Genomic DNA, 67,981 nt, shown 5'->3' with positions numbered 1-67,981 from the left:
CCCACCCCATGGGGTGATCTGGAACAGTGGCTCTCAACCCTTCCAGACTACTGTATTCCTTTCAGATTTGTCTAACATACCCCCAAGTTTCACCTCCCTTAAAAACTACTTGCTTACAAAATCAGACATACAAATACAAAAGTGTCCTAGCACACTATTACTGAAAAATTGCTGACTTGCTCATTTTACCATATAATTATAAAATAAATCAATTGGAATATAAATATTGTACTTACATTTCAGCGTATCGTATGTATAGCAGTATAAACGAGTCATTGTCTGTATGAAATTTTAGGTTGTACTGACTTCACTAGTGCTTTTCATGTAGCCTGTTGTAAATCTAGGCAAATATCTAGCTGAGTTGATGTGCCCCTGGAAAACATCTGCGTACCCCCAGAAATACATGTACCCCTGGTTGAGAACCACTACTCCAGAGGCATGGTCTGCAACACCCCCAGAATATTTTGATGCTGGTTCCTCCTGAGATTCCAGAAATTATCTTCAGGAAATTAACCAACTCTTTGAAGATTCTGTGTGTGAAGGGAGCTATCCAGTACAGCTTTAGTGACAGGTCAGACACCTGGCTAGCCAAGGGGCTCTTGGAATGCAGAGCCTCTCAGATTGCCCTTAGCCTCTGATAGTCTCCAGTGTTATCCAGGCCTCCCACAAATGAGAGAATCAACTGGCTGCTTGACTGATTCCTTTCTTTTCTCTTCTAGGGGATGTTAGTCTTTCTGCTTTGTCCTCCCAAACGCTCACAGGTCAGTCTGATTTTTACAGAGCTTTGAGTTTCCATAGTCTGAATCCATTCTGTTGGCACATCCAGTCCTCCTGCTTGACACACAGACACTGGAGATGGAAAAAGACCTACTAGGTCACCTTCTCCATCGCTGTGACGACTCTCTGACCAAAATCCCTGTAAGCTAGAGTTAAGGTTGCAAAGACATATCAATTCCCAGTGCTCTGCTGAAATCTTATCAGAATGTCAAGAGTTGTAAAAAAACCAAAAAACCTGAAAGCCAAAAAATTCTAAGTTAAAGTTTTAAGATTATTAAAAAAAACAAAGTGTTCAAAGTTCTTGATAATTACCCAATCCTAACCTTAACTCTGCCATGTGTGCTACCATACCCTTTATTCTGACCTGTTGAATTGCTTTTGTTGTATCAGTCAGGACTGGGAGAGCTAGAAAATACATGACTTAGAAATTGGTTTCTGCAATTAAAACAACCTTTCCGCCCCTGCCCACCCAACCCCTAACAGGGCTGGCTGTGACAAGCTTGCTCAGAGGCGGCAAGTTATATGGGCCTGTGGTCCCCATGCACCAATATTCAGGAACATGGGCCTGGCTCCACCAACGTTTGGGCTTATATTTTCAGAGCCGTCCCATCCATAGGACAGATCGAGGCAACCACCCTGAGCCCCACGCTTTGGAGAGCCCTGCGCTTCAGGGGAACCCGGGCTCCAGGACGGCCTGGGGAGGTAGCGGGGGGTCTGGCACTGGCAGCAGTGAGCGATGCAGCCCCAGCCCGCCCTGTCTCTTCCCGCTCCGCCCCTCACCCTGCTCCCGCTCCACCCCTTCCTCCAAACCCCTGCCCCGTCTCTTCCCACCCATGCTCCACCCCCACCCCACCTCTTCCCACCCCTGCTCTGCCCCCATTCCACTGAATCCCCGCCCCGACAAAGAGATTGCATTACACTACTTTGTGACGGGTTCGGTCACAGAGACCCCCCTTGGGACTGTCACCTGATGTGCTGAAATTACCTCTGAGCCCATTTTCCCTGCCAGCTTGGGATTCCAGAACCCTGCCTTATTGAGCCAGGCACACTAACCTGCTGCAACACAGACCTAGGGTCTGGTCCACGTCCCCAAAGCTGGAGACTTAACTAAAAACCACTCGGCACCTGTCTCCAGCACCCAGACACCCAGCTCCCAGTGGGATCCAAACCCCAAATAAATCCGTTTTACTCTGTATAAAGCTTATACAGGGTAAATTCATAAATTGTCCACCTTCTATAATACTTTGATAGAGAGATATGCACAGCTGTTAGCTCCCCCAGGTATTGATCACTTACTCTGGGTTTATTAATAAACAAAAGTGATTTTATTAAGTATAAAAAGTAGGATTTAAATGGTTTCAAGTCATAACAGACAGAACAAAAAGAAAAGGAGTACTTGTAGCACCTTAGAGACTAACAAATTTATATGAGCAATAAATTTGTTAGTCTCTAAGGTGCCACAAGTACTCTTTTTCTTTTTACGAATACAGACTAACATGGCTGCTACTCTGAAACCAGACAGAACAAAGTAAGTCACTAAGCAAAATAAATCAAAAACATGCAAGTCTAAGCTTAATACATTAAGAAACTGATTACAGATAATATCTCACCCTCAGAGATGTTCCAATAAGCTTCTTTCACAGACTAGACTCCTTCCTAATCTGGGCCCAATCCTTTCACCTGGTACAGCCTTTGTAAGATCCAGCAGACATCTCTGGTGGTAAGCAGGGGTTTTCTCATGACTGGCAGCCTTTGTCCTGCTCCACCCCTTTTTATATCTTTGGCATAAGGTGGGAATCTTTTGTCTCTCTGGGTCCCCACCCCTCCTTCTAAATGGAAAAGTACCAGATTTAAGATGCATTTCATTATCAGGTGACATGGTCACATGTCACTGTAAGACCCCTAGTCTCTATTCCCTATGGGCTGGCCCACACGTACACAGGAAGGCTTTCAAGTAACTAAGGCCATTTACAACTGATTGTTTCTGGAGCACCCTTAATGGCCTCCACTTAATATGTTTACATCATTGATACAAGTCTATATCATATTCTCCTAACTCCAGATATAGAAATAATACTTGCAACCGAGTAGGATGAACACACTTAGTAGATTACAAGCTTTCTAATGACACCATACATGGGGTATTTAGCGTAAAACATATTCCAGTTATGTCATATTCATAAGTATATTTCCATAAAGCATATGGAGTGCAACATCACACAGGGCCCAGTCCAAATCCCATGAAAACCAATGGTAAGACTTCCCCTGATTTCTGTCACATTAGGTTATCAGTCACGCTGGCATGAATCTGGAATAACTCAGTTCTCCTCAGTGGGGTGACCCTGGGCTTACAGTGGTGAATGGGAGAGCAGATATTGGCCAGTTAGCAAATGGGAACCGGATTTATAGACACTCTGGAACTCTCTGGCCTTGGGTTTATTTTCAAACCCTGACATTTTTTGGTTTGCTTCTTGCATTTACCATTCTGCAGCGCTGTGTGCAGTGCGGTGACATGTCACCAGTCCCCTAGCTAGCTAGCTTCATTACTCATATGACCTTAGAACCGGAGCCCCTCACAATCTTTACTGTATTTATCCTCCAACACTCCTGTGAAGCAGGGCAGAGCTAGGATCGCCGTTGTACAGATGGCACGGAGGTGTAGAGAGGCTGAGTGACTTGCCCAAGGCCATGCCAGGAATCTCTGGCAGAGCAAGGACTTGAACCCAGGTCTCAGGCTAGTGCCTGAACCACTGTACAATCTTTCCTCCGCTAGGGAGACTAGTCTGCAATTTAACGATGCCCCTGCTAAGAACTGGTTTCATGGTTTGGGGGGAGGAATAGCTCAGTGGTTTGAGCATTGGCCTGCTAAACCCAGCGTTGTGAGCTCAATCCTTGAAGGGACCATTTAGGGATCTGGGGAGAAAATTGGAGATTGGCCCTGCTTTGAGCAGGGGGTTGGACTAGATGACCTCCTGAGGTCCCTTCCAACCCTGATATTCTATGATTCATGGTGTACATCATAAACATTCCCCTGCTCATTAATGATCACATCGCTAGCTGCACCCCACCATGGGAGAGGCTGCTGGGAGGGCCTGGAATGTGTAGCAGTGTTGGCTGTTGCACCAGAACCTCAGGGTTGTTCAGCAACCCTTTGTCAGTGTCTGAAGTCAAAATGGAGGAGTCCCTTACCTACCATATGCAACTGTAAGTGACTTTATAACCTTTCTGCAAAGGCTGTGTGCTTTGGGCTAGAAGAGTCTCATGTACGGGGTGGGAGCAAGTCCCTGCAACCCAGAATGGCACAGGGGAGGAAGACTAACGCAGGGTTTTATCTCCCATGTGCAGCAGAGTAATACAGGGCTGGTGTCTCCATTAGGTGCAGCCTTTGTGGGGAAGCACAGTGATCGAATGGGACAGATCCAGCCTGTGCTGGTGCGCTTACGGGTGGCCCAGCTACTTAGCAGTGAAGGAGAGGAAGAGGTGAGAAGTGAACAGACAAGTCGAATGATGAACGATGCCTTACTGCAACTGGTTGAGAGGAAAGGAGCTCGGGCCCAAGAAGAACTCTACCAGACTCTCAGAGAGACGGACCCTTACCTTGTACAGGACTTGGAGCAATCCAGCTAGGGCCTGGAGATTCTGCTAACTGCCACTGTTCTCCTGGCCGTGCCATTGTCAGGCATCACGGAGCAATATGATTTACATCACGTGAGCTTTTCAAGCCTTCTGACACAGCCGCTGGGCCTACGTCTCACCACTCTGTGCCACACTAGCAGTGCAAAGGAGCTGGAAAGCTGGCTGACCATTCAAGCTGGGGATTCCCCATAATAGCTGACTCTCTGACCCCACTCACAACGGCCCCGGGGGCCTGCCGCAACCAGGCCCAACTAAGAGCAGCCCTGACTCCTAGTCCAGAGCCTTCACCGATAAACCATCTGTGATAAATTAAGGGGGGATAGCTCCCTTTTATGGACATCCAGCCAGCCAGTTAGCTACTTGCTTTACCTGTAAAGAGTTAAAAAGTCTCCCTGCATAGGTAAAAGGAAGGGAGTGGGCACCTGACCAAAAGAGTCAATGGGAAGGCTAGAACTTTTTAAAATTGGGAAAAAAACGTCCCCTTTGTCTGTCTGTTGTTCTCAGGGAGAAGCAGAGCCAGGGCTGGAACTATGCTGTACGAAGCTTGGGCCAGGTATGAAAATCATCTGAATCATACCTAGAAACTACTAATTTGAAACCCCAGATATGTAAGTAGATCAGGAATGTCTAGGAAGACGTGATTAGGTTTATCTCTATTTATTTCTTTATGCCTTGTGGACTCCTCTGTGCTAACCCCAAATTCTTTTGTTTTGCTTGTAACCTTTAAGCTGGACCTCAAGAAGGTTATTCTTGATGCTTAATTCTTGTAAGTGGGTTTTTAAAAACTAGCAATAGCCCGAGTTTTCAAATGTATTTTCTTTCTTTTTGTTTGTAAGAAAATTGATCTTTTTTAAGAACAGGATTGGATTTTGTGTCCTAAGAGGTTTGTGCACGTTGTTTAATTAGCTGGTGGCAACAGCTGATTTCCTTTGTTTTCTTTCTCAGCTCTTCCCCGGAGGGGAAGTGAAAGGGCTTGAGGGTGCCGCACAGGAAGGAATCCCCAAATGCACCTTCCTGGGTTCTCAAAGGGGTTTTTGCACTTGGGTGGTGGCAGCATCTACCCATCCAAGGTCAGAGAGAAGCTGTAACCTTGGGAGTTTAATACCAGCCTGGAGTGGCCAGTATTAATTTTTAGAATCCTTGCAGGCCCCCACCTTCGACACTCCAAGTGCCAGAGAGGGGAATCAGCCCTGACACCATCCTTGCCCCCTAACAAGAACTCTTCAGCTGGTTCCCAGCAGCTCAAAGCCTCAACACAGGAAGTGCCTCCTTTGCTGATCTCCCACCCCAGACTGGTCCTTAGGGGCCAGGCTGAACTCAAACCTGTGCAACTAAGGAAGTGTGGCCCCCAGCACAGGGGAATTCTATATTAGACCTCATCTTGACAGATAAAGAGGGACTGATCACAGAACTAAAAATTAATGGTAACTTACATACAAGTGATCATGACTTGATCACACTTACAATGTACAAACAGAATAAAGTCCAGACCAATGATGGTGCTTCAAAAGGGCCAGTTTCACAAAGCTGAAAACAATTATGAGCCAAATCAGCTGGGAGAAAAAAAGTCAATCAGAAAAATGTGAATGACAATTGGGAATTGTTTAAGGGCACTGTAGAAGAAAGAAAGAGCCTGAAGCATGGGCCTGGTGCAAGGCCTGAGGCCTGAACCAAAGTCAGCAGAAGTTACGCTCTGAGCAAGTCAGGCCCTGTCGAAAGCAGATGCTCCCCTGCAGGCCAGTGTCCGGTACACGAACTCGGCACCAGTGTTGCTGGCATAGCTAAAACACACCGGATACGTAAACACATCCCAGCAGGCCAGCACAAGAACACCCCAAGCTAGCAGACGATAAAATGGTGTGACAAAAGTGATGAATGGTGATATTTTGTCTGAAACATCAGGAGTGAAAGTACAAAGCCAGGTGGCGAATAGAAATGTTTTGTCTGGAACATCAGGAGGAAAATACAAGGGGAGGTAAACATGTCAAGAAACGCGTACAGAAATACGTAAATTGTTTATCCCAGTCTATAAATATTGGGATCCCTCACCTTAACCCTTCATCCAGCCTAGGGGCAGTGGAAAGTCTGACTGAGCTGCATCCATTGTCATGGGCATACATGTCTTAGGGCATGTCTACACTAATGGCCGGATCGACGGGCAGCAATCGATCCAGTGGGGGTCGATTTATCGTGTCTAGTATAAACGCGATAAATCGACCACTGATTGCTCTAGCGTCAACTCCAGTACTCCACCTCAACGAGAAGCGCAAGGGGAATCAACGGAAGAGCATCTCCCGTTGACACACCACAGTGAAGACACCACGGTAAGTAGATCTAAGTACACTGACTTCAGCTACGTTATTCACGTAGCTGAAGTTACGTAACTTAGATCCATCTCCCCCCATAGTGTAGATCAGCCTTTAGTATCCTTGTAGAGCCTGCCAGGTGCTATTGCTTTGTCAACAATTTTTTACTAATTTCATCTAGACCACGTTTCCCTAGTTTGCTTATGAGAATGTCATGTGGGACCACTTGCAAATTGACTGTTAAATAATTTGTCCCCGTATCTTTGCAGCTATTGAAGTTAGGCTGACAGGTCTATAACTCCCCAGGTCCTCTGTTCCCTTTTAAAGATAGGTACTGCGTTGGCCCTTCTCCAGTCCTCTGGCATCTTACCCATCCTCCAGGAGTTCTCGAAGATAATTGCTAATAGTTCTGAGATTTTTGCAGTTAGTTCCTTAAATACCCTAGGATGAATTTCATCAGGCTCTGCCAACTTGAACACATCCAACTTACTTAAATATGCTTTAACCTGGTCTTTCCGTATTTTGGCTTGCATTCCTTCCTCCTTGTTGCTAATATTAATGTATTGAGTAGCTGGTCACCATTAACCTTTTCAGTCAAGACTGAAGCAAAATAAGCATTAAGCACATCAGCCTTTTTGATGGAGTCAGTTATTAGCTCTCCTTCCCGCTACGTAGGGGACCTGTATTTTCCTTTGTCTCTCTATTGCATATGAGATTTATCTTATTCCTTCCTGCAACTAAGAAGACTGTCCACTTCTGCATGGATCTGTCACAGATCTCCAACATAACCAGCAAATCACCAGAGTAAAGATAAAACTTTGCAAGAAAGGAGTGAAACAGCAATTTTATTATACTCAAAAATGAAGAGTAAAAGACCCAGAACACTTTGTGCTGGTTTCTTATCCTACCAGTTGATTTTATGGTTATTGTTAAGCACCATTAGAAAGCAGTTAATTCAAGGTCTTAGTCAGAAAAGAATCAAAGTATTATTTGTATTAGGAGAGTGCCCAGGGCTCCTGGTCAGGGATAGGCGCCTTACTCATTGTTGCAGGCACTGTCGGCACTAGGGCAGCATGCACAGTGTTGAATCCCAGAGGATTTGCAGTGGTGTCAGTTCTTGCAGATGCTCCCAGATCGAAGCGGGGGCTGCGGACTTTCAGAGCACCAACGGCAATCGCCTCAACAGGCGATGCAGGCCAGCCCAAAATTACAGCTGTGATGCTATCGCTTCTTGATGGAGGCCAGGTAGGCAAACCAGAAGAGAGAAACGAGGTTTCCAAACAACACCCGAAACTGTGGAGAGAAGTGTCAAGATACAGACCGGCCTGGGGCTGACAGTCCCCTAACTGCAGTTCCTGGGACAGAACTGGGTCACTTACTGCACTGGGACGCGACACCCCCTTTGGATACAGATGTGAGTGCCTGTGTCTTACTGACAAAAGTGTCAGCGTCTGTCTGGATTTGTGCAGTCCTTCACACCTGAACAACTGATTGCGGGCAATGGGGCCCTCAGCTCTGCAACTAGCTGAGGAGCAGTAACAGATTCAGGCACAAGAGCAACTGTGGGGGTTGCTAGCATGGAGGACAGAAATATTAAAGGAAGGGGATCTTAGGGCGATCAATAAGGGGACCCTGGACATTATACTAGTGGGGAAAAAAGCCCACGCTATAAACCTGGATGTAGGGCTGCAAGAGTGGTCAGAATTCCCAGGCAAGGACATCATGTGAGCAGGCAGAGACTTACCTGCATAGGGACGTAATTGACATTAATGAACTGGACTGGGGTCCACACTTTCCAGTTCATTTTGAGTGCTACCCAGTAACCACTCTTTATCTTCTCAGCAAACGCAGACAGATCCTTCCCCTGGAACACAAGGAACACCGGTGATGGCCAGGGAGGCCAGGCCTAAACTCCAGAGGAAGAGGCCCCGACTCTCGCCCTTACAGAGCCCTAAGCCATGTGGGCAAAGGGGTTACAAAGACACAGATCCTAACAGAGCGCAGCCAGAGAGAAGCACTCACCACCTGTGAGACCCAGGTGCACACGATGTGCCAGAGGTGTATCACACTAGCCAAAGCTGGCCATTCCAGCAGAGGGGAACAGAGCAACCGGCCATGCAGCACGCTCAGGAGATCACAAACCCCAGGCTGATGTTAAACACGAGCATCCCCACTGTATAGCAGGGCAAGCCAAGGCTCAAAGCAGCTGAGTGAGCTATTTCAGAGCTCACAGGAAGACAGCAGCAAAGTAAGAAGGTCCCCTGCTCTGACCAACAGGGCCTGTCCTAGATCATCGGTGACCAGGAGCTAGATTCCGTCCAGGCACATAAACACACAGTTACGTCTAACTTAGCTATCTGTAGCAGTATCCAGAACCACACACCAAACCCTACAGCCTGACTTCAGCACACACTGGAGATAGGCACCTACCTCCAGCAGGTTCATGACGAAGAAGAAGAGCAGCAGGAAGGGTGGAGCAACAACCAGACGGTCCAGCAGAAGCCTCTTGACCATGGCAAAAGGGACATTCGATGGGATCAGCTGCTCCAGGTACAGGTAGAAATAGTGACTGAGTGGCCCTGTGAACAGGAACCTGGCAAACCAGAGGGCATGACTGTGCTTCATCACTGTCCTCCAGCCTTCCCCAGGCTTCCATCCAGCTCCAGCTTAGGTTCTTAGCTGGCCCCATTACCAAAGTATCTGAGCACCTCACAATCTTAAATGTGTTTATCCTCACACCACCCCTGTGTGCAGGGCTCTTATCCCATTTGTACAGATGGGAACTGAGGTCCCGAGAGACAAGTGACTTGCCCAAGGTCACAAAGGAAGTCTGTGGCAGGAAGTACTGTGCTACTGCTCTAACCAGACCATCCTTTCTCTTGCTCCAGAGAGAGATGCTAATGGTGCCATAACAGTGAGGGGGGAAGCACTTTGCAAAGCAGCGTATCCTGCTTCTCACACCCCTCCAGGAGGAGAGCCCCACCAACTCAACATCCTCTCTGGTCAAGTTCACGCCCATCACCATGGTACTGGAGCACGTTCCAGAGGTGCACTAAGTGATGTAACTAGCACCTGTGACTTACCCATAGACGGCGAATCTCAAGGGCCCGCTCAAGTCCAGGCTTTTGGATGACCCTGGCTTTTTTCGGCTCCTCTCAATGAACTGGGACAGGAGGCTCCCAAGCGCTGACAAAACAGCACTGCAGGCAGAGGGAAGGGGATGAGATCAGAAGCCAGCCAAATAACCCAGAGTCCAAGAGGGAACCTGAGCTCCGAGCATAGCCACTGGAGAAGAGTGCAGTAGCTCCAGGACCAGTCAGATCAGGGTGGGAGCGCTCACTAATAGGCACAGCAAGCTCTGAGGCTTCACACTTCCTGCATGCTCGCAATGAAATACAGCCAACATGGGGGGCGGCACGGATTCTACATCTTTCATCTAGATTTAGTAGCACTGGCTCGCAGCCTGTGACCAGGGAAATGCTCCCAGCAGCCCACTATGGGGCCCACCACTTTCAACAGAAGAGAATGGTTTTTGTTGTTGTTTTTTAAATTAAAGCTTCTGAACCTTACGGCTGTGTGGCAAACATAGAATCATAGAATATCAGGGTTGGAAGGGACCTCAGGAGGTCATCTAGTCCAACCCCCTGCTCAAAGCAGGACCAATCCCCAATTAAATCATCCCAGCCAGGGCTTTGTCAAGCCTGACCTTAAAAACTTCCAAGGAAGGAGATTCTACCACCTCCCTAGGTAACGCATTCCAGTGTTTCATCACACTCCTAGTGAAAAAGTTTTTCCTAATATCCAACCTAAACCTCCCCCACTGCAACTTGAGACCATTACTCCTTGTCCTGTCCTCTTCTACCACTGAGAATGGTCTAGAACCATTGTCTCTGGAACCACCTCTCAGGTAGTTGAAAGCAGCTATCAAATCCCCCCTCATTCTTCTCTTCTGCAGACTAAACAATCCCAGTTCCCTCAGCCTCTCCTCATAAGTCATGTGTTCCAGACCCCTAATCATTTTTGTTGCCCTTTGCTGGACTCTCTCCAATTTATCCACATCCTTCTTGTAGTGTGGGGCCCAAAACTGGACACAGTACTCCAGATGAGGCCTCACCAATGTCGAATAGAGGGGGACGATCACGTCCCTCAATCTGCTCGTTATGCGCCTACTTATACATCCCAAAATGCCATTGGCCTTCTTGGCAACAAGGGCACACTGCTGACTCATATCCAGCTTCTCGTCCACTGTCACCCTTAGGTCCTTTTCCGCAGAACTGCTGCCTAGCCATTCGGTCCCTAGTCTGTAGCTGTGCATTGGGTTCTTCCGTCCTAAGTGCAGGACCCTGCAATTATCCTTATTGAACCTCATCAGATTTCTTTTGGCCCAATCCTCCAATTTGTCTAGGTCCCTCTGTATCCTATCCCTACCCTCCAGCATATATACCACTCCTCCCAGTTTAGTATCATCCGCAAATTTGCTGAGAGTGCAATCCACACCATCCTCCAGATCATTTATGAAGATATTGAACAAAACCGGCCCCAGGACCGACCCCTGGGGCACTCCACTTGATACCGACTGCCAACTAGACATGGAGCCATTGATCACTACCCGTTGAGCCCGACAATCTAGCCAACTTTCTACCCACCTTATAGTGCATTCATCCAGCCCATGCTTCTTTAACTTGCTGACAAGAATACTGTGGGAGACCGTGTCAAAAGCTTTGCTAAAGTCAAGAAACAATACATCCACTGCTTTCCCTTCATCCACAGAACCAGTAATCTCATCATAGAAGGCGATTAGATTAGTCAGGCATGACCTTCCCTTGGTGAATCCATGCTGACTGTTCCTGATCACTTTCCTCTCCTCTAAGTCCTTCAGAATTGATTCTTTGAGGACCTGCTCCATGATTTTTCCGGGGACTGAGGTGAGGCTGACTGGCCTGTAGTTCCCAGGATCCTCCTTCTTCCCTTTTTTAAAGATTGGCACTACATTAGCCATTTTCCTGTCATCTGGGACTTTCCCCGTTCGCCACGAGTTTTCAAAGATAATGGCCAATGGCTCTGCAATCACAGCCGCCAATTCCTTTAGCACTCTCGGATGCCCAAACGTGACCCCTTCCCCCTTACCCCCCACATGGTGCAGCCTTCCAGACTCAGCAAAGTGCCTGTGCGACCTGCTCCTATTTATCTCAGTGATGTGTTGACTGAAGATTAATGATAAAAACAAATGGCAGTGTTGGTAACTATTTTACTACAGACCAATAGCAACAGTATCTGGCTAGTTCACATATGCAGTGCAATGGAAATCAGAGATTCGGTCAGGTTCCTCATTTCCTACAGCTCTCCTCTGCTTCAGCCAGCCTCATTTAAAATATCCCCAGTGATGGGGCCTTCACCCTCTACCTTGGTGAGAAAATTCCAGAGCCAGATACAGCTCACCATTAGGCAGCTCTTCTCTTCCTGATCTTTAAGCCATGTTTTCCTTCTCAGTTTCATCCTCTCACTCCTAGATGTGCCTTGGCGCTCTATGTGAGCTACCAGGGAAAGAGAATAGTAGGGCAGCAACCACTCCGCAAAGGAGAAGAATTATAGGAGGAAGGAGGTGGCAAATGAGGTACCAGCAGAGTTCCACCACCTCGCCCAGGCCCTCCCTCTTTTGAGTCCTGCTTCTGTGGCAGACCAGATCTGTGGACTGCAACCCCATCCATTCAGCAGGGTCTTAAACACCCCTGTAAACTGGCCGCTTTTCTGCCAGCTGCCAAGCTGACAGCCATGCTGTCTGCAGGGTCCATTCACTTGAAAGTGTCCTTTAAATTGCAGCTCTGCTTTGAAAATAGCCCCATGAGATCTGATCCCGGTGTGTGCCAGTCAAAGCTGCAGGCTTGGGGGGACAGGAAATTTGCGCTGCTCTGAAAAGCCAACACGGCAGAGAGAGAGAGAGAGAGAGAGAGAGAGAGCTAAAGGCTCCTGCTTGTGCGTGGGCAAGAGAATAGTTTGCTGTGGGCCAAATCCTGCTTTCACTGACACCTGTGGCAGCCTTCCGCATTGATCGCAACGAGCATTTGATCAGCCCTAAATTCCATTTGCATACACCTACGCAACCTCACCGGGGCAATGGAATCACAAGTCCCAGCCCTTTTTTACTGGGGAGGGTGCGTGGGAAGGAAAGAGCCCAGCTCTCTCAGCCTTGGGGAGCGTGCTGGGCCAGCGGAGAGCAACACAACACATCTATACCTATCAATGGTCCCAGGTGACTGACAGTCTCCAAGTTGCAGTGGGGGAGGTTTAGATTGGATATTAGGAAAAACTTTTTCACTAAGAGGGTGGTGAAACACTGGAATGCGTTACCTAGGGAGGTGGTAGAATCTCCTTCCTTAGAGGTTTTTAAGGTCAGGCTTGACAAAGCCCTGGCTGGGATGATTTAACTGGGAATTGGTCCTGCTTTGAGCAGGGGGTTGGACTAGATGACCTTCTGGGGTCCCTTCCAACCCTGATATTCTATGATTCTATGACACCGATTATACTCTGCACTTGGGTAGCGTGGCTCATCAGTGGATCCCAAAGAGCATTACAAGAACAGGTACTATTATCCCTGTTGTACCAACATTTTGGTCTGCCAGAAATGGACGTAGAAATTCTTCTCCCTGCTCCCAAATGCATAGCCCTAACTTCCCCTCCCTCTGGCTGGTTAGTGCCTCAGGGAGGGGAAGAAAGTCCAAGGCCCATGGAAAGAATAGGCAGTAGCTGGTGAGAGGGAGCAGCTTGTCTGTCTCTCCATGGTACGCTCATGGCACACATCACTGTAGCATCTGAGCACCTCACAATCTTTAATGATTATCCTCACAAGCCCTGGTGACATGAGAAGGTGCCATTTATCCCCATTGTACAGATGGGAACTGAGGCACACAGACTAAAGTGACTTGCCCAAAGTTACACAGGGCAGTCTCTGGCGGAGATAGACTTGAACCCAGGTCCCCCAAGTTCTAGGCCAGCACCCTAACCACTAGGCTACACCTCTTCTTCTTTGGCCCACCCAATCAGAGGCCATGTGGTGGGAAATTGCACCGATGGCAATGGAGATGGTGAAAGGGAGAAGGTGATGGGGAAAACAGGAGGGGAGGGTTTAAAGAGGGGAACAGCAAGAGAAGAAAAAGCAAGAGAGTGCTCTGAGGTTAGCCCAGTTATTCACATTGGGCTGGGTTCCATTTACTCTTCAGCGTATCAGATGGCCACGGGGCAAACACTGAGTACTTCACTCTTCACCACACCTTCAGTCAGGAATCTCCATGTGCTTTACAAACACTAAGGGCAAGTCTACATTACAGTGCTACATCGGCACCGCTGCAGAGTGTCTGGTGAAGACGCGCTATGGGAAAGCGCTCTCCCATCGGCATTATTCCATCTCGGCGAGAAGCGGAAGCTATGTCAATGGGAGAGTGGCTCTCACCATGTGGACAGTGCAAAACTTGTGTCGCTCGGGGGGGAGGGGGGGCGAGCTTTTTCACACCCCTGAGGGATGTAAGTTAGATCGACTTAAGCAGTAGTGTAGACCTGCCCTAAGGCTCCCAACCTTCCTGCGAGGCAAGGCAATAGTGTTCCCATTTTAGAGCTGGGAGAAACAGAGATGAAGCAACTTGTCACAAGAGTCAGCAATGGAACCCAGGAGTCCTGACTCTCAGTTCCTCGGCTCCCATCAGCTGCAAATCACAAGCTGGGGCATGTCCTCACCTGAACGTGTGGGTGCTCGGTTTGCCAGCTCCACCCAGCCCTGTACTATCACTTGCTCAACACAGATCTGCTTCTCGCCAGCACTATCTCCGTTTCCAGCTCAGAAACCTGGGCAGGGAGTTACCCCACCTCCACCATTCAAACCCAGATACATCTGTAGCACAGCTTCAGAGTGCATCCTTAGAGCCTGCAAGTCCTCTTTGTACTGCATGGGAGCAAGACCCCTTCACTTCAATTCCCCCTTCAGCATGTGCTGGGAGGAGGCTCTGTGGACAGCGGCACCTCCGGGCCTCAGAGCCATGGCCCTGCTGACAAGCTCCTGAAGGCTTGGTTAAATCAATAGCAGAGGTTGGTTAAATCAATAGCAGAGAAAATGCCTTAAGATCTCTGACCAGGGCATTAGGTTGGATCCAGTCTGAACTTTGGCCAGGCAATCAGATTCCTCTTGTTCTGGGGGAAGCATAAAGGAGGCTGTGTTGGTGAGTATCTGAGTGTCTGTTGTGGGGACAGTTTGACCGTGTGCTTGACTGGTTGTCTGAAAAGTGTGAATTGGGAGTGCTTTGTTCCAGGTGAGCCTTGAGTGGGCCAGACTGTTATAAAAAGCCAGTCAGCTGCGAATCAGCTGAGCAGCAAACAGCAGAGAGCCTAACAGAGGGAGTTCGCCTGGGGAGAGCCCACTGAGGCTTACATCTTGCCAGCTTCTCTGAGTAGTTACTACAACTCCTAAGGAAGCTCGTAGAAGGAAGGTAATATGGATGGGTAGTGTTCAGCTGTTGTGACCTGCACTGGATGTGCCATGTTTGTCTTTCTTCCACAGGACAGAAGCAACTTTGTCTTTACAAAGTGCAAGCTGGTCTCCATATTGGAAGAGAAGGTTCAAGGTCTGGAGCAACAAGTATCGACCCTGCGTTGCATAAGAGAAACTGAAGATTTCCTGGACAGACATCAGGATATGCTTCTACGGGCACAATGTTCTGAAGATTCAGAGCAGGCTGCACTGCGGGGACAGGAGGATGGTGAAGAAATTTGGCAGCATGTGACCTACAGAAGAAGAAAGGGGAGTGTCCATGTACCAGCAATGCAGATACAGGTAAGCAACCGTTTTCATGTTCTCTTTCATGTTCAGGTACTAATGCGGAGAGTGGACCAGATGATACATCTGAGGGAAGGGAGCAGAACGAGACTCCGCCGATTGGAAGGCATGAGATGCACTGCCCTAGGGATGGGGTTCCACAACCACCGCTCCCAAGAGAAAGAGGCAGGTGGTGGTGGTCGGGGACTCTCTTCTCAGGGGGACTGAGTCATCTATCTGCCGCCCTGACCGGGAAAACCGAGAAGTCTGCTGCTTGCCAGGAGCTAGGATTCACAATGTGACGGAGAGACTGCCGAGACTCATCAAGCCCTCGGATCGCTACCCCTTCCTGCTTCTCCACATGGGCACCAATGATACTGCCAAGAATGACCTTGAGCGGATCACTGCAGACTACGTGGCTCTGGGAAGAAGGATAAAGGAGTTTGAGGCGCAAGTGGTGTTCTCGTCCATCCTCCCCGTGGAAGGAAAAGGCCTGGGTAGAGACCGTTGAATCGTGGAAGTCAACGAATGGCTATGCAGGTGGTGTCGGAGAGAAGGCTTTGGATTCTTTGACAATGGGATGATGTTCCAATAAGGAGGAGTGCTAGGCAGAGACGGGCTCCACCTAACGAAGAGAGGGAAGAGCATCTTCGCAAGCAGGCTGGCTAACCTAGTGAGGAGGGCTTTAAACTAGGTTCACCGGGGGAAGGAGACCAAAGCCCTGAGGTAAGTGGGGACGTGGGATACCGGGAGGAAGCACGAGCAGGAGCGCGCGAGAGGGGAGGGCTCCTGCCTCATACTGAGAAAGAGGGATGATCAGCGAGTTCTCCAGTGCCTATACACAAATGCAAGAAGCCTGGGAAACAAGCAGGGAGAGCTGGAAGTCCTGGCACAGTCAAGGAATTATGATGTGATTGGAATAACAGAGACTTGGTGGGATAACTCACATGACTGGAATACTGTCATGGATGGATAGAAACTGTTCAGGAAGGACAGGCAGGGCAGAAAAGGTGGGGGAGTAGCACTGTATGTAAGGGAGCAGTGTGACTGCACAGAGCTCCAGTACGAAACTGCAGAAAAACCTGAGAGCCTCTGGATTAAGTTTAGAAGTGTGAGCAACAAGGGTGATGTCGTGGTGGGAGTCTGCTATAGACCACCGGACCAGGGGGATGAGGTGGACGAGGCTTTCTTCCGGCAACTCGCAGAAGTTACTAGATCGCAGGCCCTGGTTCTCATGGGAGACTTCAATCACCCTGATATCTGCTGGGAGATCAATACAGCGGTGCACAGACAATCTAGGAAGTTTTTGGAATGTGTAGGGGACAATTTCCTGGTGCAAGTGCTGGAGGAGCCAACTAGGGGGGGAGCTTTTCTTGACCTGCTGCTCACAAACCAGGAAGAATTAGTAGGGGAAGCAAAAGTGGATGGGAACCTGAGAGGCAGTGACCATGAAATGGTCGAGTTCAGGATCCTGACACAGGGAAGAAAGGAGAGCGCAGAATATGGACCCTGGACTTCAGATAAGCAGACTTTGACTCCCTCAGGGAACTGATGGGCAGGATCCCTTGGGAGAACAACATGAGGGGGAAAGGAGTCCAGGAGAGCTGGCTGCATTTTAAAGAATCCTTATTGAGGTTCCAGGGACAAACCATCGCGATGTGTAGAAAGAATAGTAAATATGGCAGGCGACCAGCTTGGCTTAACAGTGAAATCCTTGCTGCTCTTAAACACAAAAAAGAAGCTTACAAGAAGTGGAAGATTGGACAAATGACCAGGGAACAGTATAAAAATATTGCTCGGGGATGCAGGAGTGAAATCAGGAAGGCCAAATAACACCTGGAGTTGCAGCTAGCAAGAGATGTTAAGAGTAACAAGAAGGGTTTCTTCAGGTATGTTGGCAACAAGAAGAAAGCCAAGGAAAGTGTGGGCCCCTTACTGAATGAGGGAGGCAACCTAGTGACAGAGGATGTGGAAAAAGCTAATGTACTCAATGCTTTTTTTGCCTCTGTCTTCACGAACAAGGTCAGCTCCCAGACTACTGCACTGGACAGCACAGCATGGGGAGGAGGTGACCAGCCCTCTGTGGAGAAAGAAGTTGTTCGGGACTATTTAGAAAAGCTGGACGAGCACAAGTCCATGGAGCCGGATGCGCTGCATCCAAGAGTGCTAAAGGAGTTGGCGGATGTGATTGCAGAGCCATTGGCCATTATCTTTGAAAACTCGTGGAGATCAGGGGAAGTCCCGGACGACTGGAAAAAGGCTAATGTAGTGCCCATCTTTAAAAAAGGGAAGGAGGAGGATCATGGGAACTACAGGCCAGTCAGCCTCACCTCAGTCCCTGGAAAAATCATGGAGCAGGTCCTCAAGGAATCAATTCTGAAGCACTTAGAGGAGAGGAAAGTGATCAGGAGCAGTCAGCATGGATTAACCAAGGGAAGGTCATGCCTGACTAATCTAATTGCCTTCTATGATGAGATAACTGGCTCTGTGGATGAGGGGAAAGCAGTGGATGTGGTGTTCCTTGACTTTAGCAAAGCTTCTGACACCGTCTCCCACAGTATTCTTGCCAGCAAGTTAAAGAAGTATGGGCTGGATGAACCGACTATATGGTGGATAGAAAGTTGGCTAGATTGTCGGGCTCAACAGGTAGTGATCAATGGCTCCATGTCTAGTTGGCAGCCGGTATCAAGTGGAGTGCCTCAAGGGTCGGTCCTCGGGCCAGTTTTGTTCAATACCTTCATAAATGATCTGGAGGATGGTGTGGATTGCACCCTCAGCAAGTTTGCAGATGACACTAAACTGGGAGGAGAGGTAGATACGCTGGAGGGTAGGGATAGAATACAGAAGGACCTAGACAAATTGGAGGATTGGGCCAAAAGAAATCTGATGAGGTTCAATAAGGACAAGTGCAGAGTCCTGCACTTAGGACGGAAGAATCCCATGCACAGCTACAGACTAGGGACCGAATGGCTAGGCAGCAGTTCTGCAGAAAAGGACCTAGGGGTGACAGTGGACGAGAAGCTGGATATGAGTCAACAGTGCCCTTGTTGCCAAGAAGGCCAATGGAATTTTGGGATGTATAAGTAGGGGCATTGCCAGCAGATCGAGGGACGTTCTCCTCTATTTGACATTGGTGAGGCCTCATCTGGAGTACTGTGTCCAGTTTTGGGCCCCACACTACAAGAAGGATGTGGAAAAATTGGAAAACGTGCAGCGGAGGGCAACAAAAATTATTAGGGGACTGGAACACATGACTTATGAGGAGAGGCTGAGGGAACTGGGATTGTTTAGTCTGCGGAAGAGAAGAATGAGGGGGGAATTTGATAGCTGCTTTCAACTACCTGAAAGGGGGTTCCAAAGAGTATGGATCTAGACTGTTCTAGTGGTAGAAGATGACAGAACAAGGAGTAATGGTCTCAAGTTGCAGTGGGGGAGGTCTAGGTTGGATATTAGGGAAAACTTTTTCTCTAGGAGGGTGATGAAACACTGGAATGCGTTACCTAGGGAGGTGGTGGAATCTCCTTCCTTAGAAGTTTTTAAGGTCAGGCTTGACAAAGCCCTGGCTGGGATGATTTAGTTGGCGATTGGTCCTGCTTTGAGCAGGGGGTTGGACTAGAACCTCCTGAGGTCCCTTCCAACCCTGATATTCTATGATTCTATGAAGCTGAAGGGTTAAGTTGGTGCATGGAGTGCTGGCAAGAGCTGCCAACCTGACTGCTCTGGACACTGGTGTTATTCTCTAGACCAGGGGTCGGTAACCTATGGCACGCATGCCAAAGACGGCACGCAAGCCGATTTTTAATGGCATGCTGCTGCCTGCCAGGTCCCAGCCGCCGGCCCCACTCAGCCCGCTGCCGAACCCAGGCCAGCAGCTGGCTGAGTGAAGCTGTCGGCCGGGACCCAGGCAGGCAGCAGCCTGCCATTAAAATTCCTGCCCACCCCCCCCCAGTGGGGGCAGGGTGAAGAAGCTTGGTCCTGCCAGCTGTTGCTGCAGGGCAGACAAGCTCCTTCCTCCCCCGCCTCTTCCCCCAGCTTGCTGGGTTCCTGCCCCTCCTCCTCTCCCTCCCTGCCACCAATCAGCTGATGGCCCTTGCGAGGGAGCGGGAGAAGCAGAGCTGCAGCGCGCTCGCGGCTCAGGGAAAAGAGGAGGGGACTGGGGTAGAATCAAGGCATATCCCCTCCAGCCCCCTGCCGTGAGCCACTCTGGGCAGGGGGCTGGGAGCAGCCCCACAACCCTAGCCCACACCCACCGCCCTCTACCCTGACCCATACACACCCCAGCCCTGATCCCTGCACCCCCCCACACACACTCCCAGCCCTCTGCCCTGACCCCGGTACCCTCCCACGACCCCAGCCCTGATTCCAACACCCCCCACACCGCATGCCCTGACTTTCACCCCCCCACATTCCTACCCCCACCCTGAGCACCAAACAGGAGCTCCTGCCCCCCCCACATTCCCACCTGCACCCCTCGCACCAAATGGGAGCTACCCAGGTAAGCATGCCACACCCCAACCCTGAGCTCCCCCTCATTCTAGCTCCTAGCCAGACCCTACACCCCAACCCCCAACCTGCTCCTTCACCCCCAGCCCTGTGCACTCCCACCCTCAGCTCAATGCAGAGAAAGGAAGAGAATGGGCTAGAACCAGGGAGAAGGTAGGTGCCCACTCTACGTGGGCAGGGCCGGGATCCCAGACCAGCAGCGGGCTGAGTGGGGCCAGCAGCCGGGACCTTGTCTGGCAGGAGCCAGCGGATGGAACCCCAGACCAGCAGCGGGCTGAGAGGAAGCGGGCTGAGCCACTCATCCCACTGCTGGCCTGGGGGCCCGGCCACCGGCCCCGCTCAGCCCGCTGCTGGCTCGGGGTTCTCACTGCTGGCTCGGGGTTCTCACGGCCGGCCAGGGGTTCTCACGGCCGGCCCCTTGCCATCAGGGGTCCCAGCCGCAGGCCCCGCTCAGCCTGCTGCCGGCCTAGATGAACCGAACCGCTGGCTGGCAGCAGGCTGAGCGGGCCGGCAGCGTAAGATCAGCATTTTAATTTAATCTTAAATGAAGCTTCTTAAACATTTTGAAAACCTTGTTTACTTTACATACAACAATAGTTTATTTATGTAATATATAGCCTTATAGAGAGGGACCTTCTAAAAGAAGTCAAAATGTATTAGTGGCACTCGAAACCTTAAATTAGAGTGAATAAATGAAGACTCGGCACACCACTTCTGAAAGGTTGCCGACCCCTGATCTAGACTGTGGTAGCACCTAGGGACCCCAATCATAGGAGCAGGGCCCCACTGCGCTAGGTGCTGTACAAACAGTCCTCTGCCCTCCATTATTGACAGAGCAGGTACAGCCCGGGCAGGGTAAGTTTCTCCCATTCCAGCAACACATCTCGTCCCTGCCCTGCAGGGACCTGTCTGGTTTAGAGGGGAGCTCAGTGTCTGTGACCCAGTGCGTCCGTGGTGCCTCTGCTGAGAAGAGCAATCACTGCAGGCTGTGCCGATGTCTTCAGTGAGTGAGCAGGAGAGACCCCCCCCAAAATCACTGCTCACAGGCCGCTGAACTCAGCCTACTGTGACATCTTGTAGGTCTGCTGAATGCAGCTGGCTCAGAAAGCGGCCCAGAGGTAACATCCCCGCAGCCCATACACACATATAGCCCCGCTTTCCCCTCGCTGCCCGTTATAGCCACATGGGTGAGAGGACTGCACCTCGCTAGCAAGCACAAGGACAGGCTGACAAGTGGCGTGCCAGCCCCATGGAGAGCACTCAGAGCAAGGGGGCAGGGCCACGCATCCTGCAATCCCACTGCAGCTGGGCCTCTGCCCTGGGAACAGTCCTGCCAGACACCTGGCGCTCTGTCTACGTGGGGCAGGCGAGGAGCACAGCGTTAGCTGGCACCATGTTAACCAGGACTTTGCCCTTGGGTACGCCAGGCCAGCCACGTCCAGGGAGATGCAAGCTGGGCCCAGCTAAGGGCAACTGCGCAAATCCCAGCAAAGCAGGGGGGGTTGGTCCCAGTCTCTCCCGGGGGGGGGGCTGGTTCCCCGACTAGGGGGGCGGGGGTCGGTCCCAGTCTCTCCCAGGGGGTGGTGTAGTAGTTCCCTGGTTTTTTGGGGGGAGGCGGGGTCGGTCCCGGTTCCCCGGCTGTGGGGGGGGGGGGTCGGTCCTGGTCACTCCCGGGGTGGGTGGAGTAGTTCTTTGGTTTGCGGGAGGGGTCTGTCCCAGTCTCTCCTGGGGGGGGGGCTGGTTCCCCGACTACGGGGGCGGGGGTCGGTCCCAGTCTCTCCCAGGGGGTGGTGTAGTAGTTCTCTGGTTTTTTTGGGGGGGGGAGGCGGGGTCGATCCCGGTTCCCCGGCTGTGGGGGGGGTGGAATAGTTCCCTGGTTTGGGGCGGGGGGGGTCTGTCCCGGGGGGGGGGGGGGCTGGTTTCCCGGAGGGCGGGTCTCTCCCGGGGGGAGGGCAGTTCTCCGAGTGGGGGGTAGTCCCGGTCTCTCTGCCCGGTGCTCACCTGGACGCCGCCTTGGTGAGCAGCGGGTAGAGCCGCAGCAGCAGCAGGTACCGGGCGAGCACCCTGCGGGGCAGCGGCCCCGGCGGCAGCGCCTTGGAGAGCGCCGGGCACATCGCGCGGCCGAACTACCCTGGGCCGGCTACTGCGCATGCGCCCTTCGCCTCCGGGCCGGCGGGAGGGGCCAGCTGGGCGGGTCCAACGAGCTAAGGGGCGTGGCTCCGAGTGCTCGAGTCAGGGCAGGTAGCTCGGGGGCGGGACCAGACCCGCGCGGGGCGGGGTTATCCGTGTTGGCCCAGGGTCAGCATCGCTTGGAGGTGGGGTTGTGGCTACAGGGCGGGGCCTACCTGGGGCGGGGCGGGCCGATGGAGAGGGTGTCCTCTCACCCATTGGCTCTCGGAGGGGCGTGCGCCAGGAGCGCCCTGTGATTGGCCTAGCGTCCGGAGGCGGAGACTGGCCCCGGAGCCCGCGCAGGGGGCGGAGTCAGGCACATCTCGCGGGAGCTGGGCGCAGCGCGGGAAATTCCGCTGCCGGCCGGGGACCGGGAGCTGCCGGCCCGGGATGGTGCTGAGGAACAGCGGGCGGCGCCGCGCCGAGCCCGCGGGCGGGGACCCCGACATCCCGCGGTGAGGGGGGCCGGGGCGGCCGCGCGATGGGTGGGCGGGGGTGGGGGGCTTCCCCGGCCAGCCCCGGCCTGACGCGCTGCTCTCCGCAGGGACGATGGCTCCGGGCTCTCCGCCCTCAAGCGCCTGGAGCGCAGCCAGCGGACCGACCGGATGGACGCGCAGTTCGGGTTCGAGCGGGCCAAGGAGCCGGGGGAGAAGACGGGCTGGCTGATCAACATGCACCCGGTAGGCGGGGCCGGGCCCGGCGAGCGAGGGGGACGGGGTGTGGGGCGGCGCGTGGCGATGCCGTTGGCGGGGGGCTCACGAGGCCGCACGGAAGTGGGGGGCTGAGCGGGGGCCGCCTGTGGTGGCGGTGCACAGCGGGACAGGCTGGGCGTGGGGGCGTCTGGGGCGCGAGGCGGGGCGGGGTTCTCGGGCTCTGTGCCCTAGGGCGGGGGCTGTGATGTGCTGTCTTCCCCTCTCCCAGACAGAGCTCTTGGACGATGATAAACGCTTGGTGAGCTGTGTGGATTATTACTTCATCCAGGAGGATGGGAGCAGGTTTAAGGTGAATCCCTTTAACCTTGGGTGCAGAGGATGGAGGAGCGGGAGCAGCTGCTGTTGGAGGGCACAGAGGAGTCTGGCTGCATGGTTTGGGGGAAGACTTTGCAGAGCTGTACACTGAAAACCACTTCCTGACTGACACCGGAGGATTAGCACCAAAGGGCTGCTCCTCCTTAGGGCACAAGTCACATTGACAAAGAGGGCGCAGAAGGGAGTTGGGTGGTTGCATTAAGGGGTACAGACCCCGCAGGTTGCCTTGCAGTTCAGTTGACTCTTTCCTGGTTCTCCTTTAATCCCTAAAAGGACATTGTGAGTAACACTAAGGAAACAGAGAGACAAACTGGGCAAGGTAATATCTCTTATTGGACCAACTGTCCAAAAGATTACCTCACCTATCTTGTCTTTCTAACCTCCTGGGGCCAACATGGCTACAACACCACCGCATACAGCTAAGGAAACTGTCTGATCACCATTCTAGCCTCACGTCTGTGCTGCCAGGTGTAAATAGGGGTGGTTGGCTGGAGGTGGGATTGGGCCCCATGCATAACATATGCCTGCATTGCTGTGTATCCGATGCCTCAGTCAGAGGCAGGTGAGGATATACGCACAAGGTTTGCTCATAATGGCCAGTGATGGCTGTGGTAGCAGGAGGTCAGTGCTGGTCTCATTGTGTGGTGCCTCGCTGCTGCGTGGGTGGGTGTTACTATAGTCTCTTCTATGTTCTTGCTCAGGAGTTCCGCTTTTCCTAGGCGTCCAGATGCTTTAATTCCTTCTTGATTAGATTTTAAGGTGGGCAATTTACTCAGCCATGGAAATCTGTCTGCACAGGCTGGAGTGTGAAGGGCCCCTGTTGGACTCTGCTTGAGAGCCAGAGGTGGGGGGGGGGTGTGTCCCTGGACCAAATGGTACATGGGAAGGTGTGTGTTAGACTATTGTCTGTGCAAGAGAAAGAGAGACCAGAGGTCTGTTTGTGTCTCTCACACTAACACATAGCGAGTAATGTGCTGAACCACGTGCCTCTCTCCACCTACCCAGTGCCATGCTGACTGTGTCTGCTCTTTTCCAGGTGGCCCTGCCCTATAAACCATACTTCTATATTGCAACCCGGAAGGTGGGTATGGACTCCATGGCTGTGGGGCTGGCAAACAGGGCTTCGGGTAGAGTGTGGAGGCAGACGTGGTTATGAATCAGGGATGTGAGTTAGGCAGGTGTGGGGCTGGGACAGCAGCACATTAACTGCCTGAGAGAGCTTGGGGTGAGGTCCTAGCCAGGGAGACAGAAATCCATGGTTATAGTTGGGCTTGGAGGGATCAGATTTTTATCGGTAAATGCTGATTTTTGCTGAACACCCACAAACCAACGAAAAATGTTTCCATGGCTAACAATCGAAATTTACAAATAGGCCAAATAAGAAAACTGCTGCTTGAAAAATCATTAGAGTTTGATTTAAGGATGTTTACTTTGTATATTTTGACATGAGATGCTGACAATTTCTGTTTTAACTGTTATGAAGCTTAAACTTGAATTTCAACATCCCCTGTCATGAAATAATTGGCTGGTCACCTTTGCCTACTTGCCTGCAACTGTGAAAATATAAATTGAAAAAAATGTTTTAAAATGAATATTAATATTCATTAAAATGACAAAATATTGAATTCAGCGCTTGTTGCTGTGCTAGTTGAGCTGTCGAGCTGAAAGGAGATGGGAAGCAGCTATACCAAATGTACATGATCTTTCCGATGTGTTTCAGGGGAGAGTTGCTTGTGTTTCTGAATGAGCTGCCCCTCAAAGTACCAGCCACCTGGTACTCTTGCTCAGCGAGCCCTTCAGCACCTAATCAGCAGCCCTCTTTGGCTTCTGCACACAATCCTGTGACTAAATGCACCTTTTGTTCCTGTTCATGGCCCAGTAAGTGGCTGAGGGTTCACTGTCCTGTCACTCTGCCCCTGTGGAGAACTCACCTGGTTAGCTGCAAAATTGTGGGCTTGGCTGACAGTTCTGGGGTTTTACATTTTAAAAAACAAACAAAACCAAACTCTTCTGCCAGGGTGGAAGAGATTGGTTTCCAGTCAGGCCACTATTAAAGCCCCTGAACATCTAGAGGTCCAGGACACAGCCCCAGGTGAGACAGTATCTGCAAATCTGTTCTGCTTTGATGAGCAGGGTTTTGGCTGCCCTCTTGAAGCTCTAGTCTCTGTGCAGGGCTGCGAGCGGGAAGTGTCCTCCTTCCTCTCCAAGAAGTACCAGGGTAAGATCGCAAAGCTGGAAACGGTTCCCAAAGAGGATCTGGACTTGGTGAGTAACTACTCTGCCCCCTGCCCTGTTGCTGGCAGGTTGCACAGCTCTAATGGGGGAGCGGTGTACAAGTCTGGGGAGAGTGGGATGCGGGCAGGTCTGTATGCTCTATTCCAGTCCTGTATTCTGCACATACCAGGCATAGGGCCTGGACATTGATCATGGGAAATAATGTTGACTCTTGACAGGCACTTTATCTGTCCCTTACCTTTCTCCCCATCCACACACACCTCAGCCCCTTGTTCTGTGGTCTCTTCTCACTCCATCTCCCCAACTCCTGCTGTCTGTCTTGGTCCATCTCCTTTCTTAACTGCCTCTCGCTTGTACAGTCTCTCCCCACTATTCTCACTATCTTTTCCTCATTGGCTGGTCTGCCCCTTTGTAGCCAAATCACCTGGTGGGCCTGAAGCAGAACTACATCAAGCTATCTTTCAACACTGTGGATGACCTGGTGAAGGTGCGGCGGGAAATCTCTCCTGCTGTGAAGAAGAACAGGGAGCGAGACCAGGCGAGCGACACCTACACGTCCATGCTGTCCAGGTAGATGTTCTCCTCTTTGGCAATACATCTTGAGGGGTTGGTCCCAGGGCCCAGCAGGATTCCCTTATGTTCTTGTACTGTGCTTAGCAAGGTGTTCCCCATGTGACCCAGACCTACCTCTTCTCTAATCAGGACTGAAAGGGTTTAACTCTAGCTCTGTTTCCTTTGCTCGGTATTAAGTTTACAGGTCCTTATGTCAGTTGCTCTGGATGGGGAGGGAACTCCCTAAGCTGATGCTTGCCATGGTGACCACAGCAAATGTCCCAGTTCTCCTTTGTCCATGCAGATCCCACTCAAGGTGAGCGTGAGCCTCATACATGCAAATCTCTTGCACATGAGACGCATGTGCACCTTGAGTGGGATCCGCACAGACAGAATACCACAAAGAACCACCGTAACCCTAAGGGAAATAACTGTTCTTTTCCTTTTGTGAAGCTGGCTGCTGGATTAATAGGGAAGAGTTCCTTCTGGTGACTGCCCTAACATCTGCTGGTGCTGCACCTCCTAGTGTCCTGTTCAGGTCCCACTGACTAGAGCTGCTGCAGTTTGTTTCTTATCTTCATTCCCCCTGAGTCTGAGACCTGTGCATAGACTGATTATTTAAACCATCCCTCTCCCCTGCGCCTTGCAGTGCTCTAATTGGTGGCAGCCTGACCATGGATGATGAGGGGTCCTCGAAGAGGTCTGTCAACCAGATGGACAACATAGTGGACATGCGGGAGTACGACGTGCCCTACCACATCCGTCTATCCATCGACCTGAAGATTCATGTGGTGAGTGAAGAGGCCGGTGTGCCAGGAGGGGCTTGTAACTGGGTAGAACATTTGTTCTAGTGCTGTGCCCTTGAGGGTGATGGAAATTCAAGGGTCTCCATGGCAATGAGTCAGTCTCTGTGATGTCGGCAATTACTGTTAGCCCTGTTTTTCAGCTGTGGAAACCGAGGCACAGCAGCTAAATGGCTTGCCCAAGGCCACATTTCGATCCAGTGACAGAAATTGGGATCCTTAACGCCCAGGCCCCTGCTCTGGCCGCTTAGCCTGTGCTGCCCTTCTTTCATATGGCATGTATGAGGTGTCAGTTCAACACCCAGCACATGGTACTGGGAGACGCCATGTTAACGCAGCTCCTCTGATTCTCTCCTGCTGCGACAGGCTCATTGGTACAATGTCCGCTATCGGGGCAGCATGTACCCTCCGGAAATCACCCGCCGAGATGACCTGGTGGAGCGTCCGGTGAGTGCTCCTATTAGGGTGGGGCAGTCTGTGCCTCTCCTGCGTGGCTGGTTATTCTCTGCTTGAAGTTGGCTTCCATCAGTGAAATGGTGAGGTTTTCCCAAACGTGGCTGGTCTTGTACCACAGCCTTCAAAGGGATCATAATGCAAGCTTAGAGGATGGGCTCAAGGTAGCTGCTTGGGTTGATTAGGAGGTGATGTGATCAAGCAGTGTTTCTGCCTCACTTCACTCAAACATTATCTCTGCTCGCGCTAGCCTGGAATCACATTGTCCGTATCCAGGCTCCCATGCTGACCTTGATGTGTTGGTCTTTTTCAGGATCCTGTTGTGCTAGCCTTTGACATTGAAACCACCAAGCTCCCCCTGAAGTTCCCTGATGCAGAGACAGACCAGATCATGATGATCTCCTACATGATTGATGGCCAGGTAACAGTCCAGCCAGGGCTGCTGCTTCCACACACTGCAGCAGCAGTCAGGCTGCGAGCCCACCCGTGACTTCAGCCAACTTATTTCCTTTTTGTCTTATTGCATATTGCTTAGTGTCTATGGAATGGCTCAGGGAGTGAAACTAATATCTACACCAGAGACTGCAGGGCTCCCAAGGGCTTTCCTTTCAGTCTTCTCTTACAAAACCTTGCACTCCTCCTATCTGGGGCTGGGGGCCCCCTCTTTGGATAAGCAGCAATACCTTGGAGGGTGTGGGGAAAAATCCAGGACTCTACAGCATTGTCTCTTCCCAGTCCCCAGCACTGAGCCAGAGTTGAGGCCTCCCAACCTGTCAAGCCTGGTGACAGACACAGGTCCTTGTCTGGCCAAAACAATCTGATTGCACTGGCTAATGTACCACCAGCATCTTCAGCCCCAAGGACTGGCCAAGCTGGCTCTGTGGAGCTCTCCCCAAGGACACTGCACTGCGGTGCAGGCGTTCACTAGCCCTTCTCCTTTGCTGCCTCCTAGGGCTACCTGATCACAAACAGGGAGATCGTCTCTGAGGATATTGAAGATTTTGAATTCACTCCCAAGCCGGAGTATGAGGGTCCCTTTTGTGTCTTTAACGAGCTGGATGAGGTGAGTAGGTTCGGTTTGGAAGACAAGAGATTCAAATTGCTACCTGTCATCTACTGAGGTCTAGGCAGGCCAGAGAGAGTTGGCTGCTTCCTTTGGGGATTACAATGTGATCATAATGCCAGCCACAACACATGAACAGCTTTTGTTTCCTGTGTTTAGTCACGCGAGAACAGATCAGGTCCTGCGAGAAGGAGAGCAGAGGGTAGGTTACGTTATATCCACGTCTCACCTTTCTCTTAAATCCAGGCCCATTTAATCCAGAGGTGGTTTGAGCATGTCCAGGAGACCAAACCCACCATCATGGTCACTTACAATGGGGACTTCTTTGACTGGTAAGGATGGAAGTGGAAACCATAGGGCAGTCCCTGTGCTGGGGGCAGGGGGTTCCAGGAGCAGGCACTAGACCATGTGTCCCTCCTTCATTTCCGGGGAGTCACAAGGTGACTGTGCAAGGCTGTTCCGATCCATGATGAGTATTCAGCCACGCTCTGTCTTGGAACACCCTCTCTTAAGAGCTCTTTCTCCATGCTGTGAGACTGATCAAAGCCCGTGGGTCTCAGACCCCAGACTACAGAGTCCTGCAATGTGGGGGAGGTGGGGTGCAGAGCTGCGTCTCTCACAGTGGGGAAGCAGCTCCTAGCTTTGAAGCAGTGACCCTGGATGTTCCAATCTAGTCACTTCTGGCTTTCCAAGCCCTGCTCTGCCACCTGCACAGCTGCATCTTGTCTCTGGGGTAAATACCACCATGTTTACATGCTGCTGATCCCAAAACTGGTGGGCAGTGAACAGAGAGGAGACGAAGAAAACTGCAGAGTGAGCTGGGGAGAGGAGAGCAGCTGGGGAGCTCTAGCCAGCCTGGGTTGACTGATCATTGAGTCCTGCATCCAGATATAGAATGTCACTGAATAGCCGTGCCCATCCTCTGTGTAACACTGTGCCAAGGGGACTCTTAGGGTCCAAACTCTGTACTGTAGCCGCAAAGGGAAGGGGGCAGGGAGGAGCTCTGGCTTACATGGTCTATAAAAGAAGCCAGGTTTGAAAGCACTTCTCCAGGGGAAGAGGGGTGAAGGTGCCTGTGTTTGTGAACCCTCTGTACTATCTCAGCCTTCCTCCCCAGGCCCTTTGTGGAAGCCAGAGCAGCAGTGCATGGAATGAATATGTACCAAGATATTGGATTCCAAAAGGACAGCCAAGGGGAGTACAAAGCCTCCCAGTGCATCCACATGGACTGTCTAAGGTACCAGACGCTGCCTCCATTCTGTGCCCCTATGGCTCTGGGTAGCGGAGCACTTTTGTAAAGTTCCTGTTCCCAGAGAAGCATGGACACTGGCTGGCACGCTGCCCCTCAGGAGACGTTGCTCGCTGGCTTCATGCATAGTGCCTCGTTGCATTGGTGGGTCAGTCCGTTATTTGGCTGTTCCATGTCCATTGCTGGGCATGCTAGGGTCTGGGTGGTGCAGCAAGCTAAGGCCTGGACCTGGCAGCCTTCTTTTCAGGAGATGTCTGCTAGTGCTCTGGCTTCGCTGACAAGTCCCAGAGGGGTTGGTCTCATTGCCTAGCCGGTGGGTGATGACATTTCAGCCTGCAGTCTGAGCTCGGGGACCCAGGAGGGACATTTGTGCAGCGAGGCAAATCCTCCACAGGGAGCTGTGACAGGAACGAGTGTTTTAGTCAGTCCCATTCCTATGGGATCTGCAGTCCGGATAGCCACCTTCCTCCTGCTGGCAGTCCCAGGATCACGTCCCCTGCACTCAGTGATTTAATGTAGGTGGGCTGAGGTGGGCTGGGGCTGGGTGGTGGTTTGAGGTAGCAGAGAATGCAGATGAGCAGAATTGAGGGCACTGGCAGAGATGCCCAGCCCCTTCCTACACTAGGCCTGGCTCCTGGTACCTTGGATGAAGGCCCTCCCCCCACTTGTCTGAGTTATAAAGGTGCTGCCCGTGTGGTTCAGGGTTTCCTGGGGCAGAGTGGCTCATGGCTTCCGTTCACAGGCCGGCGCTCTGGTTCCTCTCCTCAGGTGGGTGAAGAGAGACAGTTACCTCCCCGTAGGAAGCCACAACCTGAAAGCAGCAGCCAAAGCAAAGCTGGGCTACGACCCGGTAGAGCTGGACCCCGAAGAGATGTGCCGGATGGCTACAGAAGAGCCTCAGGTACTCTCTGCTCTGCAGCCTCTGGACCTAGTGGTCAGGAGACGGGCCCCGGGAAGCCTGGGGCACTGGTCCGCATCACTGATCATTTGGGCTAGTTCTGGGTGGGGATAAATGCCTTTGGCTAATGCAGTGGGCATGGAAGGAAACTGGAGGGTCATTTTGGCCTCCTGTATTTCTGGCAGCCTTGGATGGGGTTCCCATGTAATCAGCTGAGCCTGCCCGGGGCAGGGGTGAGGGGATCCCTCCTGGTGCTGTCATGTTGATTTCACTAACGGGGGACCTGTCACTCATCTACGGCAGGTGAAGCACTTGGGCCGTAGAAGTACTGTGACGGTGCAAAACTTCACTTCCACTAAAGCAGGGGGAAGGCTCTGTGTACACATGGACAGGGCTGGTCATCAGCTATGGAGCATTTGTGTGGACAGGAAGCAGTCTCCCCACTTCCAGCACTATGGGGCATATGGGCAGTTACATGGCAAGTGGCCCTTTTCCTCGTCCCCTCAGAGCTGAGGGGCCTCTGAGCATACAGCTCGCAGACAGCCTTTACGGTCTGTGACTGCCCGCTGCCCCCCCCCCCCCCCCCCAGGCTGTAGCATGTGCAGCAGGGAACAGGCACGGGGCAGGCGTCGCTCTGCTAGTCTCCTGTGCTGAGCTCCACTTGAATTGATCCAGCTCTTTGCTGTTTCCCATCAGACACTGGCCACTTACTCGGTGTCCGACGCTGTTGCTACCTACTACATGTACATGAAGTACGTGCACCCGTTCATCTTCGCCCTGTGCACCATCATCCCCATGGAGCCCGACGAGGTGAGTGCTCACGAGCCAGAGCCCGTGCTGGGCGGGCAAAGGAGCTGAGTGCTCTGTGCCGGTGGAACGCGGCCATGCCTGTTGCCGAGGGGCTGAGACATGAGGGTGGACTTGGTGGGCGCCCGTGTCTGTCAGTAGTGGCTGTGGCTCTTGCGGTGCTCGGAGGTGCTGAGCACCGGCAGCTCCCAGTAACTTCAGCTGGAGTTCTGAGCCTCGGGGCGTGTGCTGATCGGGCTCCCACCAGTGTTACACGGGGCTCTGGGCGTTTGCCCAGTAGAGGGCACTCTCCTAGGCCATAGTAACTCAGGGATCCGTGCAGGAGCTGTGCCTGTGTCTGTGCTAGCAATTTTGAGGAAGTCTCCCCCTGTTGCGCGAATGCTGGCGGTGATGGGAGGGCTGGGAGACGGGGCACGGGCAAGTTCAGGCACCTACCGGCGGGCAGCAGTGTCAGCCTTAATGCAACAGCCACAGCCTTCTCCCAGTCACTAGTAGAGGTGCAGTCTGCAAGACTCCATGTGTTGTTCACAGGCACCTAAGGGATCCCCTTCCGGGGCAGGGTGTTCTCTGCTCCCCACTGTTACCACAAGCTGGGAGTTGCCAAGCCAAGCACCTTGTCCCATTGACACGTGGTGCTGTGACAGGGCTGGCTCCCCTGGGTGGCTTGGTCTTGGCTGTGTGTCCTGACGCTGAGTGCCCCCATGTCTCTCCCTGCAGGTGCTACGGAAAGGCTCAGGGACGCTGTGCGAGGCGCTGCTCATGGTCCAGGCCTATCACGCCAACATCATCTTCCCCAACAAGCAGGAGCAGGAGTTCAACAAGCTCACAGAGGATGGGCATGTGCTAGACTCGGAGACCTATGTCGGGGGCCATGTGGAGGCGCTAGAGTCAGGGGTCTTCCGCAGCGACATCCCCTGCCGCTTTAAAATGGTGTGAGCCTAGGTGTGATCGCCCCTCGCCCCCATCTCTGGGGTGGGGAGGGGTGTAGAGAGCCCATCTGGAGACTCCTCCCCTCCTCTCCCCGGCCATTAGTAGTTACTTTCCTTGGTGTTTTCTGTTGTGCTGGGATTCTCTGGCTCTGGGCCCCTGAATCCAGACATGGCTCAGACGGGCAAAAACCTTTCCACAGCTGGAACTAACCAGCCAAGCCAAAGGGAACGTCAGGATCCTCCTGCTCTCCCTCCTGCTTCAGCCATGCCTCTCCTTGCTTTGTCTCTCACCCACTCTCAACTGGGTGCTGCTTTCCACAGCACTCCCTGTGCCCACCCTCCCTTTCCACCTGCAGTCCTGGGTGCATGCCACTCGCTGTGAGTTTGTTGGGCTTTTAGACTGTATGATCCTTGGGGACGGGGGTCTGTATAATGTGCTGTGTATGGATCCAGTGCTATGGAATAGGTCAGCCCAACAATGATCGTTCCTGCTGCAGAAGATAGGGCGGCATGTAGGTTGAATACAAGAGGACCTCCTTGTTAGAGCTGACCCTTTGGTTCTAGGGACAGCAAGGGTGTACTAGGAGCTGACGACTAGGTCAGCTTTGTCCCAGGTGAAACTCTGGGGTGTGTGGGTGTGCTCATAATCCTGGGAACATGGCTTTCCGGCTGTGAGAAGCCTCCTGTTTCATGCCAGCTTTGTGGCAGACGGTATGGCAGTTGTAGAGCCTTGTAGGGAAATGCTGCATTTGCCTGGAGGGCTCTGGCTGGATCTGGGTCTAGGATGCACAGTGCCTGCCAAGGGTCTGCTGGTGACCTTAACTGTTCACAATCTGCTTGTGCCCCCATCTCCTTCAGTGCAGTTAGAACCTGGGTTGGATTGTCTTTCCTCATCACAGGCAAATGTATGGCCCTTACCACGGGGAGGGAAACACATCCTCGAGTAAGCTGTAGGTCAGTGTGGAGAGTGGCTTTTTGCATGGATGCCTTCTGTTGTCCTAGGCTCATCTAAAGCAGACAGAAGAATGGGCAGCTCGGTAGGAGTTTGTAGTTGCTTTCCTCCCCCAGGCCAGCAAGGGAGGTTGGGTGAGAGGAGCCGGAGACAGCCTCATAATTACTCATTCTGATGTCCCCCCAGAACCCTGTTGCCTTCGACTTCCTGCTGCAGCGTGTAGAGAAAACCCTCCGGCATGCCATCGAGGAGGAGGAAGGTTTGCCACTGGATCAAGTCACCAACTTCCAGGAGGTAGCTTGGACCTAGTCCTGATTCCTGCCTGTGTGGGGGTGTGACACGGCTTGGGGCCTGTAGGAGGTAGTACATGGCGTTTCTCTAGACAAGCCCATTTCCTGTTTGTGTGTGTTAGCATCATATAACCGCTTTAGCTATTTTCAGCCCTGAGTTCACCTCTTCCCTGCCTGGACCCCCTCCCCCGCATACCTATGTCTGGTCCCATTTCCGTTGTATTAAATAGTTGACGTCAGAAACTGTCTCCTGTGACTGAGGCTAAGGGAATCAGTGCTGCTGAAGATCAGAACGCAGCCCATTCTAAGCTTCGTGCGCCGTTAGCTCTTTCTCCGGGTCCTCGTGCGCTCTGTGGTCACGGGAAGGTAGGAGGAGGGATAGCTCAGTGGTTTGAGCATTGGCCTGCTAAACCCAGGGTTGCGAGTTCAATCCTTGAGGGGGCCATTTAGGGATCGGGGGCAAAAATTGTGGATTGGTCCTGCTTTGAGCAGGGGGTTGGACTAGATGACTTCCTGAGGTCCCTTCCAACCCTGATATTCTATGATTCTGTGAAAGTTGAGTGACATACTTGTCCCTGTGGAGGGGAGCCCGTGCTGTATGCTCTGCTCAGTTGCTGATTCACTCCTGTTTGGTTTCTGCCTCTTCCCCTCACTGCAGGTGTGTGATGAAATCAAAGTCAAGCTGAACTCCCTGAAGGACATTCCTAACCGGATCGAGTGTCCCCTCATTTACCATCTGGACGTGGGGGCCATGTACCCCAACATCATCCTTACGAACAGGCTGCAGGTAGGTAGCAGGCAGCCTCCTCCTGGGTTTGCATCCCAGTGGGACACAGCTCAAAGACAGGGCAGCTAACTCCCTGCTCAGGAGGAAGTGCGGAAGCAGCGCTGGGTACTGACAGTCGGGCATTTGGCAGGGCCTGCTATAAATATGGCTGCCAGCGGGTCAGAGGAAAGAAGCCTATGAAAAGGCAGCTCTGAACCCAGTTGCTAGAGGCCTGGGGTTAGAGCCAGGTTCTCTGATCTCTCTCTCTCTCTCTCTCTCTCTCTCCAGCCCTCAGCGATGGTGGACGAGGCCACATGCGCTGCCTGTGACTTTAACAAGCCAGGTGCCAATTGCCAGCGCCGGATGACCTGGCAGTGGAGAGGGGAATTTAGTGAGTGTTCCTCTGCTGCTTGCAGAGGTTCCTTCGCTGTGCTAACCTGCAGGGAGACCCTGGAGCCTGGCCTAGGAACAGTCCTGCCCTGACTCCTGCTCAGACATGCTCATGGCTGTCCTTCCCTTGCAGTGCCCGCGAGCCGCAGCGAGTACCACCGCATCCAGCAGCAGCTGGAGTCAGAGAAGCTGCCCCCGCTGTACCCGGATGGCCCGCCCCGTGCTTTTCATGAGCTGTCCCGCGAGGAACAGGCCAAGTTTGAGAAGAAGCGACTGGCAGGTGAGAACTAGCTTAAAATGACACGAAGTCTGAGCACGTGGCACCTTGTGGTTCAGTTTGCTCCATCGGGATGCTGAAGGGTTGCTTCTCCTAAAGATATTTCTCCAGATTAGCTTCCCCTCTTTGCCTAGTCCATGCTGGTACAATCTGCGGGCTCTAAGGGATAACCCACTGCCAGCTTGTAATGGCACTATAATTTAGAAACTGGCTACGCAGGCACAACTGGCTTTCTCCCTTCCATCTATCATCCTACACCCTTCTCTGTCCCTGTGCTGAGTCTCTTGTAACCAGCTGCTTCTTCCTAGCTGCTGAAGTTGGAGTTACTTTGCGTGCCAAGACAGATCATGTCTGCTGTCAGCAGGCTGTTACGCCAGCTCTCTTCTGAGGGCCCCCATTGGGGCTGGGCAGTGAGTTTCTAGCCCTTTGGGTTGTGAAGAAAACCCTCCATGGCTCCCTGCTGTAGTCTGTGGACAGTGCTCTGGATTCTGTATGAGACATGATCAGCTGCATTCATCTCTGATGAGTTTTAACTCTGAAACCTAATGATGAATAGCAGTGTCAACACCGTGAGCGTTTTTACTGCTTGTGAGCCACTGTTTAGCAGACCCATCCCCCTATTCCAGGGCTGTAGGCCAAGCCTGGGTTTGAGAGGAGCATGAGGTGAGCACCATCCCTCTTTTTGTATGCACCCCATCCTGACCCCTGTGTTGGCAGGTGCTGTTTCTCTCTGCTGTTATGGCCAGCCCCGTGCAAACCTTAGTTGCTGCCGCCCTCCTCCTGTGCCCACCTGTCGGGGTGAGCCGCCCCTGTGAGCGTGCTGGTCTCTGGCTAAGCTGCCTCTGCTGTCTCTCTGGCACAGATTACTGCCGCAAGGCCTATAAGAAGCTGCACGTCACCAAGGTGGAGGAGCGCGTCACCACCATCTGCCAGCGGGAGAACTCGTTCTACGTGGACACCGTGCGAGCCTTCAGAGACCGTCGCTACGAGTTCAAGGGGCTGCACAAGGTGTGGCGGTCGGATCCCTCTGTCCTGGGTGTCACTGGGGTAGCCACGAGTTCCCTTTTCTGGAAGAGCTGATCTCTGCTTCCAGAAGCAGCTAGGCTGTTCGTTCGTCCAGGGTTGGCTGTTCACCTCACTGTGCTCAGGAGCTCTGAGGCCAGCTTGCTGAATCGGACCCAAGCTTAGAACAGAGATGGGTCCCTCCATGTGGCAGTTCCGGGAGGGTTGAGGGGACACGCCTGGGTCCCACCACTGATCCATCTTACTCAGTAAGCAGCAGCTGTGAGGCATGAACAGCTCCAAGACCCAATCACTTGCTACACCAGTGAGCTGAGTGGCTGCATGTTTAGTTCATCCGGGATTCAGCCAACCCTGCATCCAGGCATCCTGTTTCCTTGCCCTGGGTTCAGTTTGGGGCAGCACATTTAAACTGAGATAGCCATGAGGTGAGAGGGCTGCAGACTAGAGACAGGCTGGGAGGGGAAGGCTGAGAGCTGGGTGAGGGAGAGATGGGAGAGGGGGACCCTAAGCATACAAATTGCTCTAAAGGGGACAGGGATCGGCTCCCCTCCTCCCTGGAGGCAGGGAAGTGCTGCAGCAGAGCAAAACAGCAAGAGGGATTTTACTGTAGGCACTGGGGTGAGCTGGCTTTGGAGTCCCAGCTACTGGAGATGGGGGCTGGGCTGTGGGTGCTCATCGAAGGGAATGGCACAGAGATGGGGGCTGGGAATCAAAGCCCATCGATTGGTTTTATTCCCTTTGCTGAGCTGTACGATGCCTAAGACTCTGCAGCCCCTCACTTCCGGGCCCAGAGAGCTGCAGGTCAGCTGTCCGCCTCTTGTGATGTCATGCTCCTGTCCCAACACCAGTTGGGCCGTCCAGCAGAGGGCGGTTGGGACCGGATGTTCCTAATGCATGTAGGAAAAAACGAAAGATCCTCGAGTCTGTCTCCAAAAGGGCTCACCAAAGGCCCAAACCATCTTTTGCTTTGCAGCTTATCTTTAGTAATTGCCTCAGTCCTGCCCCCAGGCACAGGGGTGGGCTAGAAGCCCCTGCCAACCCATATGGCTCAGCTGTTGGATTTATCCCGTCTCCTCCCACCTTTGCAGTTTGCTGGCATCTGTGCAATGAGATGGGGGCAGAGCTGATCGAAGGCAGCTCGGCTGCTGTTGTGTGACATCTGCGAGGATCGTGTCCTTCACAGCTGAGGGTGAAGCAGAAAAGCTCCTCTCCATCTAGCATGAGATCTTGTTCCCTAGGTCCCGGTGAAAGGAATGTAGAGTCTAGGCAATTGATCCCAGAGCACCCATGCCTTACTGCGGGCTGTTATCTTGGGGAATAACTGGATGCTGCTAATGTCTGTAGCGGCTGGGCAGGAGCATTCTGACCCGTGTGTGGCGCGTGCTCTCTTTCTCTCTCTCTCAGGTGTGGAAGAAGAAGCTGTCTGCGGCCACAGAGATGGGAGACGCCACCGAAGTGAAGCGCTGCAAGAACATGGAGATCCTCTATGACTCCCTACAGCTGGCGCATAAGTGTATCCTCAACTCCTTCTACGGCTACGTAATGCGCAAAGGGTGGGTGCTGCCTGCCACCCTCTCTGAGGGGAGCTAGACACATGCTCCTCCTTGCCAGCCCCCTGCTGGGAGATGCTTCAGGAGGGAGGGGTCACTCAGTGATTCTGCCCCCTCCTTCCCCAGCTTCTCATTGGTTTTCAAGCCTGTGAGTGCTCCCTGTACCACTCTCCTTACTACTGCTGTTATGGCAGCACCTAGAAGCCAACGCAGAGCAAGACCCCTTGTTCTGGGCCCTGAACAACCAGAAATAGACAGTCCCTACCTCAGAGAGCTTACAGCCTAACCAGACAAGTCACGGGAGGGGAAGGGGATACAACCTATCACTGGGCGTCACTCTCTTGCTCTTTGACCTTCCCTTCTGGGGCTCCTTGCCATGCCCTTTTCCCAAAGGTTGACATGAGCTCACTGCCAGCTCCTGTTCATATCTGGCCCCTCTCTCCACTAGGGCCCGCTGGTACTCCATGGAGATGGCTGGGATTGTCTGCTTCACTGGAGCAAACATCATCACCCAGGCCAGGGAGCTGATCGAGCAGATTGGGTAAGTGCCGGAGGGGGTTAATGACCATGGGGAGGACTGGGGGAGAGGCCTTGGCTGCAGGACCATCCCGTTGGGACACATGACATGAGGGCTTGTGAATCACAGCAGAGATGTGGGTTACAAAGGCTCTGCCACCTGCAGGTTCTTCCATCCAGCAGCCCGTGTTAACTGGGTGTGCTCTGCAGAAAGGCCCTGCCCTTCTCTCTGCCAAGCTGTGCTCTCTCTTCCTAGGAGGCCGCTGGAGCTGGACACAGACGGAATCTGGTGTGTCCTTCCCAACAGCTTCCCAGAAAACTTTGTCATCAAATCGACCAATGCGAAGAAGCCCAAGGTGACAATCTCCTATCCTGGTGCCATGCTGAACATCCTGGTGAAGGTAAATCCAGCCCCACCGTAGACTAGCTGGGAGGGGGTGGAGGGGGAAGGACAGGAGAGGAGGACTCCAGCGGATCTGCTCTCCCAAAGGGGAGAATGATCTTGGCCTTCACCCACGCATGGAGCCAGTGAAGGTTGCTCTGCCTTTGTTGAGAATTACAGGTGTCGGGGGCCACCCTATAGGGCAGCTTCTGTTCCAGTACTGTGTCACCACGAATGAACAGGCCCTTGGAGCTTCACTTGCTGCTTGCCCAGTGCCAACTATGGAATCACTAGCACAAGCCTGGCACCTTGAGGGTGGGGGAGAGAGTCCCAGAAACCTGCAGCACAGTGCAGATGCCAGCTCATAGAGAGCAAGAGCCCGGGATTTGTGTGTGCACACGCTCTCTTCAGTCTATGCACGCTGGCTAAATGGTACTATGACCCCAGGGACCTGTGCAATGCCCCTTCGCCTGTCTGCCGGTTCCCAGCATAGAGCCTGGCTTTGGACCTTCAGAGACTGACCTCTCTGCTCCTCACTCTAACACAGCACGGGGCTGAAGGCTGCCTATACCCCATTACTGCCTCGCTAAAGCCTCTGTCAGGATAGTTTTCTGCCACCCTCTCCTCCTCTGGTCCAAACCCAGCGCACCCTGCTCCTCTCTGTCCAGCCCAGCCTATACCAGTCCCCCACTGGCTGGAATCAGAGTGAGGTGCTCTGTAAAGCTTTTATTTTGTGTCCTGCTGAAGTGCAGACCAGGAGGCAAGACTCAGTCAGGCATCTCAGCTGGCTGGCAGATAGGTGTTCCACCCTAGGGTCGTGGGAGTGTGGCTTGTCCTGTGGGGTGCCAGGCTGGTGCCCATTACCCTGGTGAGGGAGCAGGGAGTGTTTGCTGTCCTTCCCTGCTCGTTTGTGGGAGCAGCGGGTCCTTGGGGGGTCACTCCAGGTGGGTGTGTTGAGGGAATGTCCCCCTTTTGCCCCGCGGATTGCCAGGCCAGCAGTGCAGTGAAGTGGTCCCATGACGCTGTGTTTATAGGAAGGCTTCACAAATGATCAGTACCAGGAGCTCGTGGACCCAGCTTCGCTCACCTACGTTACCCGCTCAGAGAACAGCATCTTCTTTGAAGTGGACGGGCCATACCTCGCCATGATCCTCCCAGCCTCCAAGGAGGAGGGCAAGAAACTGAAGAAACGGTGAGTGTCACTTTGCTCAGAGGGAAGAAGGGAGGTGGGCAGGTTGGCTGTTCGTGCTCTCCTTCAGTCTGATAGGGGCGTGAGGCAAGCCAGACCCTGCTTCCTTACCTGCTCAGCACTGCACAGAACTCATGAAGTGCAACAGTCCAGATTCCAGCTGCAATGTGAACGAGGCTCAACTGCACCCCAGGGCTGAACTGACTTCACCCGCAGTAAAGTGGGGTGAGCCTGACCTAGGGAGCACCTTCTATTGTTAACTCTGGTTCACCCCCAGGAAGGTGTGAAACGTGCCCGTAGGCCAGAAGAGAGCCTAGCATTGCTGGGGTAGCCTTAGCTCTTCCGTTTGCTGGCAGAGATTTTAACTGGGCAGCCTCCATGTTACATCAACAGAATCTTTTGAGTTATGTTGGACCTGATTCTCCCTTGACTTGCAGCCCAAGCAACCCCATTGAAAACCTGGCAGTGTAGGAATGGCCAGATGGGCTTAGACTGTTGACCCATCTAGTCCAGTGTCCTTTAGAGGACAGAGCAAGGAAACTCACGCTGGGCGGCTATGAAATATTCCTTCCCAGTGAGAGCTTGACATGAGGGCTTAGATCCCTTCCAATTCCCTGTAACTGCCGTTCTCCTGAGCCACACACATATCTGATCGTTGTTTGAATCCCACTAGCCTTCTGGCCCCAGGAATGTGCTGTGGCAGTTCTTCTCTTGGATTTCCCGTCTGTCAGCTCAGCAGCAACGACAGGGCCCAAATGAGGTCTTGCCACCACTTTGTCTTGTACTGGCTTCATGGCTTTGGTGATCTTTAATCGTCTCTGTTCTGTGTCATTCTTCACCGTGTCTATCCAATGTATCCTTGGTCTTTCTCTGTTTCTGGTTCCTTGCACTCCTGGTACATATCCCCATGTGTGGTATCCTTCTTGAAGTGTCCAAACCATCATCCTCCTCTTTCTTGAATCTTCTGTAACAGTGTTATTTCTTGCCCTAACCATTTTCTTCTCTTTGTTTGTTTGTTTTCTGCAGTCTTCTGTTTTCCCCTCAGCCGGTTGATTTCTTCAGTCAAAATCTTGTGTTCATCGGCTTTTCTTATACTCCAGCAGTATTGGCATGAGGGTGCCTCAGATACTCTGGCTTCTGCTTTTATCAAAATGTCTTTACCCTTCTGCAAGATCTAGAGTTTTCCCAAAGTGGTAACAGCTAGACAGAGTCTTTTTTTTATGTTATCTTCTCAAATCCCATTCTTCAATACTAGTCCTTTAAGGTACACAGTTTGTTCTAGTTCTCTCTCCGAGTTTGATCTTTACATCTTTCTCTTGTCTTCCAGTTGCCATGGTATTTGTCTTCTCCATGCTGCTCTTCAGTCCAAATGTTCTGCTGTCCCAGTTAACCTCATCACTTATTCTCTATAAATCATCCTAGGTCAATGCTGTGAGTCAGAATCATCGCTAATTGAAGGCTATGCACTGTCCTACCACATAACATGACTCCTCCCATTTCATCTGTCAGTGCTACAGCCATGACTGCTTCTGTTAGGGGGCTTATTCCTTCACCCACTTATTTCCCTGGTCCTTCTCGCATGAACAGAGAGCAACAATACCCGAAGTCCAAAGGTGCAAACAATTCGATGTTTATTGGGGTGAACTTCCAGCAAGCATGATTCCAGTTTCCTTCTTTAGTATCTTCCTTCCCAGCTCTGACACCACAGAGCCTTACACCTGTGTCCCTGTTCCCATTCCTGCCCTTAGCCAAACATGATTCCAATTTCCTTACCCCCATTCCCTCTTCCCATCTCCCCCTTTAGCCAAACATGATTCCAATTTCCACACCCCCATTCCCTGTTCCCATCCCCCCACCCACGCCCACTCACTTCCTCATTGACTGCAGACTATATAGTAAAACTTGAGTTCTGCTTAGCTATACCTTAACCAATCATTTTCCTGAAATTTAACTAACCAATCCTAACATATTGTAACATGATTATGTAACCAATTATATCCCACCACCTTAATTAGTTTACACCCAGCAAAATTAATTATACAGCAGACAGGAACAATCACAGAACCAGACAGAGATTATACAGACAAACAATAGCAAAGTGGGAACTATAATGACAAAACAATACAGAAGTGAGGATTTCACATCCCAGCTATTGATAAGTGAGTTCTTGCCAGACAGGATGCTATCAAACTAAGTTTCCATTTACATTTTCTAGGCACTTCCCTTTCTCTGGAGGTGATAGGAATTATCAGGACAGGATTGTATTCCTAACAGCCCAATAGCACCTTCTTTCAATGTGACTAGTTTGGAATGTGAGGATGTGACCGGTCGCTTCCTAGCTTATGGCTGCCTCTGCTGCTTAGCCAAAGGCCTTAGCTTAAGAACAGGGCCTCAAACTGTCACAGTAAGAGACACTGCTCCTTACACCAGCAGACAGGCCCATCTTTACTGGCAGGGAAAGGACATCCCCTGGAGTGCTGGGCAGTCTCTCACAAGCTCTGTCTCCCAGGTACGCAGTGTTCAACGAGGACGGATCCCTGGCTGAGCTGAAGGGGTTTGAAGTGAAGCGGCGTGGGGAGCTGCAGCTGGTTAAGATCTTCCAGTCGTCCGTGTTCGAGGCCTTCCTGAAGGGCACCACACTGGAGGAGGTCTACGCCTCCGTGGCCAAGGTGGCTGACTACTGGCTCGATGTGCTTTACAGCAAGGTGAGCGCCCAGCCTCTTGCTTCTCTGTGCTGTAACGTGGGCCCTGGAGGGGAGGACAAGGGGTGCACTGGTGCCCTGCCACAAGGAGCTAAGGGAGAGCAGCAAGGGGAGGATAGACGTTCTCTCCAGCAACCTGCTTGTCCCCTTCTTTCCCCAAGGGCCATCCTGGCTCTATGGCTTTGGTTCTGTCTGCTGCTCCTGATGTCAGAGGAGAACAGGACCCATCGTTGGGCTGTGTTTGCGGCACTCCCTTGGTTGCTGTTGTCCATGTTGGGCTAATATTTGCCCTTCTTCTTCAGCAGCTCCCATCCCGGAATGAGTCTAGCCCCCTGCCCAGAGGTGGGTCACGAAGTCATTCCCATCCACCGCTCTTAGTCGCTCCCCAGCTATCAATCTCAAAGACATGTAGCAAGGCAGAGCCAGGAGACTGGGTTCCCCTCCCCGCATCCTGCAGGGAGATCAGAACCTGGTGTTTGACATCAGGCTGTTGTCAGGGAAGTGGTGGTGTCAGACTGGGTGTCCTGAGCTCCGCCCATGGAGGAGGAGGAAGGCCTGATCGAACATGCCCAGCCTTGACCGGCCCCGTAAGAGACATTACTGAAGGATGGAATCAGGTGGTTAAGTAGACGTCTCTTTGTAGCAGCTCTGATTCTTCTGCGCGTTCCCCCAGCAGGGCAGTGCTGCTCAGCTCTCACTGGGTTCATTTCACGGTGACCTTCGCAGGGTAGGACGTGGCCATGAGGGTTCTGTGGAGTCTGGCCACCTTCCCTGGGTCAGAATCGGAGAGCTCTGACATCAACAAAGCCAAGAAATTGGGGAGAGTGGGTAACTCTAGGAAACAAATGGGGGCGCAGGGTCCCCAAGGGAACTTGGGAGCTTCCAGTGGCTGCTCTCATGCCTGATCAAGATGATAAAATGCCCCTAAATTGCCATAACATGACAATGTAAAACAGAGTTGTCCCCAGACACACACACACCTGCCCCCTCCAGCAAGGCAAGCTATAGTCAGTGTGTTCTCGGTATACCTTAGATTGTAAGATCCGTGTCAGAGAGCGTCTTGTATAGTCCCTCCTCCTCTTTCCCCCCCCCCCCCCCCCATAGAGGACCGTATGCTCCTGCAGCACTAGTTAATAGCAACAGGGTTCCCACAGACGCACTCTCTCCCCAGGCTGCCAACATGCCGGACTCAGAGTTATTTGAGCTGATTTCCGAGAATCGCTCCATGTCCCGCAAGCTGGAGGATTACGGGGAGCAGAAATCCACCTCCATCAGCACAGCTAAGCGCCTGGCCGAGTTCCTGGGGGATCAGATGGTGAAGGATGCTGGGCTGAGCTGTCGATTCATCATTTCCAAGAAACCGGAAGGGTCACCAGTCACCGAGAGGTAAATCTGCTTTGAGAGGCGCTGGGGCCCACCACAGAGGGCGCAGGGGCAGACCATAATGAAGGCAAAGGGGTAAGATGGACCCTGCACCTGCCCGCTGCAATGAGCCCTAATGGGACACTCTGGGGAGGGGGACAAGCCATCACGGCCCTTGGCCTCCCTGCAGGCTTGGGGAGAGGGTTCTGTTCTGCCAGCACCCAGTGGATGATGAGTGTTCCTGTGTGCCCCAGGGCCATCCCGCTGGCCATCTTTCAAGCCGAGCTCACTGTGCGGAAGCACTACCTCCGTAAATGGCTGAAGAGCCCCTCCCTGCAGGAATTCAACATCCGAACGGTAAGTGATCCAGAGACACGGGTACCAGCTAGGAGCAGCTCCCTCCTGGGTGTTACCGTGGGGGTGACTGGCCCGTCACTGGCACCTGACCAGGGGTGTGGCTAGTACATGGGCACAAAGGGGCTGTGCGGACCCAAACTCCCTGCGGCTGTGCCTCTCAGCAAGGTGTAGCTAGTGAGCCCGCTGCTCTGCCTTCCCTAGTGCTAACTGTCACCCTGTCCCTGCACCCAGATCCTGGACTGGGACTACTACATCGAGAGACTGGGCAGCACCATCCAGAAGATCATCACCATTCCTGCAGCACTGCAGCAGGTGAGGAGCCGGCAGGGCGGCTGGGCCTGGAGGGGCTGGGTCCCTGGCCTCCCCTCTGCAGCCGGCGTGACAGGCCATGTCCCTGCAGGTGAAGAACCCCGTGCCCCGGGTCCGACACCCCGACTGGCTGCACAAGAAGCTCCTGGAGAAGAACGATGTGTACAAGCAGAAGAAAATCAACGAACTGTTCACTAGTGAAGGCAAGAGACAGGTAATGGGGGTGGGGCTGAGACACAGCAGGGGACTGGCCGATGCTGTTTGCCTAGGCCATGTGGGGCCCTGTCTGTTCCCGCACCCTGGCCACTACGGCTGAGCCCCCCTGCCCTTGTTCCCACCCCAGGTCACTGCCAACCAGCCCCAGGAGGGCACCCCGTGCACACAGGTTGCCGACATGGAGGATTTTGGGGCTGCCAAGCCCCTGCAGCTGTCGGTTCCCGTCGCCAGTAAGCGCAAGCGGGTCCCAGTGGCAGGGGAGAGCCAGGAGATGTCTCAGAACCTGGAGCTGACTCAGTCCTGGCGGGAGATCCTGGGCCCGCCCCCGCCCACCGGCACCACAAAGGTAAAGCAAGCTCCAGTGGGAGGCAGGGCAGTACTATGAGATGCTCACGGGGAGCACGCTGGTCTGGGGAGCGGTAGGGACGGAATGGCAGGCCTTAGCCCAGCTCCCTGGCCATGCCCAGAGCCTGTCCTGGCTGAGGAGTAGGAGGGGCTGGGTGGTAGCAGATACCCGTGTCTCAGGGGATTGCCCTGACCGTGCTGGGCATGTTTGCAGCTCCTGGTCACAGTAGCTAATGCTATCTCCACAATCCTCGCCCCAGTCACCCCCTTTGCTCTCTGCCCAGGAGGAGCGCCTGGCCTGGCTCCGGTACCACAAGAAGAAGTGGGAGCTGCAGGCACGGCAGCGCCAAGTGCGCCGGAAGAAGCGGCGCCTGGAAGATGGCGAAGTGGTGCTGGGCGGGGGCGTGATCCGGGATGGGCCCTCCAAGGGGCTCAGCAGCTACCTGCGCAGGACAGCACGCAGCATCCTGGACCTGCCCTGGCAGATCGTGCAGGTAGCAGGCAGCAGGAGGTGGGGTGTCTCTGCTGAGTGTGTCACGGGTGCTCAGCCCCCCGGTTGGAAATCCCTCCTGCAGACTCCCTGAGCCGCAGCTGGGTGAATCCCAGGGAGACCAGACGGGACCTCCCAGCCCAATGGCCAGGTGGCTCTGTATGGCTCCCATGGCAGAGAGGGGGCTCGACCCATTGTCCTTGGCCAGGATTGCTGGGTGGGAGAACCCGGCTCATCCACTGTGGCTCTGCCATTGAGCCCAGTGACCTGGGGCGGGGAGAAAAATGGCGTCTGGACCTTGGCCTGGAGCCTTTCGGGGCTGTGGGCTCCTCCTTCCGTTTGGGCGCTGCCTCTCGCTGCTGCAGTGCCCGTCGTGGCCTTTGAAATCTCCTGCCTGGCCTGGAACTGCAGCCTGAGCGTGTGACAGTGATCGGCAGCTTGCCCAAGCAAAGATTGCCTGGCCAGGGGCCGGCACTGGCCGGGATCTGCTGGCCCTTGTCACACGCTCAGAGCAGAAGGCCCTGGTGGCATGTGCGCAGCTCCTTTCAGAAGTGGTGTCACTGACTGTAGGCTCCCTGAGCCGCGCCTGTGGAGCAAACTTCAGTGGGGATCTCCCCTGGCTAGGGGAGCTAGGAGGGGTTGGTCTCCAGCCCCAAGAAGAGAGCACCCCGCGGGGCAGTAACTGAGTGTGTGCAGGGGATCAGGGGGGTGAAGGCACGGCATGGCCAGGGTGCCCCTCCCTCTCAAGTCCAAAGGTTGAGAAAACATCCAGTGTGGCTAACGGCCCCAGAGGGAGGGGCAGTATCCTGAGTAGGGGGCCCGACAAGCCCATGGGAGAAGAGTGAGTAACTCTCTGCGCGCTGCCTCCCACTGAGCGTCTGAGCTGCCTTCCCGCCTGCAGGTTGCGGAGACCAGCCAGCCGGGCCTGTTCAGGCTGTGGGCCGTCATCGGGAGTGACCTGCACTGCATCAAGCTGAGCATCCCGCGGGTCTTCTACGTCAACCAGCGGGTGGCCAAGCCAGAGGAGGGAGCCGCCTACCGGAAGGTGAGGGGAGTGCCCTCGGCTCCGCTGGTTGCACACGGCAACGAGTCAGCTGCCTGGGGAGTGAAATCCTGTCAGCCAGAGGCGAAGTGCGGACAGTTTGCTGTGCAGACCCCTCTACCCAGCTCTGCCAGCGCCCCTCAGTCCCAACCTGCAGCCCCTGCTATCCCAGCCCTGCCCCTGCACTGCGCTGCCAGCGCCCCTCAGTCCCGACCCACTGCCCCCTGCTCCCCCAGCCCTGCTCCCCCACTGCACTGCCAGTACCCCTCAGTCCCGACCCCCTGCTATCCCAGCCCTGCCCCCCACACTGCTCTGCCAGCGCCCCATAGTCCTGACCCGCAGCCCCCTGCTATCCCAGCACTGGCCTACTGAGCAGAGGCAGGCAGTTATGGTGATTTTGAGATGTGCACAGTGGATGAATCCACCGGACTCCTTTACATGTGGGAATGGGCTAGCGCTGGGAGGTGGGTGGCCCATTCAGCCAGGGCCTGAGCCAGCTCTGGTAGCAGCTGTAGTTCTGTAGCTCTCCTGGGGACGTTTGGGGCTCCCCGCACCTGCGGGAGGGGTGCAGACTTGTGTATGGTTGTGTGTCTTCCTGGCAGGTGAACAGGGTCCTGCCCCGCTCAAATCTCCTCTACAACCTGTACGAGTACTCCGTCCCTGAGGACATGTATCAAGAGCACATCAACGAGATCAATGCCGACCTGTCTGCCCCGGACATTGAGGGAGTGTACGAGACTCAGGTGATTGCGCCTGGTACTCACTGGGGCTCTTCCCGCAGAGACAGACCTGGCTTCTAAACTGCAGGCCAAACCTGGCCTCAGGTGGGGGATGGGAACACAAGTTCCCGTGGCCCACTCGGATGTTACCCCAGCCCGCCTCAGGCCTGGGAGGCCCCTGCCTGCAGCATCAGGTGCCCTGTCGCCAGAGGCGCCTAAAACACAGGCTTCCCCCCCAGTGCCCAGGCTCGACAGGGCTCTCCTTCCACAGACATGCAGCAGCATGTGCCACCCTTCTGCCTGGGAGCTGCGGGGTGAGGGGAGGGGAAGCAGGTCGCCAAGTGAGATCACACAGGGAAATGGGGCAGTGCAACAGAACTGTCCGAGCAAGCCACAGCCCCTCCCCCGGTGACTGCCCTTCTGGACCACCCCCACCCACATGAAGAGCTGCTGGCCCAGCAGCTCTTCCTGTGACTAGGGCTTCCTAGGGAGGCTGATGAGCTCTACCCCTCCTCAGGTGCCATTACTGCTGCGCGCCTTGATCCACCTAGGCTGCGTGTGCATGGTCAGCAGGCAGCTGGTCAGGCATCTCACCGGCCGCGAGGCTGAAACCTTTGCCCTAGAGCACCTGGAGATGCGCTCTCTGGCCCAGTTCAGCTACCTAGAGCCAGGTAAGGCCCTGAGGTTGGGTGTGTTGGCAGGCGGGCTGCAGGGCCCAGCCCCAGGGCTCTGACCTGTCTGCTCTGCATTCCTAGGGAGCATCCGGCACATCTATCTCTATCACAACTCCCAGGGCAGCAAGGCGCTCTTTGGCCTCTTCGTCCCATCGCAGCGCAAGGCCTCTGTCTTCGTGCTGGACACGGTAAGGCTGCGGGCAGGCGGGGTGTCTTTAGAGGGGCTGGGGCACTCTGTGCTGCTTTGGATCGTAGCTTCCCAGTGGACTCCAGCAGGAGCGAGGCAACGCTGTTCTTCAAACCCCTCTCGGCGTGGAGAAATGCAGCGTCTGGAGCCGCTGGCCCCTGGACGTGAGGACTGGGGGCCCTGCTCCTCCCCCCTGACCCGCTCTGCCTTTGGCACAGGTGCGCAGTAACCAGATGCCGAACCTCGCCAACCTGTACTCGTTGGAGCGCAGCACCATGCTGGAGAAGCTGGGCGAGGAGCTGCTGCCGCCGGACAAGCACACCTTCGAGGTGCGAGCCGAGACCGACCTCAAGACGATATCCAGGGCCATCCAGCGCCTGCTGCTCGGCTACAAGGTAGGAACCTGGCGAGTGAGCCGCACAGCTGCCCCCAGCCACTGGGCTAGGCTAGACACACAGGCGCGGCAGCAGACCATTGGCGGGTGGCACAGCACTTCACACCCACACCCACCCCCAGGCCCTGGCTGGCCAGCTGTTGCCCTACCTGGTGCAGTCTCTCCCCAGTGCAGGACAACCCTTGCAGCTAAGCCTCCCGACTTGTTCCTTAAGGCCATGTCCCCATAGCCTCTGCTCCCAGGGGTCCCAGAATGCACTGGGACCCGCCAGCTCTGCGGGGTGCTCTGACCCGCTGCAGGGGCGGGTGTGATCAGTCATGGGCACTCGCTGGCCAGGCTGCAGTTTCCCCACCTAGACAGAGGCCTCCGCACCCCCCAGAGGGGTTGTCCTGTGTGCCCCAGCCAGCCCCAACTCCCTTTTCCGCCCCCGATGCAGGACGAGCGCAGGGGCCCGACGCTCATCGCTGTGCAGTCCAACTGGGACATGAAGCAGCTGGCGAGTGGGATTCCCGTCTTCGAAGAGTTCCCCTTAGTTCCCGTGCGGGTGATGGATGACATCAGCTATGCTGTCCTGGACTGGCAGCGCCATGCTGCCCGCCGCATGATCCGCCACTACCTCAACCTGGACACCTGCCTGTCCCAGGCCTTCGAGATGAGCAGGTGAGCCTCTGTCTGGGGACAGCGTGGGGGGGGGGGTGCGGGTGCCTGGCACAGTGGGAGGGCCAGGAGCTGTGGCTGGCTTGTCCTGTGTCCCCGAGATGGGACAGGCCAGTGTCAGAGCCCTGCCTAGCCGCACCCCTCGCCTTCCCCGTCCCAGGTACTATCACATCCCCATCGGGAACCTCCCCGATGACATCTCCACTTTTGGCTCTGACCTCTTCTTCTCCCGCCACCTGCGTCGCCACAACCACCTGCTGTGGCTCTCACCCATGGCCCGCCCGGACCTCGGGGGCAAGGAGGCGGACGACAACCGGCTGGTCATGGAGTTTGACGACAGAGCCTCGGTGGAGATCAACAACCCGGGCTGCTATTCCACTGGTGAGGAGGGGGCTGCGGAGGGCTGGGCTGCTGCTCAGGGAGTGAGAGGCAGGGGGTGGGGTATGGTGTTTGGGGGACTGCTCAGCACCCTGCCACCGGCCCACCTTGGGCTGCCATCCTCTTGGCTAAGCTAGGGTCAAGGCAGTTGATACTGTGGCTGGTTTATGGTGAAAAGTGACATGGGCAGAGCTACGTTGTGAACCCACGCCCTCTGCCTCATGCAGCCATGCCGACATAGCCCCAGTGTAGACACAGCTGTGCCATCCAGGGAGGGTAATTGAGAAACCCCGTCTAGCGGCGTAGGCTGCGTCTGCACTCTGGGCTGGGCTGGTCTCTGGAGATGGAAAACGCCCAGGGAAAGCCAGGTGCTACTGGCACCAGTGGATAGAGGCTCCAGAACCCCCGTGGTCACCCTGGCTGTCCTCGGAAAGTCAGCCCATTATTGTGAAACATTCAGAACAAGGCTGAATAACACTGAACAGCCTGCCTGGGGGCCAGGGTCCCTGCGGCTGGAGACACCGAGCCTCTTTAAACGCCAGCAAATAGCGAAATCCTGGCTGCGGCTAGTGACTGATCAACCGGCTAGTGGTTGTGCGGACCCAGGTGGCTGTCCTGCCTCATCAGAGGGTCTGAAACGGTTCAGGGCCCTCCGTTTCCACAGCAGCCGCTGCTCCAGATAACCGGCCCCTGCTGCCCCCTCCACAAGCATCGTGCTGTACAAAGCCACAGGGTAGCTGTACACTGCAACAGTTGCATTGTCAATAGCTCCATGTGGTGTTCGATTGTGTGGAACCATTGACTTCAGTGGGGCCAGGAGTTCACTGTGCTGGGGCCAGGGGGCTTCCCTCCAGCTGACAGGCTGCTTGTATTCAGTGTGCCTAGAGCTGGACATCCAGAGCCTGGCTGTGAACACCATCCTGCAGTCCCACCACATCAACGACATGGAGGGAGCCTCCAGCATGAGCATCAGCTTCGACGTGATCCAGCAGGCGTCTCTGGAGGACATGGTGACGGGGAACCAGGCCGCCAGCATCCCGGCCAGCTACGACGAGACAGCCCTCTGCTCCAGCACCTTCAGGTGTGGCCACGCAGCTGGAGTACAGGCCAGGCTGTGCCAGGCACTCTGCGAGGAGATGTCTGGCGGGGGCTGGGGGGCGTTTGCCTGCCCAGCAGGAGTCTAGCAGCAGCTGTTCGAAGGGCATGGCTGTGGGTAGCCAGGAGCATGACTTCGGGCTCCAGGGAAGGGGGGACCTTCCCCCTCCCACCCCATTCCCCAGGCCTGTAGGTGTCGGTGGGAGAGGACCTGGAGGTTTGGCCTCTGGCTGTGGTGGGGAGGCAGGGACACCAGAGTGGGTGGGGGATGGGCACCCCTGGGTTCCTCCAGCAGCATTTGGAGGGGTCAGTCTCCGGCTGAGGCCTGTGGGCTTGGCCGGGGGCTGATCTCTGCTCTCCTGGCAGGATCCTGAAGAGCATGGTGGTGGGCTGGGTGAAGGAGATCACGCAGTACCACAACGTCTATGCCGACAACCAGGTGATCCACTTCTACCGCTGGCTCCGCTCGCCCTCCTCGCTGCTGCACGACCCGGCGCTGCACCGCACCCTGCACAACATGATGAAGAAGCTCTTCCTGCAGTGAGTGAGGGCAGAAGGGCTGTCACCTTGCGGGGGGGGTGCGGTATGTCACCCTGTCATGGTGCCAGCTGCAGCCGGGTCCCCTGAGCTCCACAGCAGGTGGGTAGGGCAGGCTCCAAAATGGACCTGGTCACCCCACTCGCTGCTGTTCTCCTCTGGGTCTGGGGAGAGGGCCTGGCCTGCCAGTCGGAAGCGCTGCCAGCCTCTGCGGTGCTGTGGGACTGCACCTCAGGTTGAGCACCACTAGGTGGCATCATTAATGTGCTCAACAAGTGGGGCCTCCTGAGGGAGCTGTGCTGGAGCCGGGGGGGTGGAGGGAGAATTCGTGCTGGAGCCCGGCGGCTCCCAAATGTCATTGGTTCATGCAGCATCTTGAACAATGGCTGTGAGGTGACGGGCTGGAAGATCAAGCTCACATGTGGCCGTCTGGGAACCTTGCACTAGATCCCCTGTTCTGCAGTGCACTGTGCCCCCTCTCTCGCCCAGAGCAGGTGATCAGTGCTGAGAGGTTCAGGGAACTGGGTGCTGGGGTGACAGAGTGCCCCCAGCAGGCCTGGAGGGCCTGGCCTGTGCTGGGGAAGGGGCCTTCTCCCATTAAACACAGGAGAGGAAGAGCCGCGGGTGATGGCAGCGCCTTTGCATGGCTGTTGAGGCGCTGACGTGCTCTCCAAAGCGTAGTGCGTGCACCCCAGCTGGCTGCACTGGCCACACCATGGCCAGGCCTCCTTACCCAGCACCCTGCCGACGGGAGCTCCCATCAGAGACGGGGACTGAGCACGCGATGCCCGATGGGCTCTGCTCCTGAGGCTGCTCAGGCAGCGCGTGCCCGTGGAGGGGGCTGGAGCCGGCAGCGTACAGGCCAGAGCTCTCTGCAGGGGCAGCGCCTGCCTCACTTGCTCCTCTCCCCTTCGCACCCTTCCCCCAGGCTGGTGGCTGAGTTCAAGCGGCTCGGCTCTTCCGTGGTTTATGCCAACTTCAACCGCATCATCCTGTGCACCAAGAAACGGCGCATCGAGGACGCCATTGCCTACGTGGAGTACATCACCAACAGGTGCGGCGGGGCCCCGGGCAGCTGGCCAAGTTCCCCTGGCCCAGCAGCGCAGGGCTAAGCCCCACAGCCGGGCATGCGGAGAGCTGCTGCCAACGGCTCTAGCCAGGACGTGGGTGGGGGCTGTGACTCTGTGGCTCAGAGCAGGAGTAAGTGGTTCATGGAGTTTAAAACCAGGCATGCCCATTAGATCATCTGTGCAGTGGTGGTGTAGCCGTGTTGGGCCCTGGACACTGGGCAGACCAGCTGCGGGAGGTAACAGTGTCTCTGCCCAGCAGAGGTTGGGCCAATCAAAGATATTCCCTCGCCCACTGCATCAGCCAGTCTGATTCCTGCATAACCCAGGCTAGTGAATTTCCCCCAGTGCCAGCTACACCCCCCGGCCTGGCTGCTTCTCAGCATGCCGGAGCTGGCCACCTCCAAGCCATTAGCGTGCAGGGGCTCCCCACTGGCCTCTGGGTCTGGGGGGTGCTCGGGGTAGGGGGCAGCCTGATGAGCACAGCATGTTGTTGTCCAGGAGCCCCTGGATCAAACATGCCCCTTCGTCCCCAGACCTGGAGCCTCTGTGGAGCAGACCCGGCACCCATGATGCCCCTGGTCAGTGCAGAGCCACACTCCAATCGTCTTATGCCAGACCCACTCCCTGAAGAGGGTCTGATATGAGGGGGCTCGGCTGGCTGGCTGGCTGAGGGAGTGGCACCCCCACGTGGGGCACACATCCCACACTTCCCTCCTCTCTTGGGCCCCAAGGGGACTTCCCTCCAAGGTGGGGAGTAGAAGGCAGAGCCTGGGTAGGCTGCAGTCTCTGTGTGTCGCTGGGTGACCGCCATCTCTTCCCCTCCAGCATCCACTCGAAGGAGATCTTCCACTCCCTGACCATCTCCTTCTCCCGGTGCTGGGAGTTCCTTCTCTGGATGGACCCGGCTAACTATGGGGGCATCAAAGGGAGAGTGCCCTCCAGCGTCCCCTCTGGGGAGGTAAGAGCTCAGGGCAGACTGGGGCATACTGTGGAGAGGGGAGCAAGGGCTGTGCCAGGTGTGGGGGCAGGGGGATGGGTTGTCACTGCTGGGCATGGGGACTGTTAGCCCCCGAGGGAGGTGAAATGGGGCCAGGAATCAGGCATGTAACTGTCCAGCACTTGGCTCTTTGGTCTAGACAGACACCAGCAAACGGCAAGCGGGTGCTGAGGAGGGCAGTGAGGAGGAGGAGGCTGAGGAGGAGGAGGAGGCTGAGGAGGAGGAAGAGCCAGGGGAGGCCAATATGGAGGATTTGCTGGAGAACAACTGGAACATCGTGCAGTACCTGCCCCAGGCAGCCTCCTGCCAGAACTACTTCCTCATGATTGTGTCGGGTAAGTGCGCCCCCTGCAGGGCTCATGGGGGGCTGCCTTCCCCAAGCACTCACTGCTGCCCCCAACAGGAGCCAGATCCAGGCTCTTCCCTGCTGCCCCTTGAGACGCTCAGTGCAGCCCCCTGGTGCTCAGTGGAGGCTCCCCGTCTCTGTCCCTTAGGTTGACTGTGTTGTGATAGCAGCTGGGAGCCCCAGACCCGACGCCATTGTGCTGTGCGCTGCACAGACATGGCCCCTGGAAGGGGCCCGCGGGTGGGCAGCCCAGCTGAGGGGGCTTCCCGGGAACTGGGGTGGTGCATGCTTGCCGGAGCATTCTCTCCTGTCCGCCCATCAGGCGGTGCTGTGCCCGGGAGCCACTCCCAAGCACACCCCAGGGTGCCGCACTGGGATTGTGATTGGAGCCTTGCCTCTGCCCTCCTCTTCCCAGCCTACATCGTCGCTGTGTACCACAGCATGAAGGCGGAGGTGCGGCGCAGCGCCCCGGGGAGCACGCCCATCAGGAGGGCCAGCAGCCAGGCCTCCCAGGAGGCTGCGGGTGAGGCGGGCGCCATGCCTGGTGAGTTCAACTCTTCCCTTTGCCCTGGGGGCTGCGGTCTGCCGGATGCTGGTGTCTGGGCTGAGGTGAGCTGGCCCCGTCACGCCGCAGTCTGGCTCAGGGCGCCCTTTCCCCTCACCCTCCCAGGCGTGATCACCTTCTCGCAGGACTACGTCTCCAACGAGCTTACCCAGAGCTTCTTCACCATCACCCAGAAGATCCAGAAGAAGGTGACGGGCTCCCGCCACGCCACGCTGCCCTCAGATATGTTCCCAGCGCTGCCCGGCTCCCACCTGCCGCTCAACAACCCGGCGCTGGAGTTCATCAAATATGTCTGTAAGGTGAGCTGTGCGCCCGCTGCGCGGCAGAGCCCTGGGCCTGCTGGGTCAGTAGGGCTCTCTCCTTCCCCCTGCGCCCAGGACTCTGCCCCAGCCAGAGGAGGCACAGCTGCCCTCCTGGGATCCAGTCAGGCTGAGGGAATCCCCGGTCTCTCTTGTTCTCATCTGCAGCTTGTCCATGCCACTCCCCTTCTGCAGAGAGCAGGAGGGCCTGAGGCAGGGTTCCAGCCCTCGAGTTCCCCCAGGAAGGCTTTACCCCTCCTCTGCTGCCCCAGTCGGCTGCCATCGCTGCCCCAGGGACTCCCCAGCCCATGCAGGGCAGTGTTTGCAGGCCGTGTGGGGGGCTATGGCCCTGTGAGAGGAGCACAGACCCCCCTATCCCCTTTGCAGCTGGTGGCCCATGCGGCTCTCCCCTCTGGCAGGTGCTGTCCTTGGATGCCAACATAACCAATCAGGTGAATAAGCTGAAGCGGGACCTGCTGCGCCTAGTGGATGTGGGTGAGTTCTCGGAGGAGGCCCAGTTCCGGGACCCCTGCCGCTCCTACGTGCTCTCCGAGGTGATCTGTCGCAACTGCAACTTCTGCAGGGACCTGGACCTCTGCAAAGACCCCAGCCCCTGCCAGGTAACAGACTGCCACAGAGGCTCGCTGGGCTCCCACGCTGCACTCTGGCTAATGCCCAGCTCCTGCTCACCCTGTCTCTGCCCTTAGGATGGTGCTGTGCCCCCCAGCTGGGTGTGCTCCAACTGCCAGGCAGAGTATGACCACAGCTCCATCGAAGTGGCCCTGGTGGAAGCCCTGCAGAAGAAGCTGATGGCCTTCGTGCTGCAGGACCTGGTGAGAAGCGGGGGGAGGGGCTGTCTCAGCAGGGCCCTCGCTGCTGCTAATGTCCAGCTGCTGCCCGATTCAAATGGGGCAGGGCTGCCCAAAAGCCTGGGCACGGGGCTGCTCTCCGCACAGCGGTGGGGGAATGGGGTGGCCCAGCACCCTCTGGCCGGCACAATTGCAGTGTGCTTAGCAGCCACAGTTGGGGGGACCAGGGGAGGCTGGCTTCAGCCTCAGGGACACACAGCACCCCTCTGCAGGGCCCTGCGGACCACTGTGGTCAGACAGAGCAAGCCTGTCCCCTCGGCCTGGTGCTGGGGGGTGGGGCCCAATCCCAGGGCTATCCCCTGGCCTCAGCAAAGCCCTCTGCTCCCAGGCCTGTGTGAAGTGCAAAGGCGTGAAGGAGACACACATGCCCATCTACTGCAGCTGTGCGGGAGACTTCACCCTGATGATCCAGACCAAGGTACGCGCTGCCCCCGTTGGAGCCCTAGCCCCACCGTGCTCCCTGGGAAATGATGGTCAGGAGTCCAGCAAACCCCGCCCCCTCCTGGCCCAACCTCTCCTCCCCTGTGCCCGCTGGCTCCTCATGTCCTGCCCTTTGCCTGGCTGCCCCACCCAGCTGCTGCCACATGCGCTCTCCACCGATGCTGCAGTGCTGAGCCTCCTGCTGTGGGCTGCAGCCCGGCCACCTCTCCTGACTGCTCCCTCTGCGCCCGCAGGCCTTCGGGGAGCAGATCAACGTCTTCCACAGCATTGCCCGGCACTACAGCATGGCCCACCTGCTAGAGACCATCGAGTGGCTGCTGCAGCTCAACCCGCAGCTCCGGTGATGACAGAACAGCCCCCTTCCCCACTGCCCTGGGCCCCAGGAGCAGGGGGGTCTCTGAGCCCTACGCCGCAGCAGCTCCTACCACTAGCTGTTGGCACCCATCAGCCATGCCCCTTGGCTTTCCTGCTGCCAGCTCAGAGGCCCTGGAGTGTTACTGAAGCCAAGGTACCAGCTTGGCCATGCTGGAGGCTGTAGAGGAACTGAAGCTCTCCATGCTGCAGGGCAGCGCCATGCTGCCCTGGCACTGACTGACTGTAGGCTCTCGCTGGCTGCCATTGTAGAGGAGCAGCAGGAGTGAAGCCAGGGGCAGCCCCTCCTCGCAGCGGGGCTTCTTTCTGCACCCGTGGCCCTGGGCTCCTGGGACTCCCCTCTTGGGGGGATGGGGGTTGATGGTTTTTATTAGGGTTTTTGATAAGTCTGTGAATAAAGAGTTGCTATGATGAGTGCCGGGCTGTTGGGGGCAGGCGGGGGCCAGCGTGTGCATGTATCTCAGCAGCAGGGAGCACATGGGAAATGAGTCACACTCCACCCAGGCGGAGTGCCCTCCCCTCCCCCAGCTCAGGGGCATGGCCAGCCTTAACTCCTACCTGCTCGGCCCGGTAGTGCAGTGTGGAAAGTGGCTGTGCAATGGTACGGACCCAGAATGGGGGCTGGCAGTGGGGGGAGAGGGCCAGCTCCCTGTGGGGTAAATTGGGCTGCAGCCCTGGTACGGAAGGGAGGAGAGGCAGCTGCCCCACAGAGGATCGGGGCCCTTGGCCATATGTTAACAGCCGTGGCGTAGCACTGGAGAGCCCGGCCCTGCTGCACACGGCAGTTACTGGGCCTTCGGTCCAACTGCAGCAGCACTGTCCTCCTGGGGGCCAGACCCTCAACCAGCAGTGGGTGAGGGGCTGAGTGATTAATCTGCCCCACCCCCACAGGATGGGCAGGATGTGAATATATGGGGGCAGGACGGAAGGGAACAAGTCTCTGTGCTCTGATTGGCCGAGGGGGTTGGGGGCAGGGCCTAGGTCACACTTGCAGGCTGATCCGCTGGTCCCATCTCGGGTACCAAGGTATACAGGAGTGGTGACTGATTCATGTCCCCCTGCCAGCTGTCATGGCACCTGCTATCCCAGCTACCCGGCCGTGCCCATCCCCACGCCAGCAGGCCACCCTCCCCAGGGTGCTAGCTGCTTCCGCAGCCTAGCCTGACCTACTGCTCCGTTGCTTTCCCTGGGCAGGGCAGGACTGCAGTGCTCTTCTGAGGGGCTGGGCCCCAGCTCTGGGCTCTGCACGCCTGGGTGCTTGAGCGGGGCCATAAAATGCCCTGCTCCCAGGAGAGTCCCCGAGCCAAGGAGCCATGGGCTAAGTTCCCTGTAAACTGCGCAGCTGTGCAGCAGCCTATTAAGCGCTGTGCAGGAGCTCAGAGAACCCGCCCTGCCAGGACCTGCCTTAGTTAGGGCACCCCTCCCCTGGCCCCTACCTAGCCCTGTCCTCAACCTGCCGCAACCACCGCACCCCTCCCCCAGCCCCAACTCAGCCTGGGAGTGGCCATGGCTTGGGGGAGGGGCACCTATCCCACAGCCCCAGCCCAGATGCTGCTGCAGGGAGAGAGAGCTGGGGGGAGTCCTCTCCCTGCCGTTGCCCTGGGGCAGCCTGTACCCCAAACCCCTCATCCCTGGCCCCACCCCAGAGCCCACATACCCCCAGCCGGAGCCCTCACTTCCTGCACCCCATCCCTCTGCCCCAGCCCTGAGCTCCCTCCCACATACTGAACCCCCTCAGCCCCATCCCCACCACATGAATTTTGTTGTGTGACACGACCTTCATATTGGTGCACAAAATAAAATTAATTCCACACGTGGGTGGGAAAAATTAGGGGGACACTGGCCGTGGGAGGTCGGCTCCTGACTCCTGGACCCTGTTCCCAGTGGCCGGGTGCACAGACACGTGGCTTCGTCTAGCCTGGGCTGCAGGAGGATTCACTCTGTTCACTCCAGCCTGAGCTCCCCCTGACAGAGCTCTTCTAGTGGAAGCTGCAGCACACGGCGCTGATTGCAGGTCTGGGTGTTTCCATTCTTCGCACAGGCTGCCCCCTGCCGGGCCCTAGGCTTGTCCTCATGCGGCAGCCTCTGCCCATCTTCAGGGGCGTGCCAACCCGTGCCCAAGGGACAGGGCCTTGCCTTGTTTCCTCAGTTTCCCCATCTATAAAGTGAGGCTAATGCTGCTGACCTTGGTGAAGTGCTCTGAGCTCTGCTGCTGAAGAGCCCTGGGGCCGAGCTAGGGCTTGTGATGGGGAGGCTATTGCAGCTGTAGTCAGGACAGTGATGGTGCTGGGCTCACAGTGTAAGCATTAGCCATTAACCCCCAGGGCAGGTGCACCATGGGTGGGGGCTTTGTAAGCTTCCTCCCTGTGTGCCCCTCCCCCCGGGTGGCTCTGCCTAGTCAGGAAGGGTGCTTCGCTCTAGCCTGGTCCATCCTGAGCCTTTGCTGAGACTGGCACTGCCAGGGCTGATTAATGCCCAGTATTAGCAAGTGGGGTGGCCTGTCCCACTGGAACCTGGTCTGAGAAACCACTTGGCTTGTGCCAGGCATGGTGCCATCTAGCCCAACTGGCTGGAGTGGGGCTGTTGACTCAGGGTGGAGGGGTAGGGGAAGTTAGATGTTAAAAACACTCCTGGAAGTGGAGACTGGCTTCCCCAACTCGTGCCCTGCTCCCCCTCTGCAGCTGCATGCAGAATCCTTTGCAAAGGCCATGGGGCAGAGCCAGCCAGGAGTGCGGGGCACTAGGCTGGGGAGCTGGGACAGCTAACGGGCATGTGGGACTGCCCTGCATTTCCAGATGGCAGCCAGCAGGAGGAGCTGCTGATCTGTTTTTGCAGCCTCGTTTGTCTAGTGCCAGAGCCTGGCCTGGGAATGGTCTGGTCTGTAGGTTCTCATCATCGGGGTCTCTGAGCACCTCCCATCCGTGCATGTGACTAACATCTTGAGTGTCCCACTCCCTTTCAGCCACCGGACTCTGTGCCACCCCCACCCCCTTTGCAACCCACTTTATCTCTCTTTGGCCAGCCACGTGCCCAGGCATTTGTGGCCAGTTTCACCTCACCCAGCCTCACCTTGTGTTATGAAAACAGTCTGCAGGGACCCTCCCGTTCCTGCTCCCTAATTCCTTACCCCGCTTACTTCCGCTGGGCTGCCCCAGCTTGGTCGTCCTAAAGCCCCTGTCCTCCTAAAGCAAACCCCTATGGCAAACCCGCTCCCTGGGGATGGGATGAGGGCAGGAAGGAGCTGCCCTTTCTAGAGCTGCTCAGAAATCACCTGTTTGTGAGAAATTTGGAAACAATTCTGAAGTCTCAGAAAATGTCCCCAAACTTCTCTGATATTTTACTGGCGGGCGTTCAAAGGGGCTTTTTTTCAGAAGCCAGCATTGTCCCCTGGAAAATGGGGCTTCCTGTTTTTTTTCATTAAAGAAAATAAACACTCAGAGCTGCTGCCCTGCGGCCACTGCTCCTTTGGGGCGAGAAGCCGCTTTGAGTGAAACCTTTGGCGTGTCAGTTTCATCCCAGCTGGTGCTGCCCCCTCCTGTACGCAGGCTCTGTACCTCGTCCCCCCGATCTGTCCTGAGGCAGAGCCCAGCCATGCAGGAGCAGAGGGCAGCCAGGGGGCTTCGAGCAGATCCCAGGCCATCCTAATGATGGGCCTGTCGCTGCAAACCCACATGTGTGATCCCACCGCGATGAGCATCTGCGGGATGGGGCTGTGAGCCGAAGGAAGGGGCAGGGAGCACCTCTTGCAAGGGCCAGATGCCCATTAATCAGTGTAGTTGCAGCTCCTTACCTCCCCTGGCAGGAATCAGGAAACTGGAGCTGGCTGGACAGTGCAGGGAAACCCGACCCTAATGGGCCTGCTGCACCATGGAATCGAGTTAGCGGAAGGCGCTGACCTCCCTTTCTGGGAAACAGAGATTCTGGCAGGTGGGCACCCGCTGGGGCTGTGGTTAGCGAGGTTGGTGAGTTACACACACGCTCCTAGCTCCTCTTCTAGGGCACAACCCACCCTGCCAGCTGGGCTTGGTTCCGCGCTGCCCCCCCGAGGGCTGAGATGGGGGGGGTGGGGGGGTGGCTCTGGGCAGCTCCTGTATGCTGCCGGAGGAGACCAATGCAATCAGGGATGGGACTGGATACTTGCTGGGCAGCCAGGGGCGGGGATGGAGAGAGCCTGGTTGCTGTTGCCATGTTACTGGGCCACAGCTGGGGGCCTGGTCACTTCCCTCTGCCAGCGCTGAAGGGTCTCAGGGATCCCCTGCCGCGCTGGGGGAGGTTCCATGCCTGTGGCCACCTGGTGCAGCAAGATTGCCCCTCACTCTGGGGTGAGCCAGAGATCAGTGTGGGGCTGCTTGCTCACCGGCCCCAGCCGGGTCTGGGGCATGTGGGGCAACAGGGGAGCTAGGGAGACAGTGTGGGCAACGCTGTCTCCAGCTACTGTTCTGAGTGGTATCAGGGCCTTGGAGAGACACCCTAGCGTAGTGTCTAGCGCAGCCTGAGGCCTGGCTGGGAGATGCTGGGCCCAGCTGACAGGGCAGGCGCAGGCAACTGGCCATGTGTTACTGCAGCACGAGTCTCCTGCTCCCAGGGGTGGCCAGAGAGCAGCTTCAGGGAGGAGCCTAGAGGGCCCCATGCTGCAGGCAGCCAGGCCTGTGGGAGCTCTAGAGATTCCTGCAGGCCAGCAGCCAGGGTGCCAGTTCCATGTTGGGATCCTAACTGGGTTTCCAACCTCCCAGGACTGCCCTTGAGTCTCCAGGAATTAAATACAAATCTCCAGGAGGCTGCTGAGAGCCTCCCGGGGGATAAATCCTAGGGCAGTCTGAGAATGGTGAATCCCATTTACACATGGTCCCACAGTATGCCAACATTTTTATGGCTGACTTAAAACAAGGCTTCCTTAGCTCTCATCCCCTAGTACCCCTACTCTACTTGTGCTACACTGATGACATCTTCATCATCTGGACCCACGGGAAGGAAGCCCTTGAGGAATTCCACCTGGATTTCCATAATTTCCACCCCGCCATCAACCTCCACCCGGACCAGTCCACGCAAGAGATCCACTTCCTGGACACTACATTGCACATAAGTGATGGTCTCATAAACACCACCCTATACCGGAAACCTACTGACCACTATGCCTACCTGCATGCCTCTAGCTTTCATCCAGGACACATCACACGATCCATTGTCTATAGCCAAGCCCTAAGATACAACCAAAATTGCTCCAGTCCCTCAGACAGAGACAAACACCTACAAGATCTTTATCAAGCCTTCTTAAAACTATAATACACCTGGGGAAATGAGGAAACAGATTGACCGAGCGAGACGGGTACCCAGAAGTCACCTACTACAGGACAGGCCCAACGAGGAACATAACAGAACACCACTGGCCAGCACGTACAGCCCCCAGCTAAAACCTCTCCAGCACATCATCAACAATCTACAGCCTATCCTGGAAAACGATCCCCCACTCTCACAGATCTTGGGAGACAGGCCAGTCCTTGCTTACAGACAGCCCCCCAACCTGAAGCAAATACAAGCAACTGCACACCACACCACAGAACCACTAACTCAGGAACCTATCCCTGTAATAAACCTTGTTGGCAACTCTGTCTCCTTATCTACTCTAGCGACACCGTCAGAGGACCCAACCACATGAGCCATACCATCAGGGACTCGTTCACCTGCACATCTACCAATGTGATCTACGCCATCATGTGCCAGCAATGCCCCTCGGCCATGTACATTGGCCAAACCAGACAGTCTCTACGTAAAAGGATAAATGGACACAAATTGGACGTCAAAAATGGTAACATACGAAAGCCAGTAGGAGAACACTTCCATCTCCCTGGACATTCAATTACAGATTTAAAAGTAGCCATCCTTCAACAAAAAAACTTCAAAAACAGACTTCAAAGAGAAACTGCAGAACTACAATTCATTTGCGCTTGAATCGGGACTGGGAATGGCTGGCTCACTACAAAAGCAACTTTCCCTCTCTTGGTATTGACACCTCCTCATCAGTTATTGGGAGTGGACCACATCCACCCTGACTGAATTGGCCCCATCAGCCCTGGTTCTCCACTTGTGAGGTAACTCCCTTCTCTTCAGGTGTCAGTATAATAATGCCTGCAGCTGTAATTTTCACTCCATGCATCTGAAGAAGTGAGTTTTTTACCCACAAAAGCTTACGCCCAAATAAATCTGTTAGTCTTTAAGGTGCCACCGTACTCCTCCCATTTATACAGTAGGCCAGCCAGTGTGTAAAATGCCAGCATGAGGTGCATTTGCCTGCCCAACAGTTGCACCGTGCATGCATTTCTTTACCTTGTGTGGCTGCGGCTTTGTCATGCCGTAAAGCCTGTGCACATAACTGAGCCACACAGGCACGTTCACGGTGCTTAGGTCTACACTACGCTACAACGGCCTCTCACGTTCAAAAAATGAGACCAGCCATGGATGATGGTGAGGGCTCATCAGAACAGAGCAGTTCTGAAAGGCCCATCAAAAAGACAAAGTCCTGGTGGTGTTACAATGAAAACCCTGACTATAAAACCTGGCTTTACAAAGTCGATGAATTTACAACCAAATGCATTGTGTGTCTGTGATGAAGCGGGACTGTTCTTAATGTTTCCTCTGAATAGTGTGGGGGTGCCTCAGTTTCCCCTATGCAGTTCTTAAGTATCTAGGTGTTGGGATAAGGGTGTATGATCATTGCAGAGCCCTAGAGGGCAGGTATGTGCAGGGATCTGGACACAAGAGAATGGCCGACGCCCTGTTTCCTGGCAACTGATGGCCTGGGCCCTCCCCCCCCCCCCGCAAGGTGAGAGCTAAGGGGTTGGAGAACAAAGGAATCTGGTGACCACCCTGGCCTGGGAAAGGGACAAAGCCCAGAGGAGGAGGGGCTGGAGACAGTTTCAGTTTGGGGCTGGCTGGGGACATGGAGTGAAGTGCAGATGGGTTGTCTGGCTCACTGCCCCCCAAAATGGACCTGGCTGAGGGGTCCTGTTCTCTGCGCCTACAAGCTGTCTTAGACCATGTCCCTGTCATCTAATAAACCCTCTGTTTTACTGGCTGGCTGAGAGTCCCGTCTGACTGTGGAGTTGGGGGGCAGGACCCTCTGGCTTCCCCAGGACCCTGCCTGGGCCGACTCGCTGTGGGAAGCGCACGGAGGGGCAGAGGATGCTGAATGCTCCGAGGACAGACCCAGGAAGGTGGAAGTTGTGTGAGCTTTTTTGCCCTGCAGACAGGCTGCTCCCAGAGAGGAGATTTCCCCACAGTCCTGACTGGCTTCATAGGGAGCAGTTCCAGAGCATCGCCCAGGGACTCCATGACAGTGTCGTCAAGCGTTTTCCATTCGTAAGGCTAATCAATGAGTTTTTGTTGTATTTCTCGTTTTCTAAGGTTATGCTGTTGAATTCTCTGTATTTTAAAATAATGGCATTAACTAATGCCCAGGCCCCTATGCACGCACACATTTAAACAATTTATTTGAGCATAAGCTTTCGTGAGCTACAGGTCACTTCATCGGATGCATTCAGTGGAAAATACAGTGGGGAGATTTATATACACAGAGAACATGAAACAATGGGTGTTACCATACACACTGTAATGAGAGTGATCAGGTAAGGTGAGCTATTACCAACAGGAGAGAAAAAAAAACCTTTTGTAGTGATAATCGAGGTGGGCCATTTCCAGTACTCCTTTTCTTTTTGCGGATACAGACTAACACGGCTGCTACTCTGAAGCCCGACCCATTTAAACGTGCATTAACAAGCAAAGGCACCTAAACCTCATCTCACAATTTATAAATAAGATTCACATTACAACTGGAGATTTTGCAGTCTTGTTTATTTGCGCAGTATGCTTAAAATGCGAAATTATGACTCATCCGATGCTCCTTGTTTCCACCAAAGGCAGAATGATGGCTCTGGAGTGAGGTTCAGAGCACAGTAGGTCAGACATTAATGCCATTACATCATGAAATGAAACCTTCCGGAATAGATCCCCCAGCTTCTGCTCCTGGCCCCCTTCCCGAGCCCCGGCCTGGTGCATCATCTCTGACCTGACCCTGGGCAGTCTTTGGAACAAAGCCCTGGTCTCCTCACTCTCCTCTTCCCAGGGCAGCTAAGCTGACCCTGGATGCCTTTAACAGCAAAAAGACCTCTCATCTCCCCTCCCTGTCCAGTCCATTTTCCGTCCCCATCTCCAGCTGGCTCCGGGAATCTCCTCGAATGGGCCCATGGGGCTTGGCAGCCCTGAGTGTACCCCCCCACACCCGGGAATGTTCCCACCCCTAACCCTTGCCCGATCCTGCAGGGGACTGGGGGGCCCAGCCCTGCTAGTGAAGCCAAGCTGCCCGCAGCCAGCCCTGGGTTCTGGCTGCCCCGGCCCATGCCTTCGCCTCCCGGGTTGGAGCCAGAGGTCACAGTGGGAAGCTGCTAATGCACTGGGATTTGCCACAGAAACAGAAGAGCCAGAAAATGTGATTATGCTCAGAACCTCCCACCCCCACCCCCACCCCGCTTGCTCTGATTCAATTACCTCCAAGTCTCTTTCTAATTGACTTAGCGTGCTGGCCGGGCACTTAGCGGCACCAGCAGCCCACGCTGAGTGGAAGCGGGGGAGATGCAAGTCAAAAGGAGGCACAGGGGTGTATCAGGCATGTGATGCCATCACAAGGGCAGACGTGACGGCAGCCCTGGTTCGGGGCTGTCTGGTGAGTCGGGCATCAGCTGGGGCAGCTGCAGTCGCTCTGATGGCTTTCCCTGCACTGTCCAGCTGGGGGCAACGTCTTTCTGCACTTCCTGTCCCAGGCTGGCAGGCAGGATGCTACATGCTGCTGGGCCCCGTGCAGCAGGGTGAGGAACCTGAGAGCCGCTCACTGCATCACAACACGGGCTCGGGCTGCAGGCAGCTACCGTCACCTTCACCTTGGCCAGCCCTGCTCAGAGCAAGAGCCGTGCACCAGGCTGGTCGTGCCCCTGTGGCCTCCTGCACCATGCGCCTGCAGCCCCTCCACAGCTCCCAGCGGCTGAGCCAAGCTAGGGGTAGCAATGGGGGCAAGGCCAAGCAAACCGGCTCAGTGCTTGGCTGGGCCACACCACAGCCACACTTCACAGCTTGGTAGTGTAGATGGGCCCATAAACACCTGCCATGTTGCAGCCTCTCTGAGCAGAGAGTTCCCAGCACCCAGCTCACCTGCCCCATGGAGGCTTTGAGAGCTCCGTGAAGATGCAATAGAAGGGAGCCGGGGAGGTTGCAGCACCTAGCCCAGTGGGGCCCTGATCTCTCTGGGGATCGGGACACTCCGATAAAGGAAAGTACTCCTGTATGGCCCCGCTGGTGTAGGGTATGGGGCTGGGCACCAGCCCCTGGAAAGGACCTGGGGAGTTGATGCAATGATCCAGAATCTGCCCCGCCCTCCCCCCCCAGCCCACTCCCACGCCCCAGCATCACCATGCTCCCAACCCAACCCAACCGACCCGGCTGCCTGGCATCTGGTCATGTGGCCTATGCCCCCCCCCCCGGTACAGGCCATGTGGGGCCTGCGTCATCCTGCCTGGCACCTCTCTCTGGAGGACCTCAGGGTTCTGACAGCTACGTGCTCGCCCGTGAGCCTGTCATGGCACAGGGCAGCGTTCTGTCATTGCTGCTAATAGGCGTGGCTATCGCAGCCTTCCCCACAGCGCCCCCTGCTGGGAGAGGCTGGAGAACCGGGACTGCCCCCCCTCTGTCAGCACTCTTACCCTGCTCTTTACAGCGCCCCCTGCTGGGAGAGGGGTGGCCAGGCAAGGGAGCTGTGAAGACTCCCCAGCCCCTACTCCTGCCCCAGCCATCCAGCCCCTGGGCTGAGACTCGCAGGGCCTGGAGTAGGAGTCACTAGCCGCGCCCCACAGCCAGTGTTCCCACCCCACTCCAGCCTAGTGCCGTTTCCCGAGCCACGCGGCTGGACCCTTCTCACAGCAGCTCGGCACCATTCCAGCCACTGCAAACGCCAGCAGATGCCAGGCTCATGGCTCTGAATCACTCCCACTGCATTGGGCATTGGGCACTTCCTCGGCACATGGTTCAGAGGGTTTCCCCTACAAGGACAGCCAGGAGGTGAACAGCCAGCAAGGGCTGCTTGAGTCGACAGTAGGCACCTGAGTGCAGGACCAAGGGGGGCCGGAGGTAGGTCTGGAGCGGGGAGAGGGCAGTCCTTTTCCCCGGTTACAATGACATGAGAGGGCCAGTGGCAGGGTAACGTGACAACACAACTGTCCCCAGGAAAGCAGCCGGCCAGAGGCCCGCAGCGCCGGGAACCCAGCGAGCCGTGCGGGCTGCCTCGCGTGGGCAGCTCGTCACCCAGCTCACGGCACACGAAGCAGCTTCGGAGTTAGCCCATCTGTACCACAAGGCATTGCGCCCATCAGCCTCCTGGGAGCCTCTGCGCCTGCAGGGCCCGCTGGCGATGGCCCCGGCTCGCCTGGCTGGGCCAGTAACACCATGTGCCCAAGTTCATTTCCTAGCTGTTTGGTAAAGTGACGGGGCGGTGGGGGAGAGGGCAGGCAGGCATGGGGGACAGCCCCTTGTGCCAACGCTACCAGACACCGCCGGCTTGGCCAGCGCGGCCTTGGTGCCACCAGCCCTTGCCTGGCTGTGAACTCAACCAGCAGCACCCACCGGTGCAGTGGTTCCCTGGGGGCCGAGCCAGCCATTCTGCCCTGCCTGGCCAGGTCTCACTGCTCCAGCCATGCCAAGGCGCCAACCCACCCTATGGCCTAGCCGTGCTGCACAGTCAGGGTGCACAAAGGGGACGGGCTCTCACCTCACAGCCCTCCTGATTACCACATGGGCCCCTGCCCCCCAGCCACGCAGAGCCCGTAGGACAGTTCAGGGCCTAAGGTGAGCTCTGAGTGTGTCTGGGGGGGGGCTGGTCTGGTTCCTGTGTTTGCGTGCCCCAGGCTACGCTCTCAAGCCCGCTTTTCAGCAGTGACTAGTGATTTGGGGGCATCTCCATTTTCAGGGGCTCAGCCTTTTTTTTCAGGGGCTCAGCCTCATTTTTCACAGGATGGGGGCTCAGCACTTCCTGGAAAATGAGGTGTCTCAACCTGAGCCCCCCCCCCCAAATTAAATCTCTAGCCCTTATGATTGTGACAAAACCCTTCAAAATATGACCCAAGTGTCACTGATGCTGTGAGCTCTGCCGGAGTCTGCAGAGAGACTGAAACAGCAGCTCTGAGAGGGGTGAAGAGCTCTGGTCATCTCAATGTCGTGCTACCTCTGAAACCTAATGAAGACTAGTCAACTGTCAGTACCGTTCACTAAGTTGCTGCTGCTCAAAGCCAGCCAGAAGGATGAATGGCGATCACGCGATGAGGAACTGCCCTGTGAGTGGTGGCTTGTCTGACATCATGAGTGGGCATGGCTGGGTTTGTGGGTGGCCCATGGGAGAGTGCAGACTCCAGCAACTGTGGAGGAAGGGGAGCCCGGGGCGGGGCAGGGGGCTCCCTTAGGGGGAGAGTAGCAGGAAAGAGGTGATGCCCCAGGAAAGGACAGTGCCCATGTGCTTCCTGCTGGTTCTGTTCCCCCTCAGCACGTGGCACCCTGCGACTCCCGGGTCAGTGCGAGTTAAAGAGCCAGCTGGACCAGGGGAGGCGGATGCAGCCTGCAGACCAGCCTCTCTGCAGCTGGGCTCCTGGGGCCGACCTGTCGCCCCATCATAGCCCCCTGGGCACGTTCACTGTGGGAGGGGCTGGTGCTGGTGCTGGCAGAGCAGGGGGTGTAGAGCGGGGCTGGTACCTGTCCCACGCTGCCCCCGTGGCAGGTCACCTGGCACTCCAGCCTCTAGGGGATTTCAGCCTAGCGCTGGGTTCTCACCCCTCCAATCAGTACTTGGAGGCAGCCCCACTCAGTCTGCCCCTTGGCCCTGCGTGTCCCCGCCAGGGGCTCCCCGCTCTCCAGTCCAGCCGCAGCAGCAGGTGGGGGGCAGCGGCAGCTCAGAGCTGGCCGGGGCCCGTGGGGTTGGCTGGCGAG

The 67,981-nt window shown here is 55.3% G+C and overlaps 3 protein-coding genes across 4 annotated transcripts in view; 1 reads left to right on the top strand and 2 right to left on the bottom strand.

Moving 5' to 3' along the window:
- Nucleotides 1-7,544: 7,544 nt before the first annotated feature.
- PXMP2 (peroxisomal membrane protein 2) lies at nt 7,545-22,187 on the bottom strand. The gene is made up of 5 exons (XM_048821330.2): nt 22,024-22,187; nt 9,803-9,919; nt 9,150-9,312; nt 8,464-8,583; nt 7,545-8,012 (listed from the first exon to the last, which is right to left on the bottom strand). Exons 1-5 carry the CDS (start codon nt 22,134-22,136, stop codon nt 7,941-7,943), a joined length of 585 nt encoding a protein of 194 aa, XP_048677287.1. The 5' UTR covers nt 22,137-22,187; the 3' UTR covers nt 7,545-7,940.
- A 335-nt stretch (nt 22,188-22,522) lies between these two features.
- On the top strand, nt 22,523-56,380 carry POLE (DNA polymerase epsilon, catalytic subunit). 2 transcript variants are annotated; one of them, XM_048821326.2, is made up of 49 exons: nt 22,523-22,646; nt 22,736-22,871; nt 23,113-23,193; nt 24,256-24,300; nt 25,392-25,484; nt 25,870-26,024; nt 26,656-26,797; nt 27,176-27,256; nt 27,576-27,683; nt 28,215-28,325; nt 28,572-28,657; nt 29,443-29,562; nt 30,343-30,475; nt 31,169-31,282; nt 31,997-32,209; nt 33,347-33,454; nt 34,109-34,237; nt 34,505-34,607; nt 34,740-34,886; nt 35,746-35,891; nt 37,311-37,459; nt 37,905-37,997; nt 38,229-38,373; nt 39,389-39,546; nt 42,053-42,248; nt 43,417-43,631; nt 43,862-43,964; nt 44,196-44,276; nt 44,365-44,487; nt 44,617-44,835; nt 45,119-45,328; nt 46,226-46,369; nt 46,969-47,109; nt 47,603-47,756; nt 47,841-47,947; nt 48,165-48,341; nt 48,777-49,000; nt 49,158-49,378; nt 50,252-50,456; nt 50,837-51,010; nt 51,936-52,061; nt 52,903-53,035; nt 53,214-53,409; nt 53,836-53,964; nt 54,091-54,284; nt 54,704-54,904; nt 54,992-55,117; nt 55,482-55,571; nt 55,828-56,380. In XM_048821326.2, the coding sequence occupies exons 1-49, from the start codon at nt 22,582-22,584 to the stop codon at nt 55,936-55,938; spliced, it is 6,861 nt and encodes a 2,286-aa protein (XP_048677283.2). In that variant the 5' UTR covers nt 22,523-22,581; the 3' UTR covers nt 55,939-56,380. The 2 variants fall into 2 exon arrangements, with proteins under 2 accessions (XP_048677283.2, XP_074976278.1); XM_075120177.1 differs by having other exon boundaries at nt 29,430-29,562; nt 30,317-30,475.
- An 11,391-nt stretch (nt 56,381-67,771) lies between these two features.
- Nucleotides 67,772-67,981, bottom strand: part of P2RX2 (purinergic receptor P2X 2) — a 13,181-nt gene continuing 12,971 nt past the window's right edge. Inside the window, exon 12 of the mRNA XM_075120143.1 lies at nt 67,772-67,981. This exon is cut by the window's right edge and continues 53 nt beyond it. Coding sequence (XP_074976244.1) covers nt 67,945-67,981 — 37 coding nt within the window. The 3' untranslated portion in view covers nt 67,772-67,944.

Source organism: Caretta caretta, chromosome 15 (assembly GCF_965140235.1).
Source record: "Caretta caretta isolate rCarCar2 chromosome 15, rCarCar1.hap1, whole genome shotgun sequence".
Lineage (NCBI taxonomy): Eukaryota > Metazoa > Chordata > Testudines > Cheloniidae > Caretta > Caretta caretta.
Note: the sequence above shows the minus strand (reverse complement) of the source record. Positions and strands in the feature narration are given on the sequence as shown.

Coding starts and splice junctions, on each gene's coding strand:
- POLE (XM_075120177.1), top strand. CDS start 22,582: ATGGTGCTGAGGAACAGCGGGCGGCGCCGCGCCGAGCCCGCGGGCGGG. Junction 23,194..24,255: donor AGGATGGGAGCAGGTTTAAG/GTGAATCCCTTT, acceptor GCTCTTTTCCAG/GTGGCCCTGCCCTATAAACC. Junction 38,374..39,388: donor TGCTGAACATCCTGGTGAAG/GTAAATCCAGCC, acceptor CTGTGTTTATAG/GAAGGCTTCACAAATGATCA.
- PXMP2 (XM_048821330.2), bottom strand. CDS start 22,136: ATGTGCCCGGCGCTCTCCAAGGCGCTGCCGCCGGGGCCGCTGCCCCGC. Junction 9,920..22,023: donor CTCACCAAGGCGGCGTCCAG/GTGAGCACCGGG, acceptor CTCTGCCTGCAG/TGCTGTTTTGTCAGCGCTTG. Junction 9,313..9,802: donor TTGAGATTCGCCGTCTATGG/GTAAGTCACAGG, acceptor CTGGTTTGCCAG/GTTCCTGTTCACAGGGCCAC.